Here is a 72,089-nt window from a genome sequence, read left to right as displayed (position 1 = left end):
AAGGAAAACTCAATGTTTATGAATGCTTGTGTAAAATCATACGCTACTAGGGTAAAATACCTGTAGTGCTCAAAAGAAAAGTATGTTTTACTTTATTTCTTCTGTTAATTGAAGAATACGGTACTATGGAAGAAAAATAATTTATCCCTAGTTGAGAAGATGCGGATGTAAATATCTGGCTCTTGGGTAACTGTTTCGCAGAAAATTTCCATCGGCAACTTCAACAACGGAAATATTCTTTTATACATTTATAGAATTTTTGTATGATCAGCATTTATACTTGTACCAAATTGATCTCTGCTTCATCTCTTTCTGTTAATTTCGAACGAAATATTAGAATCAACTTTGTTATTTCTGTCCTCGAAACAATTTGTCTTTGCACAACAATTAAGTATTACTCGATGGCTTAGAATTACGCTTTGAGAAACAAAAATCAAACAACACCAAATCATAGACATCTTTTCCGAACATTTTAAGTATAAATGGCATTCATTTTCAAAGGGAGACAATGTTTCCAAATATTTTAAGTATGCGTCGAGAAAAAGTGGTCTTCCTTCGAAAATGAATGTCATTTGTAAAGAAATAAAGATAAACAATTGCTGAAAAATGTCTTTCACCTTGTTATTTGAAATTTCACCACTCGCACGCTATTGCAAATGCATCAAAACGAACATGTGTAACAGTTCTTTGAAAAAGGTGAGTTTTTAAAGGCGTTTGACTGCCCGGAAGTGGGGGCCCCTTTTCTGGAATTCAAAGTTTTTATCAGTATACTGACACTTGTCTCATAAAGTAATATACATGTACATGTTTTACATGCTGTTCAATTTTCATGTTAAATAACTCTTTCTTTCTATGATTTGGTGTTGTTTAACTTTTGTTTCTCAAAGCACAATTCTAAGCCTCAATATTCAGTAAGATATTAGAAAAAAACAACCTAAATTCTATTTATGGAAAGACACTAGTCCTGGAGTTATTTTTGAGTTATTTATAATTGTTTTATTTTAATTTGGTAAACGCAGGAAGTAACTGTGTTTTGATATCGTTCGTCTTGTTGTAGTGTCCCATGTGTCCACCTGACCGTCACTCGTTTGCATTTGCTATATATTATACTATATATTTTTGTTTCGTGACCATATAACCAATACGTAACGACATAACTTAAAGACAGCGAAAACCGGCCTGTATTATAATGGTCTGCACTGCTGCACTGTGTGCTATTCAGATAGTAAATTTTTAATGAACATCCCTTCGAAGAATAAATTGTACTGCATAAATTGCATAATGAAGCAGTAACTTTTAGAAATTAAGCAGGTTAAAGGTTAAAAGTGTTTCCAGTATTTCAAGCAGCGAAATCTCATGAAAGCATGCACATGTATTTTTCCAGTCATTGGGATATTCAACGTACGTCTAACACAGATTTATCGCGTTTATTGCCATAAACATGCTTGTAAATCTATTATCTATTGCCATAAACATGCTTGTAAAATCTATTATCTATTGCCATAAACATGCTTGTAAATCTATTATCTATTGTCATAAACATGCTTGTAAAATCTATTATCTATTGCCATAAACATGCTTGTAAATCTATTATCTATTGCCATAAACATGCCTGTAAATCTATTATCTATCATTTTAGCTTAATGTGTTGTGTTTAAAGTCGCATATGACACAAAGAACATCTTTGTTAATCTCAGTCGGTGTGCCAACAGACTTGATTTCAAACAGAACCATCAACATTCTGTTTATTTGCTGGAAAAATTATTTTTAACCAAATCAAACATTTGTGTTTGGCATGTCAGTTTTAAATGTGCATCTTATAAATCCATTGCCCATGAGCTCACCATTTTCCCATGCTCGGTAAATCTATATAGGTATCATATGGACATATCGCCTTGCTCGGTATATCTTTATATGTCTCATATGGACCAAACGCCATGCTCGGTACATCTATATAGGTATCATATGGTCCAATCGCCAGGCTCGGTATATCTTTATAGGTATCATATTGAACAATCGCCGTGCGATTTATCTGATCAGTCAGAAATACGCAACAAAGAGGAATATGTAATAAAAATCAAAGTCAGTAATAACAACACAGTAAATTTGAATAACAGGGTGCATGTTAAGAAACAGTCTCAAACATTTCAATTCGTATCGTACAAAAATTGTATAACCTCTTTTCTTTCAATCTGTAACAATATTGATCTCTTCTGTTTGTGTTTTAAAAGTAACAAAAACATTATCATACCAAATTTCAGTTAAGCCAGATATTGACAAAACTCTGAGTCCTAGAAATGTTTACAAAATCGGACATTGATATGTATTGATAGATTTCCATGCTTCATGATGATTTCATTGGAATATTCCTCAAATGATAATCATAGTGTGTCGCTCTAAATTGGTTTGAACGATTGATCACATATTTTCCCCAAGTTCTCTTTTCTCATCAATATTTACTACAAGTTTGTGCTTGAATTCATACTTTGTTTTAAGTAGTCAGTTGGTGTAGTAAATATATCGTTTCTCTGCCGTTGAATACATCGGAAAACTCAGAGATGATGCACAGTAATGAAACGAGTTTGTTTGCACCTCGCTCTGACCGCCAACATTAAATCGCCCCTATTAGATGTACGAACGTATTGAGTGTACTATATACTGACTAAAGGTTAGGGTTATCTAAAGGTTTAGGAAGCAGGGTACACTTAGATGCGAAAATTTTGGGCATGGATGGTCTTACATGTAGCGAGTCGCAATATTGCACTTCCCTTATGAGCAGAATCCGGGTGGCCATTTTATAAATTGCGTGCATGTTTTGTGCTTTTAATTAATGGCAAGGTAAGGATTCTCATACAAGAAGAAATGAATGGGGGCCATCCAGCTCGTTTTTTCACAAAATAGCGAAAATGTTCCTGAGTATCAATCAACAAGCACAGAACCCGTCCGTGATTTGAATTTTTCCGCGAAAAGGTGTCTCATTGATCATACAAAGCTACCAGCAGTTAGTTTTCCAACTGGCATCAGAATTTTACATGTATCAGCTGTATAAATTTTCTAAAGAATTAATAATCATTATCTCTCACCTTAATTTACAGACATCCAAAATCATGAAGTTCTATTTATAACAAATATTGACGAGGGCCAAAATTCGAAGTGTACCCTGCTACCTTTAACAGAGGATTTATAGTGTATATTCAATGTGAGTACACTAAATGCGGGAGATTTAATGCTGACCTCTGACAGGCAAAATTTTACCAAACACATTTTTTTTCTAAATGAACTGTAGATAATTAATTTGTTCCTACCAATCTTGCTATCATATACATGGTTTATAAATAACATGAAGTTCTTATAGTTAAGAAATAATAAGTTCCCTAGTGTGATTTATCGTAGAATAACCCGTGTTTTGAGTTCTCATATGTAAGAATATAACACGAATGCCGTAGCCCTGAGTGATATATTGTGTCGCATAAGAACGAAAAACTAGAGTTATTGTACGATAAATCACACTTGGGGACTTGTTATTTCGATTCTAACCGGACATACTAGTATCAAAAGTGTTAGAAAAAATGATAAAATTTTACAATCGTGCTACGCACCTGGATCAGATAAATTCATTGCACGCGAGTGGTTTATTGCAGAATAACCAGAGATAGGTTTTGCTATATATTTATGTAGGTTATTTGCTAGTCCTGTTAGAATATAGAATATATTACTTCAATATTAATTGTCAACGTTTATTACAAAATACGAATATAAATGTTTGTCTCCCTTTTCACATTCAAAATTAATCAATAAAAGCATACATAGAAAAGAAGAAATGGGATCAAAATGTAAACAAAGTAGTATCAGCTAGAAAGCATTTTTAAGTGGCTTATAGCATTTTCTACAGACAACATGCGATAATTGTGTTGTAACGAGAAAATAATTACCGTCAACGTAAATTGATGAACCGTTATTATATATTCTAACATGGCTCGATTTGATTTCTAGTTAAACAAAGAAGAAAATCAAGCTCTGTATATTCTGCGATAAACAACGGCTGACGCGCGGACCGTTAAGAGAGCATTATGACGTAAATCATTATGTAAAATTGCCGCATGACGTCCGATACATTACACCTCGCGTAAATGTCCAGCAAACTATTTATTAGAATATATGAATGAGCATGTCAGAATGAAAACAATCAAGGCCTTGTGATTTAACGTCTAATTTACCACGGTTCATCGTTCAGATGCTTCAGTATTTAACCACTCGAGCTAACGCTCTCGTGGTTCAATCCTACGCCTCTGAACTCTAAACCGTGGTAAATAAGACGATAAACTACTCGAAGGCCTTGATTATTTGTTAAATACCGTATAAGTACTTATTTCTGCGGGCTTAATATTCTGCGATTTTTTTCAAAAATGAGGTGGTATTAAATTTCTGCGTACCTTATTTCTGCGGTGTCTTCCTTCTCACATTGATTGGATTTGTTTCTGCGGTTCTGTATTCACCGGTTGTTTCATTAATTTCAAATAGACAGGTACGTATTTTGTTGTTATTTTGACAGTTATGTTGGCTTCCGGATTGAAAATAAAAGTTTACGAATACTAATGTGACATCGTCATCACCACATAATGTTGAGTGTTAAATAAGAACGCAAGAAAAACAGTCATTTTATAAATACAGTCGTGCCAAACAGACACGATAAATGCTTGACTCTTTATTTCGCAAACATTCTCATCTGTGCATTGTAACGGTATGATAAATTTTGTCAATCGGGCCTTTTTCAAGTCCCATACAAATAACGGTAAATATGACCATCACCAGACGGATCAGATACAATGGATTGTATTTGTCACGTAATTTAAGAAAATTGAAACTGGCAGCTGACTGCTCAATATTGAACGAAAATCGAAACAAATTTGATGTTTTTATTATGTTTATTCAACAGCAAAACAATAATGAAACAGTTCTATTACATTACCGTTACTACTTAATTTTTTGAACTTGCTTCGTCGGCCTCCGGCAACATGTGGGACAAAAGCCGATAACGCTATCGGACATTGTCTTATACTTAACCAGATTATAATGGCGGCTTGTATCATCGTATCGCGGCATGTCAGGACAAAATTTTCTGCGGATTTTAAATCTGCGGTCTTGTTGTCTTCTGCAGAAAACGCAGAAATAAAGTTCCCGCAGAAAAAAGTACTTATACGGTAAATACATACTTGTAGTACTAACAATGTTTTTATTATGCATTTCATTAACAGACCAAACGATGACAAAAGACATATACCATAGGTCATGCTATAGTAGGAAATATACGACTTTTGTTTTTAACTTTCCTCACTTGTAAATTATTGTTTCTTTTGTATTGGACGATGCATAAGTTTTGTTTTTATTTCACTTTTATCACTTGATGACATTTACCCCTGAGTAAAATACTATATGTATAAATAAAAAAGATTTTTTTCCCAAGGAATTGATAGGAAAAATGTATATGTCTCTCTTCAAACTGAAAAAACAAGTACTAGTATTAGAACATACAACACATAGTAAATAGTAGATGAATAAACATGTAAATAGAGTAATGAGTAGTTAACAATTGTCAATGGGCATTTGTACAAAAAAAAAAATAAATAAAAAATAAATACATAAATAAATAAAACAAAAACAAAAAAATACGTGGAAGTATATGGCGTTGTTAGAAATAACACCATAGAGAAAATGAATCAGTTATAAAATATTGATGAAGTAAATATGTTGTACAAATATCATTGCAAATTTTAACAAGCACTGTAAATACATATACAATTTGCATGATTCTTGTTTATCTGGACTACATATGTAATGTTAACAATAACTTGTAAATGGCAAAATCAAAGAAAAAATTAAGATCGATAAAGTTTTTGCTGTTGCCCGAATGGCCTGAGTTTGGAATATTCATGATTCTCGTTAATTGTATCTGCTTATGTAACGTAAGGGGAGAAATAACAGATTTTTCAGACAAATATCAAGTTACTTGTTATGATAGGGCAACCAACAAAGTTTATTTTTGCTGTCATTTTCTTCCTTTGTTACGCTTTGTGCTAGAATTGAATTCTGTACATTTTAGTATCGATTGAAGTAGTTGTATATCTAGATTTATATGATGTTGTTTTCTTTACAGGTTTTTGCAACAAACTTTCCATCTAAGCTTACCCTACTTTTTAAGGAGATACTTTCAGATTTTGTAAGATATTGCTAAATAACAAATGGCAGGTTAGCAGTTTTGTTCGGCTTATTCTTTCTTTTACTTTCTGAAGGAATTAACAGTTCACAAATTTTCTATTCAGTGCATTGAAACTACAAGTGTTTCATCAGCGCCATTTTACCTTTGATTTCAGCAACAACTTTAAGTATGAGGTATGTAACGTGTTCCTGATTCTTCAGATTATATATTAACAAAAAAAATCAGGAGAGTAATGTCTTTAATAAAATTCGATTTTGAATTTACATTATAAAAATGTACAAATGAGTACAAAAAGGAAAGATAAATAGATAATAATCTAGGGATGGGTTACTAAAATATAAGAAAAACGACAGAGGCCTGTGTATTTTTTATGTTATGTGTCAATATTCATACCAGGATATATGGACATTCATGAAAATACTGGGGTACGTATATGGTAAAGCATATAAAGATATAAACAATACAAAGAAAGTACTTTTCTTATGGAAGGAGGATGTTGCGTTAGTTTGGGGAGAAGGAATGTTTAAATGTTGGTAAACGTTAATAAATGTAAATGAAGTTCGAAGAAATACTGTTTCTTTTATTGAATACTTTTTACAAATAGACGGATTGGATTGTATTTATTACGGGAAACGGGAGCGTTGCTACTAGGGTATATAGAGAATATTAGGTTACTGTCGGATAAATTTAAATCTATTAGGCGAGTTGAAGAAAATATATTAGGCGAGGCTGCTGCCGAGCCTTATATATTTTCGTAGACGAGCCTAATAAATTTAAATTTTTCAGACAGTAATCTAATATTCTATTTATCCTACGTGCTCAGAATATTGGGGAAAAAGTCGTTGGAAAGAGCAACAGCGTGCAGACTTGACGTCATATAACGTTTGCAAGTGCAATAAAATTTGCGGATAAAATTGAAAAATTGCAATAACTTCTGGATAAAAACTTTTGACATTACCACTTATTTTCTTAGTTAGAACATTTCCAATACAATGATAACGGTTTCAATGAAAAATTCGGAAAAAAATATGTTTTCAAAATTTCCGGCTGAAGTGCCGTAAAAGTGAAAAATAGCAATAAATTTTTTGTTTCTGGATAAAAACCCATTATTTGACCACTCATTATCTAAATTCAAACATTTCCAATACAATGGTATCAGTTTTAATTTAAAATTTTGATAAATATGTGATTTCAAAATTTCCCGCAAAAGTGATATTTTGACACTGACTGAATAAAGCAAAGTTTATTAGGCAGGCCGATTTTATGCTGTATCTTGTATCAGGGTAGGATAAATGATAATATATTTATAGCCGAGAAATATACTTGGGTGTAAGGTTGCTATGCCTATATTGACAATATGAAACAATAAGGTTGGGTACATGGTATTTCTCAACCTTGTATAAAAGAGGAATATAAATGGAGACAAGTCCCACTTAAACATTAATTGCATTTGATAAAATAATTGAAAATCAGTTAATATTTTTGATGTCAATTAAGATGCTGTCGTATTTAAACAGCCACAAAATCACTTATTCTTTGCGTATTTATTGTTGATATAATGACTTCTGTTTCTCTGTGCATGTATTTGTAAATCATATGTCATATAACTTGTAAATATTTGCTTCGTTGTTTACATTATTGATCAAATTAATCATTATTTTGGCGTTGCAAATAAATATTAGGTATTTCCTAAATGGTTACGTATGCTCTGTTTTCTAGATAAATTCATTACAATATCAAACTAAATATAACCTATAAAACTAAATCATTTGTTTCGAATACTTTTATTAAAAATGACGATAAATTATGGTTCTGCATGGCAGGCTCAGTCTCGATATGGATTATAGTGAGCAGTGAGTGAGATGGGTTTTACAGCGATTCGACAAAAATGGTAATATATCGCCGACAGATATTTCTTTATACATTAACTGAGAATGTTGTAAATAATATGATGTTTTATAAACCATTATTGTCAATACCTCAACAATAGAAAGATTGTAATGTTACCGTGAGGAATTCATTGATTTATTGAAAAATTCATAAACATAAGTTTAACAGATATTGTTTTTAAGGTAATTATTTGAAAAGGATAAATTATGTTGAATATAAACTATTCAATAATATCCCGACCTTTTATAAAGACCAATATGCTTTGAAAGTCCTACTGTAGCTCACAAATAAAACATAATTTGTATCCTCATCACTAAATGTAAAATGGCATTTCATCAATTCAACTGTATTCAAATTATAACATTTCAATCGATTTCTCAATGTTTAACCTGACCCACGTTATGTCTTATAGACACATTTTGGAAAATTTTATGAAACGTCTTTGAACAAGTCATATGTAAATCCATATTAATGTTTAATATTTTCACTGAGAGCTATTGTTTAGTTTGAAATGAGTAAATATGGTCTTTCAGTTACATAACAGTGGGCTGATGGTCTAGTGGTCTGGTGGTAACACGCTTGACTGTCAATCCAGAGGTCCGGGGTTCGAATCCCGGACCAGGCTACGGAAATTTCTGAGATGTTCTTGAGTGTCTCCCACCTAACTAGAGGCCTGTACTGATTCTTCCCAGGAAAGACGGCTTCACGTGTATCGGTGCTATAAAAAAAACAGACTGTCTATTCGTAAAGAGCTAGGCTAAGTTAACCGGACGCGTCTGTATCTGAAAAGTTCTCTCTGTCTGTTCTAGGGGCTTTATGTCACTCTGTCCCTCTGGTCCGATCGCTCAGTATCTGTACTAGTAGAGGACGATTTCGCGCCCTGTGTGGCTGCAGTTGCTATATGTAAAGCGCCTTTGAACGTGTTTATCGTGAAAAGGGCGTTATATAAATCTGGTATAATATAAATAATAACAGTGGTTTCTTAATGTTTGCACGTACAAGGAAACCGTGTACAATATACGTGGTTTTATTTAAAACCATATTCCATTGATCAAACTTACCTATAACACGAGTTTTCACTATTTTGGGTAAAAAAAAAATACTATGCCTCATCCTACAGGTTTTCAATGTATTACTCTTGTTTTTTTTGAGTTTTTAAAATATCTTGAAGACTTTCGATCTTATGACCAAATATTCATTTATCTCGTTTCAAAATCAGACGATACCAAAATTCAAAAAGTTTCTTTTATGCAAATTAAGACACTGTTTAGTACATGAAACGGCATTTCTTTGATCCGCTTATATACATTTACTACCGTATACAAAAATTAAACATTCCTTCTCCCCAACAAACGCAACACCCTCCTTCCAAAGGAAGAAACAGTGCTTTTTGCATTGGTAATATATTTATGTTTTACCATATACCTCAGAATTTGAATGTACACTTTTATTTCCATATACGCTAGACTAAGTATGAATACTGACACACTCCCTAACAAATACACAAACCCCTGTTGTTTGCCAAAATGTACTTTTTCTACTATTTCATTAACGCATCCCTAGATTTTTATCTATTTATCTTTCTTTTTTTCCCTTAACTGTACATTTTATAGAATTTTATTAAACATATGTAGCAAGAAAAATAACTCTCTACTTTATTGATATTGTGTAATCTGTAGAAACATCTGTTACTGACCTCCCAATTAAAGTTGTTGAAATCGAAGGGAAATTGGAGCTGGTTAGTTGCTTGTAGTATAATATAATTGTGAACCCTTAATTCTTTCAGAAAGTAAAAGAAGGAATAAGTTGAACAAAACTAACCTGTCATTTGTTATTTTGCAGAATCTTACCTAATCTGAATTACTTTTCCTTGATATTTAACATAGGCTTTAATCGCATTGTTGATGCTGAAATATGTTAAACAAAGCAATATCTAACATTAACATTATATAAATTTACTTATATTACTACTTCAACCCGCACTTAAATGTATAGAAATTACAAACTAGAACAGAGTAAAAAAAGGAAGAAAATGACAGCAAAATTAAACTTTGTATGTTGACCTAATCATAAAACGTAACTTGATATCTGGGGGTCTCTGTGGCCGAGTGGTTAAGGTCGCTAACTTCTAATCACTTGCCCCTCATCTATTTGGGTTCGATCCGCACTTGGGGCGTTGAATTCTTCATGTGAGGAAGCCATCCAGCTGGCTTACGGAAGGTCGGTGGTTCTACCCAGGTTCCCGCTCGTGATGAAATAATGCACAGAGGGGCACCTGGGGTCTTCCTCCACTATTAAAGCTGGAAAGTCGCCATATGACCTATCATGTGTCGGTGCAACGTTATATTCAACAAAAAATAAATAAAAAAATAACTTGATATCTGTATGATATTTATGACATTTAACCTTTTTTCTAGGAACACACACACAAAACAAAGATATCATAAGAATCTACATCTCTGTAAACCGTAATCTTCCGTTTTCCAAATCATCTTTTTATTTTTGTGACTTTTCAAAAATTAGATGTGGTATTGGTAGTAAAATGAATACAAAATGTAAAATGATATCTTATAATTCCATAGTTTTGAAATTCCTATATGTTTCTAGTATTAACATCATGTTTAGCTAAAGTATAAGAATAACATATTCAGTTTTGTTTCAGGTGTCATTGCAATGTTTTCCCGTAAATGGAAAAGAAATCTCCATTGTTGAAATTAAAAGAAAGAGTAAAGTTTGACAAAGGTGAAACGAAACAGCATACTATTCATAATTAAAACGCGTGTCCTAGATAAGAATCATTCACTTAAAATCATATTTTCGATGAATTTATCAATATTATATTAGAAAATATTCTTCAGTACTTTGATTTCAATAAAATATGCAGGTAATATGGACCATTAAATGATACCATTAAAATCTCCGGCGGTATTGTTTATCGCCAAAGCAGATGCAAGTAGTAACTTGTTGAAGGCTTGTTTTCAATCGAGTTCTGGTTTGCGGATAACTGGAATTTCTTTGTGAAATGATATGCTATTGATATCGCAATACAAAAATACAGCCCTGTGTCCAATTGTTTATTTATAGGGAATTCCTATAGTTTTTATGCGCATCTTTCTGCACAGGCGATACTTTCTAATGAAAACTGAAGTGAAGTCAACATTTGTTGACACATGTGACAGACAATCTTAAATATGAGGTATCTTGAATGAAATAACTTTTTGATAAGTTTAATCAGTAATCAAATGTTTATACTGGTTTATGTTGTATTGACAAGTGTCATGCCTGACAGGTATTTTGCCATTTTTGTGGTTGTGTTTTCACATCGCATTTTAGTACAAAGACAGTTTTGTTCATATAATGTAAGACAATTGACCTAGTACTGATAAGACAACATCACCTTTCAGATTATTTAGTATTCAATTATAGAAAGAATTAAGAATTTAATTTTTTTTAACTTCTAGCAGATATACATGTAATCAAATTAGCCAGGTTCGCGCCATTTTTCGTCCAAATAAGTGTTGTATTCAAGCGGTCTTAACACAAAATTTAGCCTGGTGACCCATATATTTTTAGCCATTTTATGCACACAATACAATGTTTTATACACAAGAAAAACAGGAAAATATTCTATGAAACAGTTTTTTCAAAATTTAAAAATATATTCTTCACTTTGGGTATTTTTATTGAAAAAAAAGTCACAAAAGTGAATATGAAACAAGATTTTGTTTTTATTTGTACCCATTTATTTGTACCCATATTTCTGAAGCTGTTAAGGCTTGATAAAGATGAAAAAGGTGATTTTTTTTTATAAATTAAATTAAAAATATTCTGTTGTAATCTTTAATGTGGCTGACATTGTATAATTTGCGCAGTACAATTTATAAAAAGGGGAATAAATCCACTCATCAAAGCATTATCATGATAAAAATCCGTTTTGCTCAAGGAAATGAGTTTTCTCTGAAGCTTTGAAGTATTCTTATCGCAATCAAGAAGAAAGATTAAGCATTTCCGGGAAACTACTTGTATAATAATCCATTTATTATGTTTCATTGAAGATTTAGAACAGCTTAATTGTTTCATATAGGTTCAACGTTTTCTTTCTAAGATATCAGAAAAAACAACAGACAAATACATCATTCTTCTATCAATTTCTTTCCTTGATGAATTAATAGCCTTTTAACTAAAGAACAGGTTCCTTCACATATAAGAGAAATGAGTTGTAGGGCCTTCGTGACCGATTAATTAAAGTTCTCTGGCTTCGCATCACTTGCCCTTTACCAATGTTGGTTCGAGCCTTCATTAGGGCGTAGAATTTTTCATTTGAGGAAGCCATCCAGCTGGCTTGTTGAAAGTCTGTGTTAACACCAAGTAGAAAATCGCCATATGATCAATTTTGTCGGTGTGATGTTACACTCAACAAAAACAAAACACAAAAATGACTAAATTGCATCTGATACTTTACAAAATTGCAAATCTTCAGTCTGAGAAAAAAAAATAATAGAAAAATGTATTCGGACCTGAACTTGATTCAGATCCCTTTCATTGCTTCGTTTTGTCTTCAGCAATATCATGTATTCGCAAGGTGTTTGAAAAGGAAAGAAGAAGTTCACCAATCCAACTTAACTGCCTTTAATTATATTAAAATGTAGAGCGAGACCCATTTAAGAAAAAGTTCTGTTTACCCACAAGTTCATATTTTTGAATCGCTTCACCTTTTTATCATGCCCAATTATAAAGTTGTTATGTACAACTACAACTCCTAAACGTTCTTCTTTTGAAAACTGATTGAAATATTGTTTTCCAGACGGGAACTTCTTGCTGTTTAACGCTTTTATATTTACAGATGATTTTCTCACCAACCTGTTAAATATTTCTTGATTCAGATTAGGCTCATCTCTTAAGGCATCCTCCCACTTTTGTATAAATTTCAAAGTATCTTCATTACTTCTAATGGCCAAAAATCCTGTGCAGAAACTTATATTTGAATCCAACTGACCACGTATATCGAAATTGCCCTCTAGGTAAGGCAAAGGATTTTGTAACCAAACAGTGTCTAGGTCAGAGTAGATAACGTTAGTTCCATTCTTTAAAAACATCAGAATATATGTTGGTCGTGCTGAGACTATCTTCTTATACAAAGTACTGCCATAGTTAACGGCTTTACTTATGGATATATGTTCACTTCTATGCACTTTAATTGAGCTGTCATTTAAATTGGTTAGTTTTTCAAACACGATATCATCCTCTGCAACAACTGATACTGGCAAGGACATATAAAGTTTCTTAAAATGCCACCACCAGTTTTCGAAAAAGTCAAAGAAACCGCTATTAACTGTAAGCAGTATAGTCCAGTTATTGGTCACATTCTCGGCTATGTTCAATACTGGTGTAATAGAAATATCTGGCTTCGTTTCTTTAACTTGACCTATTCTTGTCTGGTTATATGAACTGAGAATGAAATGTGCTTGTTCATTCGCAAGTGAAGCGTTCGTAGTTCGTCTTTGTATTACCTCTACTGGTTTTCCAAAGACTTTTATGGAAAATTCATGTTCTACTTTACGTTCAAAGTCATCAACAAATACATGCGTACCTTTGCTTCCGAGTACCCTCGAAGTGTACATTGACTGATATCGTCCTGGGCCCTTTTGACAGCAGCCAAGAGGAGCATCAATGATTATCACGTGCCAGTGTGTTCGTGTTACAGAAGCTGGTAATTGATTACTCAAGTCTAGCTGGGACCATATTTCTGGACTGTTTATATATTTCTTAAATGATTCGACTGTGTTTGTCGTATAATGTACACGGTAGACTTCCAGAAATGAGTATTGTTTTACAATGTTATCGTACCACATTATCCCGGCTTTTCGCAAAGGAATATCATCCTCTATAAAAACAACTTTTCCTTTTGTACTATTGTGCCAATACGGACTGTCGTTTCCAAGACCCCATACCAATAAATTACCCTTTTTTGGTAGAGTCTCGGTAATGATTTTGATTTGTTCGCCACTCATTTGTATTCCAGACGATATCCGACGTTGTTCTCTGTTGACTTGTTCGCCACTCATTTGTATTCCAGACAATAGTCGACGTTGTTCTGTGTTGACTTGTTCGCCACTCATTTGTATTCCAGACGATATTTGACGTTGTTCTGTGTTTATTTGTTTGCCACTCATTTGTATTCCAGACAAAAGTCGACGTTGTTCTGTGTTGATTTGTTCGCCACTCATTTGTATTCCGTACGCTAGTCGACGTTGCTCTGTGTTGATTTTTTCGCCACTCATTTGTATTCCAGACGCTAGTCGACGTTGCTCTGTGTTGGCTTGTCCGCCACTAATTTGTATTCCATACGCTATTCGACGTTGTTCTGTGTTATTGGAGTACGTTCTCTCTGATGAGATGATTCCATTATTTTTACGACTTTGCAAAAAAGCATTTAGATGAATTTGATTGTTAACGTTATAACCGTTCTGTGGTTTTTTAATAGTATCATAAAAGTTCCGAGCAATAAGAATAGAACATGTTACAAAAAATAGATAAAACACAACTTTTCTTTTTCCTAATTTCATTTTCACAGTTCTATATCCTTAATATTACGTCACATATTATCTCATGCAATTACAGTACAATGACTGTGAACTACATTGTAAAACAAAGGCACCAATGTTGCGCAGTAGTGTTCTGTCGATGGTTGAAACACGCCCACTGAGCAATATGGACAACATCCTTGCTTTTATTGTGAATACTTAATTGATCATACACAGCTATAGTAGTACCGGATAGGCAGATTCAGTAGAAATACTTTTCATCGTCTGTGAATTGTATTATCAATGGATACAGTCATGCAGTTCGCAAAGGCTGTTAAATTTATACCATAGAGTCTGTTTTGAATATGCTAAAGTCTATAAAGTAAAATATGCAATCATAACTGCTGGTATTCAGAATAATCAAAGTACTATCACTGAAATAGCTATTGTGTTAGATACGCAACATAGTCAGACAAGTATGGATCTATTTAAGATGCAGTTAGATTCATGAGTAGTAGGCACATAGAGTAAATACCATAATACACGTACTAGTAATTGTTAACATGCATACTTGTATAATATTTATTATTATTATTATTATTTTCATTATTGTATGCTAAAAATAAAATTTAACTAACACGAATGAAACAGTTTCTCTCTTTTTCGCAGTGTCTGCGCACTCGTAACTCCTTTATCTCCTTTAACACTGTGTGTTGGTTAATGCAATACTTTCGTGGTTAATGCAATACTTTTGCTTACGGTCTCTTATGCCTGAATTTTACATTTCTAGCGTCCAAATAAAGGGTTGGAGTGTTAAACAGTACTGAACTTGGTAAAACATTGTAGTATACAATTAGTGTACTACCAGCTAAACTTTAAATTTGTAATTCCAATTAAACAACTGTTAGTTCTTTCAACAAATGAAATGTCAGTTACTTCATAATGTCAAATTGTGAAAACTGCAAATACATATACTGAATTCTTAGCTCACTTGAGCACAAAGTGCTTGGGGCGAGCTATTGTGTTTATCACAGGTCTGTTTATCGCACAATTTTACCAGTACTCGCACAAATGTATGACGGACTTGTAAGATTTTCCAACACAGCTCACCTCAACTCTTAACGCTCGTAAGAATATGACAGTAGATTCCTGATGCTCTACACTGAATACGAGACTTATTTTTTTGCCAATATTTCAAGAAACATTGAAAGTACTTTTATGAATTTGAAATGAAGCATGCTAATTTTTTAAAATTATATATGATTCTAACAGGACATACTATTATCAACAGTGTTAGAAAAAAGTGTAACTACTTTTAACAACCGTACTACGCACCTTGATTGGATGACGTCATTGCACGCGAGTGGTTTATTGCAGAATAACTAGAGATAGATTTTGCTCTACATATATGTAGGTTATTCGCTGGTCGTGTTTGAATATAGAATATATCACTTCATTAAAAATGAATATTGTCTCCGTCTAGAAATTCAAAATTAATCAATAAAAGCATACATAGAAAATAAGAAATGGGATCAAAATGTAAACAAAGTAGTATCACCTAAATTGAATTTGTAAATGGCTTATGGCATTTTCTACATTCGATAATTGTGTTGTAACGAGAAAATAATAGATCACCGTCAAGGTAAAGTGATGAACAGTTATTATATAATAAATATATTAATTTACTAATAATGTTTTCATTATGCATTTCATTAACAGGCCAAACGATGACAAAAGTCATATACCGCTGCAAAGTAAGATCATGCGAAGGAAATATACGACTTTTGTTTTTAACTTTCCTCATTTGTGAATTATTGTTTTATTAGACGATGCATTAGTTTTGTTTTTATTTCACTTATGTAACTTGACATTTACCCCTGAGTAAAATACTACACGTATACTTAAAAAGAGTTTTTCCAAGGAATTTATAGGAAAAATGTATATGTCTCTCTTCAAACTGAAAATCAAGTACTAGTATTACAACATACAACACATAGTAAATAGTAGATGAATAAACATGTAAATAGAATAATGAATAGTTAACAATAGTCAATAGTCATTTGTACAAAAACAAACGTGCAACTATATGGCGCTGTTAGAAATAACACCATAAAGAAGATGAATCAGTTATAGAATATTGATGAACTAGATATGTTGTACAAATATCTTTGGAAATTTTAACAAGCACTGTAAATGAAATACATATACACTTTGCATGATTATTGCTTATCTGGATTTGATATTTGATGTTAACAATAAGTTGTAAACGGCAAACTCAAAGAAAAACGATGAAAGATAGAGGCGTCAATATTTCAATTATAAATCTTTCTTGTTTTTGGAAGGGCAATATTAAGACCGGTACATATTTTGATGTTACCTGAATGGCCTGACATTTGGACTGTTTATGATTTTTGTTAATTTTATCTACTTTTATCATGTAAGGGGAGAAATAACAGATTTATCATATAAATATCAAGTTGGTTGTTATAATAGGACAATCAACAAAATTTATTTTTGCTGTCTTTTATTTTCCACTCTTACGCTTTGTACTAGAATTAGATTCTGTACATTTTAGTGTCGATTGAAGTAGTAATATAAGTATATTGATATAATGTTGTTTCCTTTAATGGTTTTAGCATCAACACATCAATCTAAGCTTATGCTACTTCTAAAGAAAATACCTTCAGATTTTGTAAGATATTATTAGTTTCACTGCTTGTTGGTGACTGGATATGGGATATACGCTGTTGAAGAAATTAATATCCTGATATGGATTTTCGAGACAGCGTATATCGCATATCCTGTCACCAACAAGCAGTGTAAAGATTTCATCTTGCCGACTACCATTTGCATCATCGCTGTAATTTACATAATTTTTATATTTATAAAGCTATTTACAGTGCAAAGAGGAATCCTACAATCTTCTCTGGTCATCATGTTTTGATTATATTTAATTGACCGCAGCCATTAAATGCAAATGAACTGTATTTTGACTGATTCAGAATCACAAAAGAAAATAGGTAAGGGTAGATTTCTCGGAAGCACAGAGCACCAAAAACACAGCCACGCATTTACATAGTAGGCCGACAACAAAAAGAAGCTGTAATGGAAAAATATTTCAGACGGGTTGCTTCAAATATCCAACAAGTACATATTAAATTATGCTAAATATTGGGGAAGGAAACGGCAAGGGGCGAAATGGGGTCGGGGGTGGGTGGGGGAGGGGAATCCAAAGGGGAAAGTTGTATAAAGACGAATATACAAGGGAATGCCAGGTTCTTTAAAAACAGTCGCACTACAACGTAAACCACAATAGCGCAGACATGTACCAAAGATAAACACACAACTACGATCAACTAAATAACATAGAAAAACGAACAAGCAACACATGAGAAAAGAGTAGGACACCGTTATAGACTCACAAGCATACAAACGCACCCACACACGTAGAAAAAACAATCAAGTACCGTCTTGGAATCCGGCTGCCAAAACAAAGGGGAGCCACGAAAACTTACTAAAGGTAAAGGGGGAGGGGATGCAAAAAGTAGTGTAAATTCAAGGGAAAAGAGAGGGCAATAGGGGGAGTTGGGCGGAGGAGAAACGCTTACAACAAACAAGAAAACATACGCAACAGACAATACAAGACAGACAAAACAACCAGTTGAAAATAGGGGCACCGCCTTGGAACGGTCAATAACCTAAATAAAGGAAACTGGGGGTTTAAACGCGTTTAGGGCATGCCAACCTCGCACTTACCCTATTATCAACAGTTAAACAACGCAATGTAAATAAAATACCCGGCTGAGAAAGGCTCTAACATTAGTGCAAAAGTAACGGATAAATAAAGCAAAACATAAAATTAAGGTAAATTTAAGGTACAATTACACAAATGTACTCAACAACGTGTCTGAAGTCAGAGCAATAAGTGCCTAACTTTTAAGGGCACGACTAAGAAAACTGTTTGACAAAAATCAACTTCCTCTGTCTGTTGTATGTAGAATTTAGGAGAAAAGCATCACTGAGTCCTTTACTTTATTTGTCATCGCACCATCCAATAGGAAAGCGTAGCAATTAACTGTAGAGGGGTCAATCTCTAAACATGTACTGTGCTTCAAGATTTTCGCATCGTATCCTCTTTTGATAAACAAAACACAGAAGCTAATTTATACAGGTTATGAACTGCTTATGAAAAAAATGTTCCATCCCTTCAAAAAGTCATCAGATTAAACGATGTCAGAAATATCTTAAAACTTTGGACCTTGTCCCGTTTCCTGTTAATTCGTTTATCTTGCAGGCAGGCTTGGGGTAATCGAATACAGTAATATGTGGTGTCTGTAATATAGCAATAAACTTTAGAAACGTGCATTATAAATACCATTCATCTGGAGCTATGAAGATTGGAGGGAGAGGCGGTCTATAATGTGTCACCCTTTCAATACAAAAGTAGTGTATTCAATCCCTTCAATGATTACCTTATGATAAAAGGGGAATACTACATTTACTAAACACATACTAGACTCTCCATTTCTATTGTTATAATGAAGGCATTAGGATGATGTCACACTTTAACTTGAAGTCTTTAATTGTCATGAAAAACATACAATTTTGCTCAGTTTATATCACATTTGTCCAGCTGTCAGAGCCAGAGATAAGAGATATTGTTTTTCCTTTCTTCCAAAAGTGCTATTTGAGAAGATTTTATTAGCAGAGCATTATTTTATGGGACTGTAACAACTGATGTCAGTCTAGTAATGTGAGTACTGATAAGATATAAATAATAGTGCGCCATGCAGCTGTGTGCACATTATATTATGGTGATTAACAACATCCTTGTGAAGGACAACAGCAGCTGTTTTATCATTTACAATAGATTTCGCGCATTTGTAAGTTATTTCTCATATAACTTGTAAATGTTTATTTCGTTATTTATATTATGGATCAAATTAATCATTATTGCGGCGTTGCAAATAAATATTTAATATTTCCAAAACGGTTTTTTGTATGCAATATATTGCTCTGTTTTCCTCTAGACAATCCAATTAGATTAACCAGTGAATAATTTGTTTCACCTTTTTATTTTTTCGGCGAACGCCGTCTCAATTCGTTTTCGTTACCTATGCCACATGACTTCAGATTGCAAATCAAACTACTTGATAACGCATTATAGATAATTTATCAAAATGGAAGATTTATGCAACACTCTGTCTGATTGGACGAGAATGTCAATTTCTTTCACTCTGTTGATTGTGCTACGCTGAGTGAAGTAGACAAAGCGTTTATCCTAGACGACGCTGTTCACAGTTTTAAAGCTAACTTTGGCTCAGTATATTTAGCAAGAATATTGATATATCTCAAAATGATAAGTAAGTTTAATAAATATGTTAAAAACCTGTTCAAATATCAACATATATCAAATTAAAGAAAGAGCTGAATACGGTCTGCGTATCACATGAATAAGGGTCTTTTATGTAGAGAAGTGCTTTTTAAAAGATTTTCCTTGTTACGATTGTCGTCTGTATATGAAAAGGTTTCTTGCTTTTGTGACTTATTCAGATTGCATATTAAAATGAGTACTTGTTTGCTTTGATATATTTGTTATAAATCATTTAACTGATTTATTATATATGAATATTATTCTTTAGTATGGTATGCAAATATTGAACTCAGTTGAAATCTGTGATATTATATATATGCTATATAATGACTGAATCTCATTACACTGAAATGAAGGTACGCTGCATACAGTTTATCTATGTCATATGACTACGATCAAACTTTGCTTATGAAACAGAAATATTGAAATAATTACAATTGTATGTTTTGCTTGACCTTCACTTTTTTATAGGTGTGACGTCATTGTCCAAAGATTCATTAATAGCGAATATGCATTTGTTAAAGCGGGATCAGTTGGCCTATTTTAGAAATAAACAAAAATAATAAATAAAAAAATCCTTTAATTGCTTTTTTCTCATGTATTCTAATCAAACTTGATTTGTAGCATCTTTATTAGGCCCGCAGCCAACTTTGTTCAGCTGGGACATTTGCTAGAGCTAAAACTAGAAATGCCTTTATACAGCGTCTCATGAACAGCTTGGTGGATCTTTGTAATACTTGGTCTGGAGCATCATTATAAGGTCCTCTTCCAAATTTATTTATATAGGAACTTGTGCCCTATTAGGGACCACTATAGCTAAAAGTAGATATGCCTTTCTTCGCATTAACCACTAAAATGTAATGGATTTTTATCAAACTCGATGTGTGTAACAATATCGTTAGGTCTCCTGCTATTTTTTTACAAATGGGGATAGGGACCGATTTAGCTAAAAATATAAACACGTTTAATGACCTCTTCTCATGAACCGCTTCATGAATCTTCATCAAACAACTGCTGTAATTATTCGTCTAAGGATAAACGAAACAAAATTGCAACCTTACGAAACCTTTGCGAAAAATTAAAAGAGAACCATTTAAATTGTTAAAGTGCGGTGTTTAGTTTTGCAATTTGAAAAATGTTAGATGAAAGATGAATGTTAGATGAAAAATTCATAAACTTCTTTCCTTTTTACAATTCGCCGACCATCATTTTTAAAGATATTTCTTGTTTATTGGTATGACGATATATCAAGGTTCTGCTTGGCAGACTTAGTCTCGATATGGATTATAGTGAGCATACATCTCTTAACGTAAGTCAGAATGTTGGAAAATCTGATACTTTTTAATTAGACATTATTGTCCAATGCTTCAGCAAGACAAAAAATGTAATGACACCATCAGGTATTGATTAATCAATGCTTATCGTTTTGATCACAAGACCTTTCTATTACCTTAATAAAAAATTCATAACCACAAGTTCAACAGATATTGTTTTCAAAGCAATTTGTTTAAAAAGGATAAATCATGTAGAATATAATTTATACAATCTTGACCTCTTATAAAAGCCATGCTTTTAAATTCCTACGGTAGCTCACAAATAACACATAATTGGTATCCTCATCACTAGAAGTAAAATGGAATTTCATCAATTCGACTGTATTCAAATTATAACCTTTCAGTCGATTTCTCAATGTTTAACCTGACCCACGTTATGTCTTATAAATACATTTGTGAAAATCCATATCATTGTTTAATATTTTGACTTGAAGCTATTGTTTTGTTTGAAATGAGTAAATATGGTCTTTCAGTTACATAACAGTGATTTCTTAATGTTTGCACATACAATAAAACGTGTATAATAGACGTGGTTTTATTTAAACCATATTCCATTGATCAAACTTATCTTTAACAAGACTTTTCACTATTTTGGGTCAAAAGATACTATGCATCATCCTAAAGGTTTTCAATGTATTACTCCTGTTTAAAATATCTTGAAGACTTTCAATTTTATGACCAAACATTCATTTATCTCGTTTAAAAAGTCAGGCGATACCAAAATCCAAAAAGTTGCTTTTATGCAAATTAAGATACTGTATAGTACATAAAACAGTATTTCTCCGATCCGCTTATTTACATTTACTACCGTATAAAATAATTTAAACAGTCCTTGTCTCCCAACAAATGCAACACCGTTTTTGATGAAGACATTCCATACTCAGGGCAAACTTTAACCTAGTGTAATTTTTGGCAGTGTCACACTGCCTTCTTCAGCACTGACTGACCGGTGTTATGGTAGATTACGTGACGTAGGGAGCATGGAAACAACATCATCAAACGCAACACCCTCCTTCCAAAGAAAACAACAGTATTTTTTGCAAATGTTAATATAATTATTTATGCTTTACCATGTACCTCAGTATTTGCATATATTTCCATATACGCTAGTATGAATACACACACTCCCTAAGAAATACACGATCACCTGTTGTTGCCAAAATGTACTTTTTTTCTAATATTTCATTAACGCATCCCTAGACTTTTATCTTTCATTTTTGCTATATGTTTTATAGAATTTTATTAAACATATAATTATAGCAAGAAACATAACTCCCTGCTATTGATATTGTGTAATCTGTAGAATCAGACACATCAGTTACTGAACTCCAAATTAAAGTTTTTGTTGAAATCGAAGGAAAATTGGAGCCGGTGAATCGCGTATAGCTTAAAATTGTGAACCCTTAATTCCTTCAGAAACTAAAAGAAAAAATAAGCTGAACAAAGATAACCTGCCCTTCCTTATTTTGCAATAATTTACTAAATTTGAAACTTTTTCCTTGAAATTTAACAGCGGCTTAAATCGCAGTGTGTTGCTTAAATAAGTAAAACAAAGCAATATCTAACAGTGACATTATATAAATATACTTATATTACTACTTCTGCCCGCACTCAAATGTATAGAAATTACAGACTAGAACGAAGAGTAAGAAAGGAAGCAAATGACAGCAAATTTTACAATTACAAAAATAAACCTTGTTTGTTGCCCTAATCATAAAACGTATCTTGACATCTGTATGATATTTATGAGTTATAACCTTTTTTTCTAGGAACACACACACAAAATAAAGATAACATAAAAAATATCTACATCTCTGTATACCGTAATCTTCCGTTTTCTAAAATCATCTTTTTATTTTTGTGACTTTTCAAAAATTAGCCACGGCATTGGTAGTAAAATCAATACAAATTGTAAAATACTTTCTTTATGTAATTCAATAGTTTTGAAATTCTGATATGTTTCTTGTATTAACATCGTGTTTAAAAGTATAAGAATAACATATTCAGTATTGTTTCAAGTGTCATTGCAAATTTGTTCCCGTAATCCCCATTATCGAAATTAAAAAAACACAAAAAAAAGAGTTCGAGTGAAACAGAAGTTAAAAGTTTGACAAGTATGGGTCATTCAATGATACCATTAAAATCCCCTGCGGTAGTGTTTATCGCTAAATCAGTTCTGGTTCGTGGATAACTGGAATATCTTTATGGAATGATATGCTACTGATATCGCACGGTTAAAAAAATGAGAACACTACAGCCCCGTGTTCAATTGTTTATTTATATTGAATTAATTTTGTGATTTGTCATCTAAAAATCGGCTTGCCATAAAATAACGACTTCACACAAATCAAACCTATTCTACCGGAAAAAGTACTTAATTCACAGATACAAATATGAAAATCTACATAACACTGTGACAAAATACAAAACGTAACATCTACAAAAAAACGGGCGTATAAAAATCTAATCGATTTTTTTCAGATTATTTTAGTTCTTAGAAAGGAATAATGTCTTTAATTGAGCCGCGCCATGAGAAAACCAACATAGTGGCTTTGCGACCAGAATGGATCCAGACCAGCCTGCACAGTCTGGTCATGATCCATGCTGTTCGTCAACGTTTTCTCTAAAAACAATCGGCTTTGAAAGCGAACAGCATGGATCCTGACCAGACTGCGCAGGCTGATCTGGATTCATGCTGGTCAAAAAGCCACTATGTTGGTTTTCTCATGGCGCGGCTCAATTCATAATTGATAACTTATTTTAACATGGTCCCTCAAATGTTAATACGAACTATCATTTTAGACCATTTCCACTAATACGAATTTCTTTATTATAAAATTATAACTATAATCTTATTTCAAAATACTGTACGTTAAAAAGTTCAATGAAAATAAAATATTAAACCAGAGCAAGAGCCATGTGGCAAATGCCACATTCAAAGGACGCTGCTATATTTCTGAAGCTGTTCAGGTTTGATACTTTCTATAATTGTAAATTAAAACTATTTTGTTTTAATATATAATGTGGCACACACTGTGTAGTTTGCGATGTACAATTTATAATAAGAGCACGGCAATGCGAAGCAATATTCGCCAGAATTAGTGCCCTTTGACAACTAAGTGTGACCTTGATCTTGTAGCTAGCCATCCAGAACACGCGCTCTGGATATCGTGTCGATGCGCTTAACATTTGTTTCAAGTTTCTTCGAATTCCTTCAAGGGACTCCAGAGTTAAAGACCTTAACCTTGAAGCGAGACATAAAGAACATATGCTCTGCAAGTCGTCTCGTTGCTAAGCATTTGTGCCAAGTTTCATTACAATCCTTCAAGCAGTACAAGAGTTACAGAGCTGAAACGAAACAAACTCAAATGGAAATTGACCCCTAAGTGTGACATTGACCTTGAAGCGAGCCATCCAGAAAACGCACTCTGCACGTCGTCTTGATGTGGTGAATATTTGTGTCAAGTTCCTTTGAAATCCTTCAAGGGGTCAAGAGTAACGGAGCAGACACGAAACACATTCATACGACATTTGACCCCTAAGTTTGACCTTGACCTTAAAGTGAGCCATCCAAAAACGTGCTCTGCATGTCGGCCCGATGTGGTAAACATTTGTGTAAAGTGTCCTTGAAATCTTTCAAAGGGTTCAAGAGTTATAGAGCGGACACGAGATTGTTCTCTGAAGTTTTGAAGTATTCCTATTGAAATTAAGCCTTATACTTCAGCCAATTTGAACGCAATTCCTTCATATATAAAAGAAATGAATTTTACTGCCTTCGTGACCAACTGGTTAAATTCTCTGACCTCGCATTATTTGCCCATCACCAATGTTGGTTCGAGCCTTCCTTAGTGCGTAGAATTTTGCATTTTAGCTCACTTGTGGAAAGTTTCTACCCAGGTGCCCGCCCCTGTTGAAATCATGCCCGTAGGGGTACCTGGGATCTTCCTCGACGTATGACTAATAAATGTGTCAGTGTGACTTTAGACTCAACAACAAAATGAACTAAATTGCATCAGATACGTTAAAAAAGTTGCAAATATTCAGTCTGAAAAAAAATAATAGAAAAATGTATTCGACCTGCCCGAACTGAATCAAAATATACCTTTCATTGCTTATTTTTGTTTTCTTCAGCAAAATCAAGTGTACGCCAGTTTATTGAAAATGAAAGAGAAAGGGTACATAATGCATCTTTACTGCCCTTAATTATATACAAACTGTAAAGCCATTCTTTTGTAGCGAGATCTGTCTAAGAAAAAGTTCTGTTTACCCAAAGTTCATGTTTTGGAATCGCTTCATTTTTTATCATGCCCAATTATAAAGTTGTTATGTACAACTACAACTTCTAAACGTTCTTCTTTTGAAAACTGATTGAAATATTGTTTTCCTGACGGGAACATTTTGCTGTTTAAGGCTTTTATATTTAAAGATGATTTTCTCACCAACCTGTTAAATATTTCTTGATTCAGATTAGGCTTTTCTCTTAAGGCGTCCTCCCACTTTTGTATAAATTTCAAAGTATCCTTATTACTTCTGATGGCCAAAAACCCTGTGCAGAAACTTATATTTGAATCCAACTGACCACGTATATCGAAATTGCCCTCTAGGTAAGGCAAAGGATTTTGCAGCCAAACAGTGTCTAGGTCAGAGTAGATAACGTTAGTTCCATTTTTTAAATACATCAGAATATATGTTGGTCGTGCTGAAACCATCTTCTTATACAAAGTACTACCATAGCTAACGGCTTTACTGATGGATATATGTTCACTTCTATACACGTTAATTGAGCTGTCACTTAAATTGGTTAGTTTTTCAAACACGTTATCATCCTCTGAAACAACTGATACTGGCACAGAAATATTAAGTTTCTTAAAATACCACTGCCAGGTTTCGAAAAAGTCAAAGAAACTGCTATTAACTGTAAGCAGTATAGTCCAGTTATTGGTCACACTTTCGGCTATGTTCAATACCGGCATAATAAAAATATCTGGCTTTGTTTCTTTACCTTGACCTTTTCTTATCTGGTTGTATGAACTGAGAAGGAAATGTGCCTGTTCAGTCGCACGTGAAACGTTTGTAGTTCTTCTTTGTATTACCTCTGATGGTTTTCCAAAGACTTTTGTGGAAAATTCATGTTCTACTTTTCGTTCAAAGTCATCAACAAATACATGAGTACCTTTGCTTCCGAGTACCCTCGAAGTGTAAATTGACTGATATCGTCCTGGACCCTTTTGACAGCAACCAAGAGGAGCATCAATGATAATCACGTGCCAGTGTGTTTGTGTTACAGGAGCTGGTAATTGATTACTCAAGTTTATCTGGGACCAGATTTCAGGACTGTTTATATATTTCTTAAATGATTTGACTGTGTTTGTCGCATAATGTACACGGTAGACATCCAGAAATGAGTATTGTTTTGCATTTTTTTCGGGCCACATTTTCCCTGCTTCCCGCAAAGGAATATCATCTTCTATAAATACAACTTTTCCCTTTGTACTATTGTGCCAATACAGACTATCGTTTCCAAGACCCCATACCAATAAATTCCCCTTTTCTGGTAGAGTCTTGGTAATGATTTTGATATGTTCGCCACTCATTTGTAATCCAGTCGCTATTCAACTTTGTTCAGTGTTGATTCGTTCGCCATTCATTTGTTTTCCCAACGCTAGTCCACGTTGATCTGTGTTGATTTCTTCGCAACTCATTTGCATTTCCGACGCTAGTCGACATTGTTCTGTTTTGATTTGATCGCCATTCATTTGTATTTCAGACGCTAGTTGACGTTGTTCTGTGTTGATTTCTTCGCCACTCATTTGTATTCCATACGGTATTGGACGTTGCTCTGTGTTATTGGAGTACGTTCTCTCTGCTAGGAAGTTTCCATTTCGCGAAAAAGCACTTAGATGAATTTGATTGTTAATGTTATTACCGTTCTGTGATTGTTTAATAGTATCATAAAAGTTCCGAGCAATTAGAATAGTACATGTTACAAAAAGTAGATAAACACAACTTTTCTTTTTCCTAATTTCATTTTCACAATTCCATATCCTTAATATAACGTCACATATCATCTCATACTTTGACTGTGAACTGCATTGTAATTCAAAGGTACAACTTCTATTTAGCAATAGTGTTCTGTCTATTGTTTAAACACGCCCACTGAGCAATATGGACAACATCTTGCTTTTATTGTGAATATTTAATTCGTCATACACAGTTATGGTTATGCCGGACAGACAGATGGTTTTCAAGATGATTCAACAGATATACATTTCGTCGTCTGTGAAATGAATTATCAATGGATACAGTTCGCAAATGATGTTAAGTGTATAACACAGTGTTTTGAATATGCTAAAGTCTATAAAGTAAAAAAGATACAATCATAACTGCTGGTATTCAAATTAATCAAAGTACTGTCACTGAAATAGCTATTGTGTTGTATACGCGACATAGTCAATTAAGTATGGATCTATTTAAGATGCAATTAGACTCATCAGTAGTAGGCACATAAAAATGATACCATAATACACCTACTAGTAATTGCTTACATTTTTACTAGTATAACAATTATCATTGGTTATTATTCTTGTTATTAGTATTATCATTATTATTATTTATACTAAAAATGAAATATAACTGAACATGATCGAAACAGTTGAACTTAGATTTGCAGTATTTGCGTACTCGCAACACCTTTATCTATCTTTATAAATGTATTGCTCAAATTAGTTTATAGCTACTAATCGTTCCTTATTTCGTAAGACATTATTTTTTAAACTGCGTGTAATTTAATGGCTTATGATCTCTTATGCCTGAATTTCAAATTTATAGCGTCCAAATAAACGTGTTGGAATGTATTAACAGTACTGAACTTGGTAAAAATTATAGTATACAATAAGTGTACTACTAGCTAAACATTGAATGTCTACTTCCAATTAAAAACTGATAGTTCTTTTAACAAATGTCAGTTACTTCATAATCATAATCGTACCCCTCCAATACTTAGAAATGTAGACCTAAAATACATCAGAGACATCATTTTCTGCCTGTATTTGAAAAAATTCCAGGAGTTCCCCTGACCCCGGAACCCCTGCCTAACGTCTAACATGGGCAAAGGCACCCCCTCCAATACCTTGCCCTCCCCCCCCCCACCCACGCCCCGTCCCCCAGTCAAAAATTTCTGCCTGTGCATGATGTATTCTTGCAGTAAAATGTGTGATTAAAGCACTTGTTCCATACGAATTTTCGAAAAACAAAACATGGAGATATAAGGATCTGTTTACTACTGGCTTCTTTCGACTACTCTTGACGGAGCACATTTTCGACCGAATTACTGGCTTAATTCCTCAAAACGAAAATATTTGACAAAAATCATAGAATTTCTGAACAAATTTAATTTTGTTTTTGCTATGAACATTTTATACCCTGTAACAACTTAAATAACAAGACAAAATGTACGGAAGCAATATTTAATTGAAAATACACATAGGAATGTGTCTATGTAGATAGTTCTTGATACTAAGTTGATAGCGAATTTGAAGCGATGTGAGTTTTTCTCCGGATAAGCTGCTTCCAGTAGCTGGAGGGCATAAAAGACCAAAGTTTTATCTTTATCTTGGCTGGTCATTGCATGTTATCGCTAAATTAGAAAATGGGTCTGCCTCAATGTAATGCTCATTTCAATAACGAGGACGGTATCCGCTCGATTGACAGAAACAACGAGGATGGTACCATGGTACATCGTCAGAGGTATCTGTTTTTCTACACACTATCTTCGAAAAAATTGATTTAATTTTACTGTGATTCCAGTTTTTGTGAAATGAAGTTAACGTTTAACACATGGAATGACTGCTTTTCATTTTCCTAACAAAAATTTTCTCATGTAATCCGAAATAATACTATCAATAGTGAAAATATATACCATCGCCTTAAAATATCTTCATTTTCGCAGCAAAAAACGTCTTTTTTCACAGTTATTCAGATTATATTAGATGGATATTTGACATGGATATAGTCAATGTATGGTGTTACACATTCAATACTAAAACTTTTCAAATCTTCAGTTAAATACGGAATAATAAGCTGTTAAAGGTGTGAATTTCCTGTTCACCAACATGTACATCAATCACACGAGGGCGGTATCGCCCACACGAGTAGGTACCCGAATAACCAGTGTGATAATGTCAAGTCGTGAAAAGCACTCTGAATATATAACCTGAGATTTTAGCTTACTTGAGCACGAAGTAATAGGGGAGAGCTTTTGTGTATCATTTTCTGTTATAGAAATACATTAAATAAAGTCTAGAAATTGATTTCCAAGTCCTTGTTAAACAAAAATGATTTCAGAAATTTGCAATGTATGATAGTTTTGTTTTGTGGAAAAGGAAAACGGTTTTAGACACAATATAATACTTTTTGGCACAACAAAAACATTTAGGATGTATTCATTATGTGTTTGATTTATCCATCAAAACCTGCTTTATATGATTTTGTCAACTTACATAATAGTATGGTAAAAAATTAACTTTTAACCAGCCAATAATAAAATGAAATACCAGTAAGTATTTATAGTGCAGATTCAGTTTTGCTTGTATCAAAATGTCACAATAGAAGCACTTTTGTAATACAGAATACCTGGTTGGATTAGTAAAGGTGCAATTATATTGATCTCTATTTCCTATGCCTATATTGTGTTTATCACAGATCTGTTTATCGCACAATTTTATGAGTACACGCACAAATTGATAATGGACTCGTATAAGATTTTTCATCCCAGCTCACCTCAACTCGTAACGCCTTAAGAATATGCGAGTAGATTGCTGATACACACACACACACACACACAAGGCTCATAATTATTGTCGACACCTCTGTTATTTTTATATATGGTATTTTGTGAATATTTTGTAATTTAAAAAATCAAACGTGACTAGGGTATTTAATAATTAACATGAATTCACTGAATTAAGGTATTAGATCACTAATAGTAATGTTTACAAAATGGCCTTTGCTTGGTATATTCTGAAAGGTAACCGTGTTTTGCACTATTTTGCAATTTTTAAACAACTTTTACCGTGCCGTTTTTTATAGTTTTTGTATAACTGATGGTATCTCCTCAAGCTCAAGTAGAGACAAATTTCAAAGTGATAGCCACTATCCAAAACGTTTGCAGAGAAGTCATTTTACCATTAATTTTAATAAAAGTATCATCAAACTATTGGTAAACAATTATAAAACACAAAATAAAAATGTCAATATCATTTTTTCTATGGTGCCTCAAGTAAACGGATTTAATGAGACAGAATTCATATTTCATGTTGTGTTTCTGTTTTGAATTTTGCTTACTCCATTTAAAAATAACCTTAGGGCAGACGTAAAAACTACCTAAATTTCTTCCATTATAAATAATCTAAGAGTGAAAGCAAAATAGAGAACTTTCACCGCGTGTAACTGAATATTTTTAAAGATGTGTAACTCTAGCCCTCCTGTTTAAGTAGTAAATTCACTTTGAACACCAAGAAATCGCTTATAAGATTAATCTTTTTCCATTTTGTACAAGAAATCAATAATAAGTCTTGAAAGAAGTAAAACCTTACTAGAAAAAATGGAAAACAAGGAAACAAAATTTGGTCCCAGTAGGGTTTGAACCTACGTCCCCTCCCTCCCAAGAATTGCAGAAAAAGTAGGTTTATGGTAGGAATTGAATACTGTTCAAAAAGGAGCTTCTCTATTAGTGATCTAATACCTTAAGCGACTTTTTTAATTTAATAATGATCTGTTATTAAGTTATACCGTTCTAAGAATGTAAGAAGGGGCAAAACTTCTTTTATTAACTTGATATACATATATTCTAATTATATAATTGCGTTAGAAGTTTTTTAGCAATGTATACAGAATCAAAGATTTTTGATATCTAGTTTCAAAATGAATTTTTGCCCGCATAATTAAGCCTCTTAACTATACAAACTTGAAATTAAGATAATTGAGTTTATTCTAAAGTCCGTTAATCTATCAAGGTGTTTGTTCTATTTTCTTTCTTTTTTCAGATTATATACAAAATTATTTTAATTGATACTATACTATACTCAGCAAAAGTTCTAACTCCACACCTACATTTTTTGATATATCTCACTAACCGTTGGACATATTTCAACAAAATTTGGACATTGTATAGATCAAATATTAAATAAAAGTACTCATGAAACAATTGCGTAAAATGGCAAGTTCATTGATGCTTGAACAATTCAAACAGTATTACCCACAAAATGTAAAATCACACAATCCGAGTCATTAGTATCTCGTGTGCCCTCCGACAGCATTTATAACGGCTGTACACCTTGAACGCATGGATTCAATGAACGGTCGGATACGCCATTGTGGAATATCATTGCATGTTCTAACAACAACATTTTGTAGCTCCTGGAGAACAAGTCACAGACTCCTGACACTTCTCCCGGTGTTCAACGGGGTTCAAGTCAGGAGACTTTGCACACCACAGTACTGTAGCACACGAATGTTGTGTCTCTGTAGGATATTACGTGTAGCAGCAGCCGTATGACAGGTATCGCTTTCTTGCATCTCATTTTCATGCCCCTGTTTTGCTAAACATGGGGAATTGAGACTGGTGTCAGAATTTGTTTTGATACCGGGCTGCGGCGTTTAACATATCATTCACCACAGCAGCTCTGGTCCAGTCTTTGTGTTCAGTTACACACCCACCAAAATCATTATCGACACTCTCCGAAACTGATCTTCCTCAATGACGTTAGCGTCATGGAAACGTTCTCCGCGCCGCCGATAACACGAGATACTAAGAACTCGGATTGTGTGATTTTTCATTTTGGGGATTGTACTGTTCAAATTGTTCACGCTTCAATGAACTTGCCATTTTATGCATTTGTTTCATGAATTACTTTTGTTACATATTTGATCTATATTGTGTCCAAATTTTGTTGAAATATGTCCAACGGTTGGCAAGATATATCCAAAATGTAGGTGTGGAGTTAGAACTTTTGTTGAGTATAATTGTAATTGCTCATTCTTGTTGAGTAATGTCCTGACCAATTAGATTATAATTCTTACATCAAGACAATTTTCACCATTTTAGAAAACTCTCACCTTTATTTAATGAAAAAGTAAATAACTGTTTAAAACTCAATAAGAGAAATGACAAGCATTTTTTCAATTATTAATTAATTATGATCTTTTTATCTAAGTAACAAAATAAAAACGGATAAAATTGAATATTGCGGGATTCTATTAGAAATTAAAGAAGCGCTCAGTTGCATTTTCAATAAATGAAAAAAAAATATGGACCTTCATGATAAAATCCAGCAATAAACAGATATCATTGTTCAAAATATACATGATTTATTTATAGATGAATTATTCATTATTTTTAAAAAGGTGCCTGAATGCATTTTCTTTCTTTCTTTTTTTTTTTATAAAAATCAAGCAATAATGAGATATAATTGTTTATTATAAAGCTTGATTAATTGAAAAATAAATATGCTGTTGTATTTTATCACTTCGTTTGTTCAGTTCAAATTTAATCAGGCTTTCTAAACTTGTTATAAAAGTGAGAAAGGTGAAAAATATCGCATGGAATCTTAGCACTGCACAGTAGCTATACAGTACCTTAACATGATAAACAGAAACAAGTCTATCAATCGTCCGGTCTTGTATATTGGCTCTTACTGCCAATACGCAGACCATAGACCACACCTTGCATACCAGAATCTGTGTCTTTAAGCCGATAAAACTATTGTAAATGTAAAAATGTTTTTGTTTTTTCCTCTCTAGGACGTTGTTTATCATTTCATAGTCTACTTGCAAGTGCAAGGCATATAGAGCAATGTTGTAGCAGCACTCACATCGTGAAGGTGTTCACATTAAAAAAGTATGTGATATAACACTTACAAGGATTGAGTAGAAACAGCCACGTTCAAAGAATTTATTCCATTTATACTATTCAGCAGTGTACTAATCCCCATTCTAACACTTTTAAGCCTTTCTTTTATATAAACAAAAAGGATTTTATCCTGCATTGTCTTGTCTATTAAAACATGTTTCGTAAAATGTCATACGTTTGACCAAGGGAAGTAATGCGTCCATTTACGCCTAAACAGGATTCCAGATTAGTATCCCTTCCTGGTATATTCGAACGTGTTTTTCGTTCAGATGCGTCGTAATTGATCACCCAGGCCTTCGGCTTTCGTGATTAGATTACTATGCATCTGAACGCAAACCGTGTTTTTATCTGCCAACAAAGCATGCAGAACTAAAATCTATTTCCCAAATGATTTCATATTTCAAACGCGTTCATTTCATTATATCATATAAATGCTTGAGCAATACAAGTAAATATTAGTATTTATGTCATCTTACTTAGTCAAGTAAAATGCAGATACCAGTAGCAAATCGTCAAATCGTTCGAGTCCTCATGACAACATTTTAAAAGATATTTTTCTTTCTTTTTATACATTTTATTTTTTGTTTTTTTTTTCCTTCCCGTTTTCATTTCTTTTCACGTGTTCTTCTTGTTGGTTTATATTTGCATATATAACTTAATAAGATACTAGTATTCTTTATTCACTTTCTATATATATGCTTATTACATGCATTGATATGATACTAAACGTTTCTCATCTGACATAGCGGCTTCAGATATTTCTACGTTGTTGTGTCATAGAAAAAATGAAGAAATCTATTTCTAAACAATAAAATAAAAAAAAATCACTGCCCTTGTTGTATTTCGAACCCACATTGCAAACGAACTGACGCACAAAAACATTACGCTCTACCTCTAAGCTAATTGGCAATTGGTACCAACACTGAAAATATTTAGATTTTGACAAGTTACGAAAATGCTGAATTCTCTTTGCCTCATTTAAAGCGACTAACCCACACATTGTTGTGTGAGATTTTAAAAATTCAAACGTTTCCTATATTCACATTTATGTCGCATATTTGATGCTCTAATAATTAATTTTTTCAATGAATTCTGTTGAAAATCGTTGTTTTCCAATTAAGTTAAAAATGAAACCATTCGTTTTCTATTTCTGATAAGGGTTTCTCGGTTTATAAAAAATCACGTAACACTGAGGGAAAATAACATCGCAAATGATAATCAATAGAGCGCACACGTACGTAGGTTTCGCGCAGTATTATGGCGTTTTGAAGTGTAAACAAAAAAAAAAAACAATCGTATAAGATAAAGTCAATATTGTCCGAAAGTATTGGTCTAGCACTCATTAAGGTTTAGGAGTATATCACCAAAACACAGAAATTTTTAATAAAACGAACAACATGATCGTTACCAATACTTTACCTGACCATTACATGTCCTGCCGTACTGTCCCGTACTTAAAATATTCTGAAAATGTTGTCCCCCTTTGAAAATGAATGCCATTTGTAAAGAAATAAAAATAAACAATTGCTGAAAACTGTGTTCCACCTAGTTACGTGAAATCTCAACACTCGCACGCTATTGCAAATGCATCAAAACGAACATGTGTAACAGTTCTTTGAAAATGGTGAGTTTTTAAAGGCGTTTGCCTGTCCGAAAGTGGAGCCCCTGGCAGTCCTTTTCCGGATTTCAATGTTTATATCAGTATACTGACACTTGTTTTGTAGAGTAATATACACGCTATCATTAAAAAAACTACAAAACAAGTGTCAGTATACTGATATAAACATTGAATTCCGGAAAAGGACTGCCTAAAGGGGCCCACTTCCGGACAGGCAAACGCCTTTAAAATCTCACCATTTTCAAGGAACTGTTACACATGTTCGTTTTGATGCATTTGCAATATCGTGCGAGTGTTGACATTTCACATGAATTAGGCGGAACACAGTTTTCAGCAGTTGTTTATTTTTATTTCTTTGCAAATGGCATTCATTTTCAAAGGGGGACAACTTTTACAGAATATTTTAAGTACGGGACAGTACGGCAGAACATGTAATGGTCAGGTAAAATATTGGTAACGATGTTGTTCGTTTATAAAATATTTCTGTGTTTTGGTAATATACCCCTAAACCTTAATCTTCGCCAATATTTTACGTTAATTTACGCAATATTTGTATCCTGAAAATATCGTAACCTACAAAGTAAACCGATGACATCGTGGCGTAGAGGTAATGTGTCCGACTTCCACGTATGTTACCACGGGTTCGAAATCATATTGGACCATTTTTTATTGTAATGATATCGATACTGCTTTTATTCTTATATTATTTCATGTAATTCTATTTCATGATATTGCACTGCCATTTGTAATCCCGCTCGAAAATAATTGAGAAATATAGCCACATATACCAAATTATTACTTAGTCTAAGACAAAATGAATATACGTGTACATGTATCTCTTCTGGCGACCGCGACTGGATCCGTAAATGAAGTCATCAATATGACGTTCGATTATGAAAATAATAATGCTGAATAATGTCTGATTAGATCAGTAGAAAGGCTTATGATATCAGATATCATGCAACGAAACAAGCTAATCTGGAATCTAAATATTCATATGAGCCGTGCCATGGGAAAACCAACATAGTGGGTGTGCGACCAGCATGGATCAAGACCAGCCTGCGCTTCCGCGCAGTCTGGTCAGGCTCCATGCTGTTCGCTTTTAAAGCCTATTGGAGTTGGAGAAACTGTTAGCGAACAGCATGGATCCTGACCAGACTGCGCGGATGCGCAGGCTGGTCTGGATCCATGCTGGTCGCACACCCACTATGTTGGTTTTCCCATGGCGCGGCTCATATTTCCACTTATAAGGAAAAACGTACTAAAACCCTTTTACCGGTTTTCTTTGTACCCCACACACCTTATTTACAATACATTTTTACATGTCGCTATTACCTCTTGATAATAGTATTCATTATGTTCAAAAATTCTTGCCGAGTTCATTAGAAATACGATTATATAACATGAAATAAGAGCATGTATATTACTGAAATCTGCTTTAAGGATGTACGAGCGTTTTTGTGTGTGTGTGTGTGTTTTTTTTTTTTTTTTTTTTTTTTGGGGGGGGGGGGGGGGGGGGGGGGGGGTAAGGATACCTACATTTTTGAAAAATGTTTCTTTGAATATTTCTTTCTAACAAATGTTTTTCCAAAAATTGATGCTAAATCATTAAATATGGTTACTAAAGTATCATTTTACCAAACAGATTCAACTTGTTGCGATTTTTTCACCCTTTGTTATGGCTGGCATTTGCCTAAAATTGATGTAAGAGGTACAACGGTGTAGGGGTCGGTAGCTTCAAGTGTTTATGAAAGTAGATCAGGTTCGGCTCTGATATTTTTCTGACTGATATATACATATAATGATAAGCTACAACTAAAATAAAAGTTTTCAGCAAAGCACACTTTATACTTTCCAGCGAAAATATCCTTACAAAAGAACTAAAAATGTACAAATTAGCCAGTTTTTAAACATATTTTTTTCTAAATAAATCTCTTAGATGCACGGTGACCACAACTTTTTTCTTTCCATTTTGAAACATTATTGTGTGTCATTTAAGCCGCAAAGTATATTTTAAATCTCAACGTCAGGTTTCTTTCTAGATCTTAGATATAAATACGTTTATTCCATTGAAAATAATGTGGGTGGGGCAATTATGTCAGCATATTAAAAAGAAATAAATTTGAAAGTGACAGTTATGCTTATATAATTCTGATATCACCTTGTATTCAGAGAAACTGGTAAAACCTGAAATCCCTATAACATTTAGTGGGATATCATTTGTTTTATAAAGTACCACCATTTTTTCATTTTTTAACAAAATTTCAGAAATGCTTAAACAATAGGTAAAGTAGATCTAAATGTCCAATAAAATTAAAACGAGTTCGGTGACCTGTGCTTTTTTTTGGATCGATTGTCTATCCAATGTTAACAGTGTAGAAATTCCTTATGGCGGATCGAACAAAAGTAGTCATATATAAACAAATATCGTTCCATGCCATACATTTAGTCACTGATCAAAATATAATTATTTTGGCACGACGTTATTTTAAGCTGTCGATCGTAAAAATACAAAATTTTAACTTATTTTTTCAATCAGTATGTGTACATTTCTGTTGTTGATTTTTTTGACAATGCGCGAAAATTAGGTCACCGGACAAACCTAACTAAGGTAAGGGAAGTAACACTGTTACAGTAGATATATATAACTGACATTGTTATTCCCCCGCTTAGCAAATAAGAAGGGAATGAACATATATAATGATAGATAGGAGTAAAAAAAAAAATAGTAGTTGACAGTCGAGTATTGTGACAAGTGTATGGCAATACCTAGTCCCCTGAGTAAAAGTTCTTGTGTCCAAAACTACCGAAAGAAAGGCGTAGAATGGGGAGGGGGGGGGGGGGGGGGGGGGGGGGCCTGAAAGTGGCATGTACCACACCCGCATCTGTCATCTAGCTACCATATTATTACAGTCGCAATCGTTTGATTTAAAATGTAATGTAATCTATTTAATAACTGCTGTTAAAATTGTAAGATATATTTTAATAATATTATATATATACTAGCATGCATGACAAGGTTTAAAATAAACATGAGACAGCTAAAAATCATTAAGCATAAAAAATAGTACATATTAATACATATAAGAAATAGTTGCAATAGATTATTTTGAATATTACAGCTAGTCTAGAGGAAGTTGTAAGTTTTTGTAGCGGCTTTTATTAAAACAATGAAAAACCCGTTCGAGAAAGCCAGGGAAATCGTTGAATCAGATTAAGAGAAAATTTAATCGGGTGCCGAGTCTTTGTCTGATTATGATGGAGTGTAACATTTTTATATGTTCAGAGGCAATCGATCATCCAGTACATTCAGTCCTTTGATTATTCTCTTATTTGTCTTAGGAACTAATTTCCTCAAGCTCATAGAGTATGAAAATATTCTTAACATGAGGATAAAAAAAGATAAAAAAGATCCTACATCCTTAAATCAGATTTGGAATGAAAGAAAATTCATGAAAAATCAGAACAAATCAATGTAGGCACAAGAAACATTTTATGTATTATAATTAGATTATGTGTAATCTGCAGGTATTGCTTAGCCATAATTATAACTTAATCAGATGTAAATATAATCAACAATTATGTATGGAGACGTTTTATAGAAACATTCAATTAAACGCAATTGTTCATAATAGTCTTTTAAACTTCTCGAAATTACAGATAAATTATTTTCATCCAAACTTGAGTTCCAACACTTAGCCTACCTCAGCCCCATAATAACACTGTTATTTACACAATAGCAGTCATTCAAAGTCGCAACTTGACCGCGATGGTTGACCGATGATATCGATTATTTCATTGTAAAAATCAAGGGTGCTTAAGGTAGCCGTGTATATTTATATGGAATCAGTTTATATACAGTTCAGTATCAAAGAATACTATTAGGTTATTTAACATTGTTCTGTACAATACGGTGATATATTTGGACGAGTACCCAGCTGAGAAAACCATATTGGACGAGCCGCTTGGCGAGTTCAATATGGTTTTCTCAGCTGGGTACGAGTCCAAATATATCTCGTATTGTACAGTACAATGTTAAATAACCTTTTTATTCTATATCTATTTTATCTTACTATAATAATAGTTTAAATTAAAAATGTTTCACTGAATTGTATCCCTGCCTTTTCTAGTTTTTCCCAGCTTGGTATGAGTGCAAATATATATTATACAGAACAATGTTAGACCTTAAATAACCTTTTTATTCTATATTTATTTCACTCCATACGTAATATACGTAATTCATTGAATGTTGTTTTTTCTGGGTATTATTATTATTATTATTATACCAGATTTATATAGCGCCCTTTTCATGATCAATTTCACGTTCAAAGGCGCTTTACATACTTCAAATGCAGCCACACAGGGCGCATAATTCATCCTCTAATAGTACAGACACAGAGCGATCTGACCAGAGGGACAGAGTGAGACAAAGTCCCCACGACAGAGAGATCAGAAATCAAATACAGGCTTGTCCGGCTAACTTAGCCTAACTCGTTGCGAATAGACAGCCTAATTCTTTAACGTGCCCAGTGTATAGCAATGATACACGCAAGGATTGCCTGGGTTCTTGACCAGTACACCTCTAGTTGGGTGGGAAACACTGAAAAGCATTTCTGAGTTCCCGAGTAGCTGCCGGGGATAGAACCCCCGACCTCAGGATTGGAAGGCCAGTGTGCAAACCACTGAGCTATCCGTCCACGTATCATCATTAAAAAAAGTATACGGTGCAACCTCCCTACAACAGCTACTTGGCGATTTGGGTGGTAATAATACTTTGCTGAGATATTATGCCACAAACACTGTCAGCAAGTTTGGTGAAGATCGGATGAAAACTGTTCGACTTAAAAGAGCGGACAAGGCCAAATTCTCCGTTTTTCGAGTAATTCAAGGACTATAATCAAAGAGTGCCTGGTACAATTTGGCTTGTTATCGGAATTGGCCGAGATGTAATGCCCACAAACATTGTCAGCAAGTTTGGTGAAGATCCGACGAAAACTGAATTATAGAGCAGACATGTTTTGGATGCTGACAGCCCGTCCGTTGCCATTCATAATCTTCTCCATTTTGTTTCTTAACCGTTAAATAAAAACTGCTGAGGTAGCTATTCAGAGAGTCAAGGCTGATACCAATTTCTAGGTTTCGTCCGGAACGGCTTCTTTAAGCGTCTTTTCAAATATTCCAACATCTGATGATCCTTTTTTTCTGTATTTTTAAGTTTTTTTTATTATTAACGAACGTTTTAATATCTAAATCAGAAAGCACTGTTATCCCTTGAATCGTTTTTGTGTGTTGTAAACAAAAAAAAAAACTCAAATTAAATCCAGATTTCAAGACGCAAAATCAAACTCTGTACATAGAGCGCCTACTTCATCCGATTTACATTCGGAACATTTTCATGCGTTTCGGGCTTTATCGTATGTTTAACATGGGACTGTTGAACCGTCCAAATACAGAAAATACAGGATTTTTTTTTGTACGCGCGTGCGTCCAAATACAGAAAATACAGGATTTTTGTACGCACGTGCATCCAAATACCGTAATATATTATACGGTCACGTGTTGCAAATGAACGTTCGCGATTGGATAGATAAAATAGGTATAGAATAAATACTTATATTTGATCGGTTAAAACTTTCCAATACACTAACTTATAATGACACAAATTTATATTTCCTTTTTTTTCGTGCTGCTCGCGTTTTACGTACACTCCATTTCAATAATAGGTTGTGCCTCATTATGTATTATAATACAAAGTTAAACCATCGGGGTCAAGTTGCGTCCACTATACACACGAGAGTGTTTATAAATATATTAATTCATATTTGATCCTAACACTAAGGGTGTTTTCCTTAATTCGTCCCCAACATAGCCAAACAGCTATTTACACAAAAAATCATTTATTACCCCGCATGTACAATATACTGAGTTTAACATGGAGTTTCCTGATTACATTTAGCTCATTGCAGAAGGGCATCATGGGCCCCTACAGCTGCTTTAATGCCTCATACAGACATTGGTAACTTAATGCATGGTATGTCAAACAAAACTGTTGGTGTAAATACTTCCTATTATTTTCCTAAGTTAAGTTCTTCTCACCCAAAATATCCTCTAAAAGCCTTTATTAACAAATCATTTACGACTGTTTTATTATTTTTATTATTTTACCAAATACATTAACAGGGAAAATTGCCATGGAAGCTGTTAAGTAACTACTCATAATGGCCATGTTTTGCTATACCTTGTCACAGATGTGGCTTTAAATTGCTAAATATGAATAACGATAGAAACATTTGGTTGAATATTCCCGCTATTGATTATAACGGTAGTCCTGCTAAAGCATGATTATGTATTTCATTAGATTGCATTCTAAATACTGAAAGTTTACAACACTGAATGAAATCTGTTTACTCTAATCAATCCTAAATATGGAGATATGTGATTCAAAAGCGATGTAGAAGCGTCCGAATTTTAAGTTTTATTTCAAAGCACATCCCAGCATAAAAATAACCAAATACTCGAGCAACAATTGATTACTGAGAAAGCATGAATCAATCTAGATTCAGTAACCCCATCTGACTGTATAAAACCTAGCCTTTTCTAACCATAAAAAAATCTCTGCAACAAGTTTGGTACAAATAGTTCCAACCGAAATACAAACTACCTGTTAGGAAATGCACGCCATATTTTGACATAAATGATGTCCAAACGAAAAGAAATGGCTCTAAAAACTGTGTCAAAGGTTGACATGTTAAAATGTGCAACAATGTTGCAAGCAGAAAATCTGTATTAAAGTGGCGGTCTCCATAAGTTTGTTTTCCTAGTACAAACAGATTTTGATATATTTTTGCTAACAGTTAGCCTTATAAATGGGTCTTACATCCCCGAAATAGTTAGCCAATTACAGAACAAATAGGCGGATTTCAATGTTTTTATATCAACTGAACTAAAAGTAAAGGGTATAATGTGTACACTATAAACATATACTGACATGATGTAAGACATTTGATTCTGTAGCATACTTTTACAAAAATATACCTCTTCATATGCACTTTGAAGAATCTTATACATTTTGCATCTACCATCTTTGCGGAAAACCACAACATTTCTTGATACAAGAAGAGAGACAAATCCCATTTTTTGAGAATATTGCCAAATGACAAGACATCGCTGAGTTATAAGGATTTTTCTGTGCTTTGCCTGCGAAGTGACTTATTTGCCTTTGATTGCAGAAAAAGACATGAGGAAAATGCAGAAAATGCTAAATTTTCGTATTTCAAAATTTCAATTCATTTATGTGTAAATGTAACCCATGCTTAATGAATTGTACTGTACCTAACTCTAAAAATCATGTTTTATTGCTCAGTTGCTATCAATTTGATATTTCCAAACAGCTTTTACACTCTCTAAGCGTTGCTGTATTGGTGAAAGCAATGGGCAAATGACATAGACTTTTCAATCAAGAATAAAAGCTTGGTGTATATTTACTCCTTATGTTATGTTTTCTTTTTGACCTTTCTGATATTTCATTGTTTATATGTTATTCTGCATTACCATTCCGTAAGGAGCCATGCACTTTCGGTGCCTTATACCTCAGTTGCAGCATCTGCCAAAGCTTTCATGAATTTTTCGTGTATACTATAAAGTTTCAACACAGAAATTTGATAATATTTGTAAGTCTCAAAAGGCCTTGCTGTTGCAGTCCAAATCAGCTATACATGTGAGTTGATAACTTATGATTTCTAAACTCATTTAGTTTACCTCAAAATTTAATTATTCTTTCATTAATATCAGGTTTTAGCGGTTTTATGCTCAGTTTTCCATATATTATGTGAGTTGGTGTAGATCTTTTTAGTTGAAATGTTGGTTTAGATATTTAAACTGCACTCTTTCTAAAATGTAATTGGTATACATATGGCATTTATAATTTTATTAGATAACGTAATCTGTATATTGTTGGAAGATTTAAAACCCTATTTTTAAGTAGTAAACACATTGTTTTGTTCGCTTGTTTAGCTATATGTTTTTTCGCTTTTAAGTAAATTTTGGGTTTGGAAAGGTAGATACCAAGATACTTGTACTCATTCATAATATCTAGGTTAGCTCCTTCAAAAGTTGAAGATTTTACATTAAGACCCAAATATAAGTATTTTAGTTTTATAACAATTAACCGTTGACTTCCATTTGTCACAATATTCCTTAAAAACGTAGCGTTTTCTTTCAAGACAGTACTATTACTGCTTACCCAAAACAGTGTCATCCGCATTACGAAATAATGAAAAGTTGGAATACATTCTCTTTATAGGTAATATTACCTTTTATTCCAACAGCGTCTGAAACATTCATTTCAAAAATGTCTTGAAATCATTTAGAAAGACAGAAAATTGCAAGGAAAGGTAGATACCAAGATAGGTTTTCTAATTTATATCTTTCTAAAAATTAGTGATAATGTATTTTTACATTTTTTGCGGACAGTTTTTTGAACATTTTTATTCAGCTCAGGTTTGTTTGAGTTATACACTTTGCGTGCAATATGATATCTATTTCGAGCTCTGTTACATTCCTTTCTAAACCAAGTTTTGAATATTTTAGGCTGTTTGGTTTTATCATATTTATTTAACTTTTTGGCCAAATGCTAGCTCACAAGAATTTGAAAAATGCCATTTATTTTTTAAGACCTTACTTTGAATATTTTTGGGAAAGATTTTTCCTTCACTGCGTTCACCTTCATCTAAAATATTTTTATTGCCACCAAGTTAATATTTTCATAAAAGTTCTTTGGCTTATCGTCATCACCCGACAATAGCCTTATAAAAATCTTCCGTAAGTATAGTCTTCTGCAGAGATTTTCTGCACAACTTAAGACAAAGTTTAACTGTGCTATGTAAGTCCAATAATAGACTAGGTAAGTCCAAAACTGTCTTTCGCTACTTCAAAAGTATCTGATACACTTATAAAATTATCAACATTGCCTTTGAGACTACATGCTATTTTCGGGTTATTAAAATCAATTAAAATTTTCAGTATTCGTTAACATTTGGACAATTGTTTTCATTATTAATAGTAAATGATCCTCTTGTAATTTGTTAAAAGTGTAATTGTTTTCAGAAATCAGTACGTCATTTTCCTGCTTTTCAAAAATGAAAATGAAAAATCCAGCTACAGATACCAAATTATCTATTGGTCTAAGACAAAATCATTATACATTGTACATGTTTCTTCTGGAGACCGCAACTGGATCAATGGCGTCATCAATATAGCGACCGATTATGAAAATAATACTGCTAAACAATGTCTGAATAAATCAATAAAACGGCTTATAATATAATGTTATTAATCAAGCAATTTCATATTGGCCTTGTTATTAGTCCAAGGGTTGTCGTATACGACTGCCCGAGGACAAATAACTAGGCCAATATGAAATCGCTTGATTAATGATAATATTATTATTCAACTTTCAACTGTTGGCGGTAACAGTATAAGAACTCTGTGAGTTACCTTATGACAGCTATGCACGTTCAGGTAAAAAATCTTGACAAGTTGTTTACAGTTTAGACGTATTTTAGAAATCATGATCATTTTCGCTAGTAAAACAGAATGAGTTGTATGTAGGTACTTGAAAATTATTTTGAGAGATACTTTTAATGCGTCAAAATCAAGAGTAACTAGAACTTACCTTATTTTTTGGAATTCCTATTTATTTTCTTTACTAACTTTAGCGAGTATCATATCATTTGAACTGTGATAAAAACTGCTTTAAAAGTCATTTCCTTTTAGGCTGCAAGCAACGAGACACAAAATTATACACATATGTGTTGATCAAGATAATACAACCAACCAAGCACATATTATATAGTCCCATGCCTCGTTTAATTCTTATCCGAAATTGTTTGCAGTTCACAACTGACAGTGACACTCTTGTTCGCCAATTTATTCATCCACTATCCAGCACTTGAATCGCTATTTATCATTGCACAAATAGTCCACACTATCAAAATATCTGTTAAAGATAAGTCTCATCCTTTTAATTAATCTGAGTTTCCATATTTTCTTATTATTTTCCTTGACAACTGCCAGAATTTCTGACAGGAAACACTTGCATTCTACACAAAACCGAATAAGCGAAAGTACCGTTGTAATCTCTGAAAAAAAAAACAAAGACAAATATCAAACAGGGAATGCCACGCACCAAAAACGCAGCCTCCCCAAAACGAAACCCACAGCACGCAGACGCGTGCACCACACACACACACACACACACACACACACACAGCCAACACACTAGGACAAAACGAACAAACAAAGGAACACACACACACACACACACACACACACACACACACACACACACACAAAGCCAACACACCAGGACAAAACGAACAAACAAAGGAACACAGTGGGGCACCGCCTTGGAACGGTCAGTGTCAAAAACACCACTGGGGAGCTTAAACCGGTTTATGGTGCGCACCCAACCTCACTCTTACTGAAGACGTACATCCCGCTCAGTCATACTTGGTTATTAAATGAACATGTTGGATGATTTTTTTTGTCAAAATGTGAAAAAAATGTAATCTATAACTCTGATGTAAAACAAAATGGCGTCATTTAAAAATCTAACGGAAGTGGCTTCTCCGTATTGGCCCTCTCTTTTGAACCAATCAAAATGCTTGAATTCCGTATTGGCCCTGTTTTTCTCGTATTGGCCCTGTTTTTCTCATATTGGCTCAGTTATGTTTTGTATTAGCTCTGTCTGTTTCATATGATGTTTGCAATTGATATAATACAGTGTGTAATATTGTAAAGTTGAATAATAATATCAGGTATAATGCCACGAAACAAGCTGATTTGGCATTTTAAATATTCATATGTTTACACTTATAGAAAAACATGTATTGAGTCCTTTTTACCAGTTTTATTTGTAACCCTAACAATCTAATTGACAATGCAATTTACATTTCGCTAATACATTTTGATATGCATCTATAGGATCTTCATAAAGCCTTTACTAACGAATCATAAGTGCGTGTACTCCATGTCGGTGCAGAAAGCAGAGCAACAGTAGAACATGATTAAGGACCCGACGAATCAGGACAACAGACAATTATCATAGCAGCTAATTTCCAGTGGGCTTGAAGAACTGCCTATCATGACATCCTCCACCTCTTTCGTTAGACCCAATCAAAGAGTAAAGTGTAGATTCCAGTTAAGAAAGGACTGAACACCAAACATACACAGTAACCCCAAATAACCGTGTCATATCCTCTTGTAATAAAACATTTTATTATTTTACCAAATGCAACAACGGCGATAATTGCCGCGGAAGCTGTTAAATAATTACTCATAATGGCCGTGTTTTGATATTTCTTGTCACAAATGTGACTATAAATTGTTTAATATGAATAACGTTAGGAACATTTAAGCAGGATATTCCTGGAGTTGATTATAACACTAAAGTAAATCTGTTTACTTTAATCAATCTTAAATATGGAGATGTGTTATTTCAATGCATTTTGAATTAATTTATATATAGTTACCACGTCTGACTGTAAAATGTAAAAGCCTTTCTTAACCATAAAGATAAAAACAAAACTACAAGTTAGGCACAAGTAGTTCCCGCCAAAATATAAATTACCTGTCGGGAAACTGTATGCCCTATTCGGACATTTATAAATGACGTCAAAGGTTCACATGGTACGTTTAACAATGTTGCAAGTAAAAAAAACTGTATTGAATTAAACTGTATGAAATGTTATATTCTCCCATTTGAAAGTGCCATTAATCAAAGCCGCTAGTTTGACATTTATAGCATAATGTGGAAAAAGAGGTATATAGACTAGAAAGGAATCTTATGTACTGACAGAAGAAAGCATGCAGTTTTTTTTTTTTATAGGATTTCACCAGATTGTTTAATGACTTCAAAGGTCTTTCCAGAGTTTGAATATACATTATAAAAATATCTTTTCACGTAGGGTTAAATAGTAGTTAGACATGAATTTTTGTGGTTAAAGCAATTCTAGATTCTCTTTTGCAAGACCTTCTTTATTCACTGTCACATTTTGCCAATGCATCGAACCTATTTTGATTTGCTTTATTTGTTTACTGGAAATCTGTATTTTGTATGTTTCTACTATATCAAATAGTCTATCTTGTGATGCTGTTTTTGTACACTTCCTTCTGGTTATGTCATGATTTTCTACTTTTTTCCTGTGTTAAAAAGGCAGTGTTTTATCAATTTTATCTCTCTGGGAGGTAATCATTAAACAATTTGTCCCTGACGAGTATTGCATTTTTTCCACTTTCTTTTGCTGATTTCAGTTGTGGATACAGACTGATCATATTTTATCAAAATCCTATTATATTGCATTAGAGGGGCGTGGCTTGTATTTGGGTATTCATATAATTGTATTATGTATTATTTCCATTGGCACTGAAATCCCCACTACAACTGTTCTTACTTATAGTGTTTATCTTATTCATGTTCATTTCATTGTTATTACTGGAACAAGCTAATGATCTTGTTGACCTTGTGGATATATTGTACTGTGACAATCGTATTGTTACTTGTATTTGTTATCCAGTTTGGTTGCCAAGCTCCTTTTCCGGATTAATTTGTTTGACTATGTACATAAGGATCATTTTGAACGTGAGAGTTCGTATTCGCTTCTAATCTCCGACCGTCTTTTTATCAGTCTAATAAACTCGCAAAAACCTATTGTCAATTTAAAAAGGTTGCTATATTTCCTCTACTAGGACGTTGACAATCATTTTAATTTGTACTGACAAGGTACATGGCACATTGAACAATATGATATCACATCACGTGTTCACATTAAAAGAGTAGCTGCTATAACAGTTACAAGGACAAAGATTGAGCAGGAACAGACACGTTAAAAGAAGACAGCTAACTTACACTTTTCAACGGTGTATGTTTGGATGTGTTCATTATGAAAATATATACAACAGTTCACAAAGTATAACATGCAGACAATTAAGACTTAATAGCAATCAAAGGACTGAAAGTACTGGAGGATAGATTGTCTTTGAACAACACAGATTGTACAAGATTTTGACGATTAGCATTTATCATTTATCAATTAACATTAGCGATTTGATATTGACGGAACCGGCTACCTAGCCACTGCCTTCTCCGCATGTAAAATATGAATGTTTACATACTCCTCGTCAATTATTTCTCGAAACATATAACTTATTAGCCTCTGATCTGTTATCTGTAAGCTATACTCTGTCTACATACGAGTTAAAATACTGCAAGTAAGTTCAGACAGAGCCCTTTGCAATATTTTGCGTGACCGATAAAATCATAACCCGCCATCAGTATTAGCCCGTAATTGCATTAATGAATACTTGTGACCGTTTAACTGAACCTGTTGCTTTTAAGCATTTATAAACAAATTGTTAGATTTACTAGTACGTAATATATTTTTTTCAAAAAATAAAACAACATTTCTCTTCAAATTTCAAAAATGAACGTCTGTAAAGACAGCTGAAGATGTAGTCCTTGAAATAATTTCTGTTCCGTTTTGAAAACGATTCAGCACGTCCATATCTTATTACCATCATTGAACCAATGGCTCTTTTATATGGAACAAATATCGTAAAATGATGTCAGACCATTTTTTTTTGCTCACTGGTTTTAAATCGGAACAATATCATGTCAAGGTCCAGTATCGATCAGGTATTAAACTTTCTATCCGTCAATGGGTATACTTTGTCTTCCACGCAGTTCCCTGTTATTGACAAAACAAATCATCAACATTGAAATCGGCATGCCAAACAGCTTATATTTATTACATTTAAGTTGCATTTTACGACATCTGGCCAATACTTGACCTTTGTTATTTTTTTATGTGTTTAACATATATGAACGGTTAGGTACTGACTGAGGGGATGTTTAATCATATCTTACACACATAACACTATGCCTTATCGTTAGGAAAATAAATAGTTTGGGTCATATTTTATATCGGTCCGACTGGTGTCAATCCGATATAGACATGCAAACTGAGTAACACATCTATGAATTAGGCGAGGAGAATAATCAATAGTAAAGTGTAACATGCTGTTCAAAGTAGACCTTTGATTTAAAAATAATGTGTTATGTTCCTAGCCTAGCGCCGTCATTACATTACTGTATCAACATTTTGATTGAATACATGTACATTTGTATTTAAACGCTACTGACGGAATGAATAATTAAAAAATTAAAATCATCTACGAAATCGAACAAATATTTTTCATTCAAAATATTTACAACTCACAACTTTCCCCTGTCCGCTAATATTCGTAAATATATAAGCCAGTAAATCTCTTTATACCTTCGGCGTTGATCCAGTGACCTAGATTTGCAAATTAATATGATACTGCTTTGTTTGTTTGTTTGTTTTGGGTTTAACGCCGTTTTTCGACAGTATTTTAGTCATGTAACGGCGGACAGTTAACCTTACCAGTGTTCCTGGATTCTGTACCAGTACAAACCTGTTCTCCGCAAGTAACTGCCAACTTTCCCACATGAATCAGAGGTGGAAGACTAATGATTTCAGAGACAATGTCGTTTATCAAATAGTCACGGAGAACATACGCCCCGCCCGAGGAATCTAACTCGCGACCCCGCGATCCGTAGACCAACGCTCTTACCTACTGAGCTAAGCGGGCGGGCAATATGATACTGCAGTCAGAATAAAAATCAACATATACGTATATTATACTGGCTTTAAAAAATGCGTTAAAATTGAAGTTCGACAGCTGAAAATATCGTCGTGGCAAAATAATTATATTTTTATGGTTAAATGAATGTATAGCACGGAACTATTGTTTGTACCTACGGCGCTACTTTTGTTCGTTCTGCAGTAAGGATATTTCATATTTCTACATTGGATACATTTAACATTGGATCGATTGTGAAACAATAGATCCCCCCCCCCCCCCAAAAAAAAAAGAACATGGTGAAAACCATCATGGAATGGTCAGTGGCAAAACTGTATTAACCGGTTATTGGTCCAACAAAACGCATTATGTCCGAGTCACAGTGTTATTGTATTCAGTGTATCTTTCACTGTTTGAAGGTGCGGATAGAAAAAAAGCCTAGAGAATAAATGTAAGCCGGTAACGAGGCTCCGCAAAGTTACCGTTAACAGTTTCTCGAGAGCCGCATATTTCCGTGAGCACTTAAAACTAGTGATAGATTCGTTTTCTTGCCTGTCAAATTCTTCAATTAATAGATGAAATTAAGTGAAACGAAAGCTTATTTTTTTAGCACTTTTTGATTATAGTAGCATATGAATTCACGCATTCATTCATGAATTACTGTAAGCGAATCATCTTACAACCCGGAGTGTCAGACAAAATGTTCCAGCATCCAGTTCCAGCAGAGAGGGCCCCTTTTAATGTTTTTTTCTTTGCCCCATAGTATTGCTATTTATATATGTATGATTTAAATCCCTTAAATTCATTTTATAAATAGAACTGTATATTTTTTTTTCGGGACAATTAATGACTTCCTTATGACAACTTCATAACAATAGAAATTGGGTTAGTACAAATGTTAGTATCGTTATTCTTGTTTTATGAGAATCTAATCCTTGTAGGGCCTGTACAAACGACCTTTATATGATGACGAATTGTCGAAAAACAGATAAATATATGAAAATATGTTGAGGTAATTTTAAAAGTTGATTCATTTGAATAACTGAATGCAATGTTTGAATGGGAAAAAAGCTGATAATATTTTTTTTCCTGGCCATGTAAAGAAAGTTGTTGAAAACATAGCTTCTGCGGGGTAAAACCCTTGTCTAAGGAGTAGTTATATTAGTATGATTTTTTACATAATTATGGCTCTAGGACTCAAAAATAAGCCATTAAACTTAATCCACTCATGTGCCGGACCCCTTTGGTGGAAACGATACAGCATGATATTCATAATAAATATCTCCTTGACCTGGATATAACTTTAATAAGAATCCTTCATTTAAGGACGTAGGTTACCTTAATATTTGTATGTGCGCATGCCCAGCCGGAAGCTTACGTGACGATTGACGATGACGTTTTCGACAAACTAAATGTATTTGTATATCCATTCTTCTGTAAAATATCCATAAACCTGTCTTCGCTCTGATGCTTAATGGTTAAATAATGCAGAAATAATAAATAAATAATTACCGCAGAAACGCTTCATAACATTGTTGTCTATAAATGACATCATTGACGTCCTGACGTCACGTGTCAGTTACCGCGCAAAATCTATATCTTTTATTTTGAAAGTACGTAATTCCGTGTATTTTCTTTATCTGAACTATATAAAAAACATTTGCTGTAATATTTTTAGTCTTTCGCCCTAAATAGTTATCAATGTTTTGCTTCTTTTTTGTAGTTATATTGAAATGTTATGCGGAATGTAGAACCATTGATGGTGGTAACTGATGTTATTGGAAATATAGTTGGGTGAAAGGTTACTTATTGCGGCCATTTTCAAATGAAAAATGAGCAGTTTGATTTGTAATACCTGTTTTTTAGTTTTTGTTAATGATTTGGTACTTATATATACTAACACTAAGCTCTAAAACTGTTCAAATTTCAGTATAAAATTGTGGTTTCTTGAATTAAATTAATATTACAATGAAAATGAAGCCAATGACCTATATGTCTAAATGTAAAATTAAAAAGATTGACACTGGTCTATTTAAGGAACACATCTTCGGCTTTTTATTTGCTTTTCAACAATATCCTTGAGAATAATAGTAGCACCCTCAATGATTTTTCCATAAAAATGTCAGACGAAGGTACTGCTGTAAACATTTTAAGCTTTGAAATGTGTTTAAATCAATGCAAGTAATACGGAAATACTGACGTTAGAAATTAAAGGATTTAAAGCTACATTAGCAAGAAAGATAATTTCATTTAATATTGTTATAAGAAATTACAATAAAAAGCAATATATAAGTTATTTTAAATATCTCTGTTGCCATGGTTACTTTAAACGTTAAGAAATATAGGGTACCATGTAAAGTGCTTGGTATTTTGATAAGATAATATTACTCTAAAATTCCCCATTGGTTATTAACAGATTGGCACTGAATCCGTCGAAAATCCCGTTTTCATACATAGATGTTAAGCGAGAAATGCGTTACCATGGTAACACAAGCCCCGTGACAAAGACATTTTAAGCTTATATTGTAAAAGTAAACGCACGGACAAGTAAAAGTATCAGTTATGCAGTCCTCTATGTATAACCATGAAACCAAAATACACTGAAAAGTGTTCAATAGCCTTATTTCTTTCAATATAAAATACGTTTGGAGGGTCATGTACTTCAAACTTGGATAAAGAATGTTCCTAAAGGAACAGAGATAAACAAAATTGAGATTGTAACAGTTGAAATATTGAATTACACGAAATTAAAAAAATATTGCTGTCATTCAACTTATTTGAATTTACTTTGGTAACAAGGTAACCTACCTCCAGGGCTAGCATTTATTGAGTCTATGAATTTATCGATATTATGTTCAAAGATAATAAAACTGTATTAGGTCAATACAATATGCAGATAATATGGGTCGCCTATTATTATATGATACCATTAAAATCACCTGCAAGTTCTGTTTATCGAGAAAGCAGATGAAAGTATATCTAAGGTGGTAACTTGTCGTAGTCTTGTTTTCAATCAAGTTCTCGTTTGCGGTTAACTGGAATGTCTTTGTGAAATGATATGCTATTGATATTGTAATAAATAAATGAACATATAATTATACCTTGTTCAACTATTTTTTTATATTAAAATTGTAATAATTTAAAAATCGGCTCGCCCTAAAATTACTTAATTCGCAGTTACAAATATGCGAATCTACATAACGGATCATAAACATGACATCGACAAAAATGTGAAGTGTCAAGATCTAATTGATTTTCTTCAGATTATATAAAGTTTTAGAAAGAAAAGTCTTTAATTTATTAATGATAATTTATTTTATCACAATCCATTAACTGTTAGATACGAAATATCATTTAAGATCCTTTGCACTAATACAAATTTCTTTATTATAAAATCATAACTATAATCTTTTCGTTTTAGAGTGTTGCACGTTTTAAAATTCAATGAAAATAAGAGACACAAGAACAAGAGGCATGTAGTGAATGTCACATTCAAACGACGCTGGTATATTTCTGAAGCTGTTATGGCTGGATAAAGTTTTTATAAATAAGATTATGAATTACAAATATTCTGTTGTTATCTTTATTTGTGGTTAATATTGTTTAATTTGCGCGGTACAATTTATTAAAAGGGAAAGAAATCAATTCATAAAAACATCAATAATTAAAAATATTCCTTTTGCACAATGAAGAGAGTTTTATTTTAAGTTTTAACGTATATTCATCGAAATTAAGAAGAAAGAATAAGAGTTAGCTGGAAACTACTTTTATGACAATCCACTTATTGAGTTTCATTGGAGATAGTTGTATATGTAAAACTTAATTTCTGTTTTCAAATAGGTTCAACTCTTTTACTTATACTTCAACTTAACCAAACTTATGTGTCGATTTCGGGAGTTCTATAAACTTCCGAACTGTATCACGTTTCTTCTAAGATATCAATAGAGGAAATACAGACAAATACAAAGAGTTCGCTAGCTTCGCATCACATGTCCTTCACCAATATTGGTCCGAGCCTTCCTTATGGCGTAGATTTGTCTTTTCATTTGTGGAAGCAATCCAGCTGGGTTGTGAAAGGTCAGTATTTCTACCCAGGTGTCAACCCCTGTTGAAATAATGCCCTTAGGGTTACCTGGGGTGTCACTCGCAATAAAAGGCTTCAAAATCGCCTTATGACCAATAATTAACTAAATTGCATTAGATACTTTAAAAAGTTGCAAATCTCCAGTCTAACAAAAAATAGAAAAATTATTCGACTTGCCAGAACTGAACCAAAAAAATCCCTTTCATAGCTTATTTTCACCGTCTTTAAAATTAAGTATTCGCAAAGGTGTTTGAAAAGGAAAGAAAAAAAACCATAACTGTAACTTAATTGCTTTTAATTTTATCAAAAATGTAAAAGTCAATTCTTTCTTCCGAGACCTCTCTAAGACAAAGTTTCGTTAACCCACAAGTTCATATTTTTGAATCGCTTCACCTTTTTATCATGCCCAATTATAAAGTTGTTATGTACAACTACAACTCCTAAACGTTCTTCTTTTGAAAACTGATTGAAATATTGTTTTCCTGACGGAAACATTTTGCTGTTTAACGCTTTTATATTTATAGATGATTTTCTCACCAAACTGTTAAATATTATTTGATTCATAAAAGGCTTAAGTCTTAAGGCATTCTCCCACATTTGTATAAATTTCAAAGTTTCTTTATTACTTCTGATGGCCAAAAACCCTGTGCAGAAACTTATTTTTGAATCCAACTGACCATCCATCTGACTCTTTATATCAAAATTTCCCTCTAGATAAGGCAAGGGATTTTGTAACCAAACAGTGTCTACGTCAGAGTAGATAACATTAGTTCGATTCGTTAAAAACATCAGAATATACGTTGGTCGTACTGCGACCATCTTCTTGTAGAAACTACTACCATAACTGACGGCTTTACTGATGGATATATGTTCACTTCTATGCACCTTAATTGAGCTGTCACTTAAATTGGTTAGTTTTTCAAACACGATATCATCCTCTGCAATAACTGATACTGGCACAGTAATATCAAGTTTCTTGAAATGCCACCACCAGTTTTCGAAAAAGTCAAAGTAACCGTTATTTACTGTAAGCAGTATATTCTAATTATTGTTCACATTCTCGGCTATGTTCAATACTGGTGTAATCAAAATATCTGGCTTTGTTTTTTTACGTTGTCCCATTCCTGTCTGGTTATATGAACTGAAAATAAAATGTGCTTGTTCATTCGCACGAGAAGCATTTGTAGAACGTCTTTGTATTACCTCTACTGGTTTTCCAAAGACTTTGATGGAAAATTCATGTTCTACTTTACGTTCAAAGTCATCAACAAATACATGTGTACCTTTGCTTCCGAGTACCCTCGAAGTGTAGATTGACTGATATCGTCCTGGACCCTTTTGACAGCAACCAAGAGGAGCATCAATGATAATCACGTGCCAGTGTGTTTGTGTAACAGAAGCTGGTAATTGATTACTCAAGTCTAGCTCGAACCATATTTCTGGACTGTTTATATATTTCTTGAATGATTTGACTGTGTTTGTCGTATAATGTACACGGTAGACTTCCAGGAATGAGTATTGTTTTACAATTTTATCGTACCACATTATACCTGCTTTCCGCTTAGGAATATCATCTTCTATAAAAACGACTTTTCCTTTTGTACTGTTGTGCCAGTATGGACTGTCGTTTCCAAGTCCCCAAACCAATAAATTCCCCTTTTCCTGTAGAGTCTCGGTAATGATTCTGATTTGTTCGCCACCCATTTGTATTCCATACTCTATTCGACGTTGTTCTGTGCTATTGGAGTAATTTCTCTCTGATGAGACGTTACCATTATATTCATGATTTTGCAAAGAAGCCTTTAAATGCATTTGATTGTTAATGTTATAACCGTTCTGTGGTCGTTTAATAGTAACATAGAAGTTCCAAGCAATAACAACAGTACATAGTACAAAAAATAGATAAAACACAACCTTCCTTTTTCCTAATTTCATCTTCAATATTCTATATCCCCAACATCACGTGTTTTCTTATGCAGTTACACTACCATTACTGTGAACTGATTTGTGAAACCAAGGCAACACTTTTAAATGTACAAGCTTTAGCTTGTTGATATATTTCTTCTATTGCGCAGTAGGTGTGTTCTATTGATGATAAAATCACGCCCACTGAGCAGTATGGACAACCTTCTTGCTTTTATTGTGAATATTCAATGATTAAAACATTGTCATGATGTCACTCCTTTGTTCTCGCTGGGACTTAGTACAGTATTTTCCACGTGGAGTCCAATATTATTTTAATATTGGACTGTGTATTTAATATTGGACAGCACGAGGAAAACGATTTATATACAGAATCAATGTATTCGTGTTGTCCAATATTTATCTATACATGTAGTGTAATTCCATATAGAAATATTGTAATCAAATGAAAGCAGTCCAATATAATAACACAGTACTGATAATAAAAAGGAAAATTAATATCAAAACTAAGTTTTATGTATAGATCTAGATGCATAATATATATGGACAAAATCGCAAAAATTTAAAAAAATAGCATTATACATATTTTGCATGCGTCAACGTAGTCTTACTTCCGAAACGACGACTTCCTGGAGCAACAGTTTCCTCAATATTGTTTACGTTTCCAGTTTTAAAAAATGTGCAAGAATTTATTGCTCTCTGTTTAAAAAGCAGTTTTATAAGACCAATCATGATAATTCTTTGAGGCCGCACTGTTAATGGCCTTTATGATTTTGTGAAGTTTAAATGAAATGTCATAAATACTTTACAAGTAATGCTCCGGACAAGCCTTATTTTGTATAATAAAGGGAGCTAGGTAAGGTAGAGTTATGGTTCTTTGACACTGCTTTTTGTCGCAATGGCCTCTATGATTATGTGAAATTTTAATAAACTGTCGTTAATACTTTTCAAGTTATACTACGGACGGACGGACGGAAGGACGGACAAAGAGTCAACTATATGCTTGCCCTTCGGGAAGCATAAAAATAATAGTAATAATAATTTACGATTTACGAAAGTTAAGTGAAGCATTGCATCCTCGTATACATAGCTCATTTTTTGTTATGTCACAAACCACATTTTCCGAATTTATCCGTACATCTGTACATAGAAAAAACTAAACAAATGCTTACACGTTTCTGAATGTTCATGTAAACCCCTGAAAATGATATTAGCCGCACCGTGAGAAAACCAACATAGTGCGTTTGCGACCAGCATGGATCAGGATCAAGACCAGCCTGCACATCCGCGTAGTGTGGTCAGGATTCATACTGTTCGAAAACAGTTTGTCTAATTGGAAACATTAGTCAGTTACTTCCCTTGATTATGTCCAAGAAGTAGATTGGTCCTACCTCTGTTTTAATCGTTGACTTCTTTGTAATTTTCAAAAGCAATATCTATGATAAAATTAATTGGATTGGAAAATGATTAAGGACAGGTTTTCTTTTAGTGGCCCTCTGTTAAATTTAGGTTTGGTTAATAAGTTTTATTTAGAAACTTACGCATAAAAAGCAAATTTATTTTGACCAACCACAACATCTTTGACATAGGTTATAACGAAAAAATAAGAGGAATCCAACTAAAAGGGACCAATGTAGTATTTGGTTATCTTTGCGCTTTATCCTACAACTTTTCAAGGGAAGTAACAAGCTAATGGTCCTCATTGCAGAACAGCATGGATCCTGACCAGACTGCGCAGGCTGGTCTGGATCTATGCTGGTCGCAAAACCGATATATTGGTTTTCTCATGGTGCAGCTCATATTTGTGTTGTGGGTATTGACAGTTACAGTTTATGTTTATTTGAGTATTACATCCGTATTGAAAAACAAGAGGGTCATGATGACCCTGGATCGCTCACCTGAGTAATATAAGCTACGTGTTTCAAATGTCAAACTGATGTTAAAATATTAAGAAAGTCAGTAGGTCACATTCATGGTCAATGAAATTCAGTTTTACAATCGGTGTGCACAATTGTACATGTCATCCAAATTTCAAGGCTGTATCTTAAAAAACAAGAAAGTAGGTCAGCAGGTCAAGGTCACAGTCAAGTGACATCATATTACTTAGGGTCATCAGGTAATTATTATTAAACAGTCTTGGAAGTAGGATCAGATAATTCTTTAAATATTTTTTCCTATATAACTCATATAATAATTAAGTGACCCTAAGGCGGGGCCTCTTTTAACCCCAGGGCCATAATTTGAATAATTTTGGTAGAGGACTACTAGGCAATGCATCATACCAAATATCAAAGCCTAGGTTTTGTGGTTTCAGACAAGAAGACTTTTAAAGTTTCTTCCTATATAAGTCTATATAAAATATGGGACCCCCAGGGCAGGGCCTCTTTTTACCCCAGGGGTACAATTTGAACAATTTTGGTTGAGAACCATAAGACAATGCTACAAACAAAATATCAAAGGCCTAAGTCTTGTGGTTTCTGACAAGAAGATTTTTAAACTTTTTTTCCTATGTAAGTCTATGTAAAACTTTGGACCCCAGGGCGGAGCCATATTTGACCCTGGGTGGATAATTTGAAAAATCTTGGTAGAGGTCCACTAGATGATGCTACATACCAAATATCAAAGCCCTAGGCCGTGTGGTTTTGTACAAGAAGATTTTTAAAGTTTTCCCTATATAAGTCTATATAAACTATGTGACCCCCGGGGCGGGGCCATATTAGACCATAGGGACATAATTTGAAAAATCTTGGTAGAGGACCACTATATAATGCTACATACCAAATATCAAAGCCCTAGGCCGTGTGGTTTTGTACAAGAAGATTTTTAAAGTTTTCCCTATATAAGTCTATATAAACTATGTGACCCCGGGGCGGGGCCATATTTGACCCTAGGGGATAATTTGAATATTCTTGGTAGAGGACCATTAGATGATGCTACATATCAGATATCAAAGCCCTAGGCCCTGTGGTTTTGGACAAGAAGATTTTTAAAGTTTTTCCTTTCGGTTGCCATGGCAACCAGAGTTCTGCATGGAATTCAATTCTTTGAATAATTTTGAAAGGGGGCCACCAAAGGATCATTCCTGTGAAGTTTGGTGTAATTCTGCCCAGTGGTTTTCAAGAAGAAGATTTTTTTAGAAAATGTTGACGGACACACGACACACGACGCACAACGGACGACGGACATTGACCGGTCACAAAAGCTCACCATGAGCCTTTGGCTCAGGTGAGCTAAAAATGTAAAAAACAGGATGTTCCTTTCAAAATATAAACGATTATAGCACCCTACGTAGAACAAATTGCCTTCATTTCTTGTGTTTGAAGCCATAGTTCAATAACATTAAACTTGCACAGGGCGCCTTTTAATATTTGGACGTTCAACATGTCCCTGTGTCAAGTTTAATCGAATGTCAGCCATTTGCATAGCACAGATTACGACTTTATTTTATTGAAGTGTAATGTAGGAAAACTCTCAAACACGTGAAACATTGGTTTACCGTAACTAAAACTGCACCACCAATCACTTCCCCGGCGCATTTCACAGAAACTTCTAGCGTAATTTATTGAAATATCACGAACAATACAACACCGAATAAATATATAGAATCAAGTATACATGCTTAGACGAAAACAAATACGTTTAGCCTACGACACTTGTAAAAATCTGCGGCCATTATTTAACACATGGGTACCGCCGAACTCATGTGGACTAGCCTTTTAAACTGCTTTGATAGGACTTTACAACTAATTTAAGTAACTTTTAATAAAATTACAACCAATAAATGCTGATTACACCCATCGACTATAAACATATGCATACTACATAGACAATACGTTAGTAACGGGCCGCATTTTTTTTCAAATCCGACCGTGAGAATATTTTTTCGTCTAAAATTAATCTTTATAATAAAGAAGATTTGACAGTTCGTGTTGTGTTGTGGAAGTGAATGGATGTAAATTTCATTTTCAAAGTGCGTACTGATCTTCAATAACTTCAGTAAGACAGTATGTTCAATGGATGTGTAAATTAGGTTTCTTTGTCCGTTGTTGGTATTTAGCTATCGCTTTTAAGTCACTTCTACCGTGAACTTGTAAAACCTTCTGCAAGAACTTTTGCGGAAAGCTCTACCGGGAAATTCATACTTTCGATAAAACGTCGGACTATATGAAATGTCAAAATCGTAAAATATTGAAGTCCGACGTTTATTTATAGAACTATTTGAAGCCAGTGTGAAGCATTTGCTCACATTTATTCAGTCTGTGAGACTGCCTTTTGGAAAAGAAAAACAACTGCAATTAAGGGACACGTGTACTTACATGAACCTTAGTTTTGTCGAAATATCTTTTAATTTTGTACTCGTATATTCTATTTCATTTTATACTATTTTTTATGAAATACCGAGATTTTAGTGAAAATAAATCTAATAAATTCAAAGTGAATGATATCAAATATATTTTTCAGTATTCCAGTTGGGACTACATTAAACATCCATTGTGATAATAACTTAAATAAGAGTAGCTTCGAGTGCATAGATAAAATTCATATTGAAAGCAAGTTTTCCTTAGTTCAGTTTCAGCTTCCGCCCCGCCACTATGCGTCGTGTATTAACCAGTTAAAAAGGAACGAAAATAATATCACAAGTTTAGCATAATTTGGACTTACCAGTAGCTGTATCCGATAATATATTAAAAATGTCTGTTCTGTAAGTCTTCTTGCACTAAATTTGAAGATTTTCGGGCAAATTCATGTACAACCCAACAAAAACTGTCATTGAACTAATAAATCACAACAGTATATTGCCAGGCGTGTAAACAAACAACCCATTTTCTCACTAAGTGCACATGCAGCAGTCATTTTCTCCAGCTGTCCGATTCCAACTACGCTTTCAGTGAAACATTATCCTAATCCGCCATACCCTTGTAAATTTTAACACAAAAAATGTTTCCTTGTACACATTTAAATAAAAATAACTTGCCCTTGCCATGAATTAAAATAAATCCAGTTTTTTGTTTCTAAAATGTCACAAAATTTATGTCCTCCCGCCGCCACTCATGAGAATACTACAGCTTATTCCGTACATATGTAAACACAATTAATAGCATCACGAGAATCCCGGGCTAACGAAAGTCCAATATTACGAAGGCGAGAAACCCGAGAAAAACGCAGTCGTGCATTATGAGAAAAACGTGCGTAAAATAGTCATGAGGATCTACAGAGTATTTCATTATCATATAGCAACTGTTATTAAATGCTGTAAAGTGAATAAAAACTGAATGAATTTAACAATATTTCACGTCAATGGTTTATACGTAATTTTCTTTATTGGTTATGACATAAAAACAATGTTTTAAGTAAGATATAAGCCTCAAACGATCCAATATGTAAAAAACTGGACTGTCCGGAGCGCGTTAGCGCTAACGCGCTTCGGACAGTCCAGTATTTTACATATTGGATCGTTTGAGGCTTATATCCTATACATAAACGAAGACGCAATGAATCCTCACCAAGCTTTATATGAAATCTTCAAGAACAGAAACCTGAAATTACAAGTGAGAGTGAGGCTTCTGAGTATTTCGAGCCCTATCATTCTACAGAGACTTAAAGAGTTGATAATATCTTAGTCGAGCATTTGACCACCCAACCCCTTCCAGATACAGTCGAGACTGTTTTAAGAGACCGTCTTTGGGAAGCAGTGAAAAAGGTCACATATGACAGGGAGTCTCTTAAAACAGTCTTACTTAACAGGATGACGCTGGTTTCATAATATGTTTCCAATTAAAGTACATGAATATCGGATACTTATATATTGGCCTCTTTTAAGGTAGGAGTGGAAAATGATAAAATACTATTTCTTTAATTGCATATTGATAAAATATAAATTTCAAATAATTTGCATCATTCATATGATGTTGATAAAACAAATTTAAGCTCATGATCTGGCAAGAAAATAAAGGGGAGCAGTAAAATATATATGTTCCATTTGAACTACACTGAGGTTGATGATATTTATATTTTATGTTCTAATTGTTCATTTTAATTTATTCGATTATTGACTGCATCTTTAATCTGTGTTTACTTCGTCGTTTCCTGTTAAATACCGCCATAGTTTTGTTTCACCAGGAATAAAGTTAATTTATGCACCAACTCCGAATTCTTCAGCGACCTTATACGCTGGTTTTCCCTAATCGAGCAATTCAAGTGCCTTAATGACAGTTCTTTTTTATGTTTTTCTTCAGCCATATTTTGTAAACAAATAAGTTCTCGTCTCAAACAACTTCACGCGAGATAAAGAACGGTAACTCTATCGTGTAAAATCTTGCGAGGGAGCGTCTCAAAGTCGCTGAAAACGGTCTAAATATCGATTCGGGAGCCTGATTTCACAGTCGCTTGTCGCGTAAGGCAGGGGGTTGCTTAATTCAGACTCATTTAATAGTAAATTGCGTCCGGAGCATAAAATAGGGTCGCATATGACAGGGAGTCGCTAAATTCAGGGGGTCGTTAAGGCAGTCTCGACTGTAGTATGGGTTCCTTTCAAAATTGGATATAGAAGCTTTAACATTGTGCAAAAGCCCAAAAGTGAATTTATGAAAGAGGTGCATACATTTCAAAGAAAAGATATCCTAAATATGTACAAAAACAGTCGTGTCACTCTTCTAACACTATTCTCAAAACAAGCTCAATGCAGCAGGACGGGAGCTTAATGAGTCTGAACAGTACGGTAGAAAGGTCAATCTTGATGTGGATGGTATCCCCGGTGATACCTGAAGACCTCCAAAGATGTGGTGGCAAAATGAATCAACCATAACCCTGAATGTAACATTACTTTATCCAGTCAGGATATTAAAAATATCAAGAAAAAAGTAAGCCTAGAATCCGTTATTATCGCAAAGTAATCATCAAATCTACCAAAGTCCAGAAAGACATCGGTTCAACCGTGCAAGAATCTTTCAGAGATGAAATGTCTGCGCAGGAGATGCTAAGAAGGTAGCTAAAACACAGATAACTAGCTCCATATCCAGGAGACACTGTCGACAGTGCGTAAAAGACTAGAGCTTGAGCACGCCAACTTGTTAGGTCTTAGACTTTCGCCAAAACACGAAAAGCTAGCTGCAAAATAAAAGCTCGGCTTCCTGGTAATATGACAGCAATAGTCATCAAAAATGGGAAGCCGCTTCTTTGCCGATTATACGAAACGGACATTTATTGTCGTTAAATGCCTCAATAACATTTCAGTCCACATTTAACTAAACCAGTTATTCTATCGTTATCAAAATGAAAACCATCATTCATATTACAATAGAAGATTGAGATTACCCTATTTTCACTTATTTTCGACGAGAATTTACAAATGATTATTGTTGATGCCACGGAAAATGAAGAATTTTATTTAAGAAATAATAAGTGTCCAAACGTGGTTTATCGTAAAATAACCCGAGTTTTGAGTTCGTATGTGTAAGAATATATCACGAAGGCCGTAGGCCTGAGTAATATATTGTTTCGCATAGGAAAGAAAAACACGGGTTATTCTAAGTATGATAAATCACACTTGAGAACTTATTTCGTTCCTAACACGATATACTAGTATCAACAGTGTTAGAAAAAAATGGTAACTACATTTTACGAACGTGCTACGCACCTGGATTGGATGATGTCATTGCCACGGTGGCGATACCCTGGGTATGCAGGGGTGCAAAATGGCGGCGGAATCTCTCGATTCAGGTAACATTTTTCATTACAACTGTCTTAATACTTAACCAATTTTAACGAAATAAGGACGAGTGCCCGCTCATAAGAATACTACATCGTCGGCTATAAAGCTTGGGCTCCTGAATTTCGTAGTTTTTGTGAAAACTGCAACGGCGCATTCTGATAGAAAAAATGCAACTGCTATGTAGGGGGGCATTTTTATGAAAATGACTAAACCAACTATCCCCGTGTGTTTCGAAAAACGGCTTGTAGGGCGGAATTGGGCTTGACATGTTCCAAAGCTGTTGTAGAACTTTAGCAAGTGAAATCGCCAGTTTTCGGCAATTCCGGGTGATTGAAAGGAAATGCTATGTGGGGGAGGTGTTTTCATTATGTTATGTGGGGGTGCTTTTGACATGTGGGGGTGACTCAAGCAAAGAAGTATTTATTTTATAGCTCTTTGACTCAAGTGGCTGCTAGAGACACGCAATAATACGGACAAATAAAGCCAGCAAAAAATATTTTTTACTGTTAAAGGCATATTATATATTATATTGTGATGATGTCCGTCCGTTCGTCTTTGCATGTTTGTTCTCATACGTCGTTAGCACTAGAAACTTCAAACTTGATGACGATACTGCTATGGCCTTTGGAGAGTGCATTTTCATACGACACCTAGATATAAAGCTATAGGTGTCATAAGGGGCCTGGATCGATTATATTAAATTTGGCCATAACTTGTTCTAAATTAGTACTTGACCAATTTGGCTAATAATCAAATAACAACTTTGTTGACAAGATGTTCAATTATATTCTTTAATATTTGACCTTTACTTTTATTTGACTTTTCACCTTTACTTTTAAAAGTCGGAACATAGTCATTTTGCAACAAAAAGCGGCGTATAGATGCGTGATAGTATCATTTGACAAATTCTAGTGATTTATTGTAGTATTCCTTTAAACACATAGTGGCAGCGGACGAAAACACATATTACTTTTAGGCAGGTCAATACAACTACAAAATTACCAATAGTAAGTCATTTATTGTAATGTTACATACTCAATACTTTAATATTAAAAAGTTGTAATCACTTCACATTTTCAAATGAATGCAATTCTGTTTCAGTATAGCTATTATACGACAAAGATTGTCTTTATTTAATGAAGAAAAAGTTTCACGGGCTCGTTTACCACCGGTGCAAATGTCATGTGAGAATAGTACAATTTAATTTGAAATACAAATGCTGTTTCAGTAAGACTAACCCCGACGTATATTACTAAAACACATTATATCTCCGTTGCCGCTGTTGGATTTTTTTTTGCGAATTTTGCGACTGGGGTTTTTATCAGTTGATCAGCTGCATCTCCACAACCAGGAACAGCGATGGTAACATTCATAAAAACTCTTTTAAAGAAATTGGAAAAAAAATATTAAAGGTGGCATTAGAAGTTGTACTGTACTGAAATATAGTCATGACAGTTGAAACTTAAAATATTCTATGGTTCAAAGTGGTAAAGCAGTTGTCTAAATAACGATTTTAAACATTTTCGATATCACTATCCTTATTTTAAAAAGAAACTGCGCGTAAAGCATAAAATTATTGTATAGAACCTTTCAGTTCTTTTTTTTAAATTGCAAGAACCGCGTTGGCCCGAATACATTTACTGCTAGTACATAGGGAAATAATTGGCCGTTCGAACAATATGTTGAAGGGTCAAACTCTTTCACATACATAGGCTAAATTTCAAATATACAACAATTCAGTTTGAAATATCATGCTACGATTTTGACTTTCACTATATATTTCTACTAACACATTCTTCTTCATTTTTTTTTCAAAGTTAAAACAGTTAATCAGAAAGTTAGATAAGGAACATTACTGCCACGGCACTCGTGAGCACCGAAAACAAAATAAAATATTTGGTGGGGCATGGAGTACGCTAACTGGCTATAAGTATACGAGAAAACTAAGAAAAACAAGATGTGTTTTTGAAGCACCGTTGAAATATGAAGCTGGAAAAAGAGCTATGTGCTTGACGTGTAAATATGTCAGAACGAAGACCAAGGTCAAATGTTTATTTACCAATGTAATGGGCATGTACAATGAATGGGATGTGTGAATATGGAGGGATTTCATAAAGAAATGAAAAAGTAATGGTAAAACTTAAGAAATTTGCTAAGTGTTTGGCCTCGAAAAAGTTACCTTGAATGCCGAGTTCGTAGAAGCATGTATGAGTTTCAAATATATATATATATAAAGAAATGAATCATTCATTAGCATTAATTTGATAAATAGGAAAAATGCCAAGTGTCTTGCCGTGAAAAGGTTATCTTGAAGGTCATGGTAGCATGTCTATATATTAATGTAAAGGTAATATGACAAAGAGTAAAGTATGTGAGTTTCAAAGACATCAATTAAGAAACAAATTATTTATTTGATACGTTTGGAGAGAGAGAGAGAGAGAGAGAGAGAGAGAGAGAGAGAGAGAGCAACAAAGATACTGCCCCCGATTTAACGGATATGGCGATAAAAACACAGGGAATATTATCAAAAAACAAGTACGAATCTGAATGGACGGAGTTGACAGTCTGTTCCAGAGATATGTACCCAAATGTGTCCGTAGAAGGCATTTATATGTGTACGTCACATCCACCTTCAAAATGAAACATTCTTGAAAAGATTTTTTCCACTGAGATAATTTCTAGCCATATTATATATACTTCATATATCAAATGATCATATCACTGCGTGCCTCTAGCAGCCTAGCAACCAGTTAAGTCACCCCCACATGTCAAAAGCACCCCCACATAACATAATGAAAACACCTCCCCCACATAGCATTTCCTTTCAATCGCCCGGAATTGTTGAAAACTGGCGATTTCACTTGCTAAAGTTCTACAACAGCTTTGGAACATGTCAAGCCCGGTTCCGCCCTACAAGCCGTTTTTCGAAACACACAGGGATAGTTGGTTTAATCATTTTCATAAAAATGCTCTCCTACATAGCAGTTGCATTTTTTCCGTCAGAATACGCCGTTGCACTTTTCACAAAAACTACGAAACTCAGGAGCCCAAGCTTTATAGCCGAGGGTGTAGTATTCTTATGAGCGGGCACTCGTCCTTATTTCGTTAAAATTGGTTAAGTATTAAGACAGTAATAATGAAAAATGTTACCTGAATCGAGAGATTCCGCCGCCATTTTGCACCCCTGCATACCCAGGGTATCGCCACCGTGATTGCACGCGAGTGGTTTATTGCAGAATATCCAGAGATAGATTTTGCTCTACGTCTATGTTGGTTTTTTTTGGCTGGTCGTGTTAGAATGTCATGTTTACTTTATATTTTTAACGTAATCTAGTATCATTCAGAGATTTTGTGTTTAAATATAAATTCATATTGACGACTGAATGATATGCATGTACACTATAAAAGGTATTGTATCAAGTTGTTTTATTTTGAATTATTTTTATCAATACAGGGGACATAACTCTATCACTAGTTTATCTCGTTTGATTAAGATTAATCTTTCTTACATGCCAGACAGGATTCTAGTCCTGCAGTTATTTTTAAGTTATTCATAATTATTTATATTCATTTGGTAAACTCAGGAAATTATTAAAATGTGTTTTGATATTATACTTGCATATACATGATATATGACATTCTTTATTCACTTTCTATCTATATAATTATTGCTGCCATTGATAAGATGTCATCTGACATGTCAGCTTCAGATATGTCTCTATTGTTGTGTCATAGAGAAAATGAAGGAATATTTTTATGTAACAATAAAAAAGGAAATTTACTGCCGTCGTTGAGTTTAAATAAACACGACAAATGATCTCACACAGGGTATTCAGCTACCTACTCGTGTGACCGTAACCGTCCTCGTGTGATTTATATACATGTAGATGTACTGGATATTCACACCTAAAACGTATATTTATTCCGTATTTACATGAAGATTTGAAAAGTTTTAGTATTGAATGCATTAGGCCATACCATGTCAAATTTCTATCTCATAATTTATGATTTGAAAAATTTTGTAAAAAATACGTTTTTTGTCGCGAAAATGAAGATATAAGGCGATGCTATCTATTTTCATAAATAATGGTATTATTTAGGATTAAATTGGGACATTTTGTTAAGAAAATGAAAATCAGGTATTCTGTGTGTTAGCCATTGCTTTTGTTCCACAAAAATTGAAAGTAAAGTAAAATGAACATTACATTAACGCAGCCCCTTTTTCTAAACTTTAGCGATAATATGCAATGACAAACCAAGATAAAGATAAAACGTGGGTCTTCTATACCCTCCAGCTACTGGAAGCATAATTTTCTTCAAATTTGCTACCAAATTCCATCAATATAGACTTATTCATGTGTGTATATACCAAGTAAATTTCGACTTCAGAAGCAGTAAACGTGTTGCCTTGTCTTGTTTAAAGCATTCACACATCAAGAAGATATGAATTCGGCTGTTGAACTAATATTTTATTGCAGCGTAATATACAGATAGATATTGCCTATAGACATTGTGATACTACCTATTTTCTTTCCCTTTTCTTAATGTCTGCTTCTCGACTTCCGGGAAGGATTGGGGGGTACATGCACCCTTGCCTCCGCCCCCGTTCTTACGCCCCTATAAACCGAATAGACACAGGACCATAGGCCCTGCAAAAATTGAAATTGAGACTGACAGTAACAACAATGTTTCATTGTTACCCCGTCAAGTAGGTTTGCAGGTTTGTCGGTATATTCAAGCGTCAAGAAGTTTGCTAATTCTCAAAATGTTGAAAATCGGAACTAAAATGGCGGGAAACGAAAAAAGTGAAAAGGAAGGAAAACTTTGTGAAACTATACACTTTTTGCAGTTTTGCGGGTTCCATTGATAAAAATCATGGATCCACCCTACGCTTATTCTATGTAACTATTTGTATATAGTTTCAAAGTTATTTCAGCCTGTCTGATACTTAAACTTGATCTAAATAGCACCTTATCTGTTTTAGCGTCTGTCGTCATTTTGTGAATTCATGTATTGCAAATGGCGATCAAGAATCTGAAGTCGTGGAGTAAGCTGAAGTATGAACAAACCAATCTGTGTATATTGTATGCACTTGTAAATAAGTCGCGTAATGAGCACTACCTTATCGGAGGTTGGAAGAATATTACCCGATATGATATAAGTCAAATTGATGAAGCCGGAGCCTCTCCCTATACGCATACATACGCAGATCAGGAGAAAGGGGTCCAAATTACCTTTCGGGAAGAAAAGAAAGTTCATACCATATGCACAGGTGCGCGGTCCGTACATGTATAAGTTTTGTCGATTTTAGAAAAAAAACTTAAGTAGAAAAAGAATAATCTTAAGAAGACGAGAGAATACAATGTGGGTGCTAGGGAAGAAAAACTGTCAATACGGCCTGCGCTCACTTCTTTACATATTAAAAGTTAAGATTCTATTCATATAGATCTACTAAAGGTCAGGCTTTACATGATGTACTCCATCATCTAGTTCGTATAATTTACTACGCTCCTCACACGTGTGGTTCACCTAAATATGGCATAATAAATAGTCCCAAGCCACTGGGGGCAAAGACATGCATATTATAGGGTCAGTAGATATATAACCTCCAGTGGCTTAGGACTGTTAATTTTGTCCTATTAAGGTGACCCACGCTTGTCTGACCCTTTCTGCTCCGCACAGTGGTACCTTCCAATGCGTTCATTTAGTGTATGAGGAAGATATCGCTGCGGGGAAGTTTTATAAATGTTCATTGACATAAAGAGACGGTATCTATGTGCAAACGGGTAGGTATCTTTGTTTATTTTCATCCATCGACAGAGGTATCATCAAGTACAAAGACAGGGTGCATACAATTGAAATTTAATCAACAAAACAAATTGAAGTTTTATGATCCATACGTTTTGTAGTTGAGTATTTATGGTTCTATCGCGGAGTTTGGCAAATTCAGTTATCTGAACTTTTAACAAAGAAAAATACGTCTCAAACGTCAAAATACACAAGTTTGATACATTTCTTCAAATTTTGAAGTCATATCAATATCATTAATGACTGATATTTTCACAAGTACAAATTAATGCATTGCCTTAAACGAATCTGTCTTTAAAATTTCAAATACGTGTAATACGTTTGCATTGTTTTAATTCATCCTTTAAAGCCTACATGTATATAAATCTAACGAGGACGGTATCGCTCACACGAGTAGGTAGCCGAATACCCATTGTGTGATCTGACGAACATAAACATTATGCTTTACTTCTAGACTAATTTGCAGCTGGTACGAAAATCCGAAATATTTAGATTTTAAGAAATTACAAAAATGTTGTATTCCTGTTTTCAGGGTATCGTTAGAGCATAGTACATAAATCCAACACCAGCAAAAACACGAGAAAATTCTGTCCTGCGTGCAAGTTAAAAGCTCGAATTTTGTGCCAGGAGATTTATAGACAAAAGAAAGGTCCCAAAATGGGATTACGTTAATATGTATTTTTTCCTAGTGTTGAAATGTATGATTTAAATCCTTTGTAGCATTTTTATAAACAAAATTACATGTTTCATTTTATGATGACAATTAATGACTTCAAGTGAAAGCATTACATCATCCTAGTGTCTTCTTTATAACTGTTAGGACTTCAAGTGAAAGCATAACATCATCCAAGTGTCTTCTTTATAACTGTTAGGACTTCAAGTGAAAGCATAACATCATCCTAGTGTCTTCTTTATAACTGTTAGGACTTCAAGTGAAAGCATAACATCATCCTAGTGTCTTCTTTATAATCTTCTTTATAACTGTTAGGACTTCAAGTGAAAGCATAATATCATCCTAGTGTCTTCTTTATAACTGTTAGGACTTCAAGTGAAAAGCATAACATCATCCTAGTGTCTTCTTGATAACTGTTAGGACTTCAAGTGAAAGCATAACATCATCCTAGTGTCTTCTTTATAACTGTTAGGACTTCAAGTGAAAGCATAACATCATCCTAGTGTCTTCTTTATAACTGTTAGGACTTCAAGTGAAAGCATAACATCATCCTAGTGTCTTCTTTATAACTGTTAGGACTTCGAGTGAAAGCATAACATCATCCTAGTGTCTTCTTTATAACTGTTAGGACTTCAAGTGAAAGCATAACATCATCCTAGTGTCTTCTTTATAACAATAAAAATGGAGTGAGTCCTAAATGTAGAATTCTTATTTTATGAGAAGGTAATCCTTGTAGGGCTTGAACACACTACCTTTGCATTGAAAAGGTGGCACATTTATACACTAGACCGCCTCTCCCAAATGAAGAATTCTTATTTTATGAGAAGGTAATCCTTGTAGGGCTTGAACACACTACCTTTGTATTGAAAAGGTGGCACATTTATACACTAGACCGCCTCTCCCAAATGTAGAATTCTTATTTTATGAGAAGGTAATCCTTGTAGGGCTTGAACACACTACCTTTATATTGAAAAGGTGGCACATTTATACACTAGACCGCCTTTCCCAAATGTAGAATTCTTATTTTATGACAAGGTAACCCTTCAAGGGCTTGAACATACTACCTTTGTATTGAAAAGGTGGCACATTTATACACTAGACCGTCTCTCCCAAATGTAGAATTCTTATTTTATGAGAAGGTAATCCTTGTAGGGCTTGCACACACTACCTTTGTATTGAAAAGGTGGCACATTTATACACTAGACCGCCTCTCCCAAATGTAGAATTCTTATTTTATGAGAAGGTAATCCTTGTAGGGCTTGCACACACTACCTTTGTATTGAAAAGGTGGCACATTTATACACTAGACCGCCTCTCCCAAATGTAGAATTCTTATTTTATGAGAAGGTAATCCTTCTAGGGCTTGAACACACTACCTTTGTATTGAAAAGGTGGCACATTTATACACTAGACCGCCTCTCCCAAATGTAGAATTCTTATTTTATGAGAAGGTAATCCTTCTAGGGCTTGAACACACTACCTTTGTATTGAAAAGGTGGCACATTTATACACTAGACCGCCTCTCCCAAATGTAGAATTCTTATTTTATGAGAAGGTAATCCTTGTAGGGCTTGAACACACTACCTTTATATTGAAAAGGTGGCTCACTAATACACTAGACCGCCTCTCCCAAATGTAGAATTCTTATTTTATGAGAAGGTAATCCTTGTAGGGCTTGAACACACTACCTTTATATTGAAAAGGTGGCACATTTATACACTAGACCGCCTCTCCCAAATGTAGAATTCTTATTTTATGAGAAGGTAATCCTTGTAGGGCTTGAACACACTACATTTATATTGAAAAGGCGGCACATTTATACACTAGACCGCCTCTCTCAAATGTAGAATTCTTATTTTATGAGAAGGTAATCCTTGTAGGGCTTGTACACACTACCTTTGTATTGAAAAGGTGGCACATTTATACACTAGACCGCCTCTCCCATTGAACCCATCCAAATCTACATAGCGCCAGGTGTATCGTTATAATTATACACGTTTCTGAAGTGCTGTGCTTTAATACAGACACCTCAATAGCAAAACATATCTAAAACCCGTTGAATGAATTACTGTTAATGCATATCTTTAGCGAATTTGAAATATTGAGTACGTTCTCGAGGTTTTATATTAGTGGGATTGCAAAAATGTCAAAGTGCTCGTTTCCGTTTTTTAATTAGTCGAGTGTCCTTAAAACGAACACATCATAAAGCGTTACCTATATCTTTACAAAATTATGCCCCTTTTACAACTTTGCAGTTTTTGGTTAACTACTGTATGTAAGCTGGTATCTCAGTAACCACTTATGGGAATGGATTGAAACTTCACATGCTTGTTTATTGTGATGATCTGACATGCATTGCACATG

At 33.9% G+C, this 72,089-nt stretch overlaps 1 protein-coding gene across 1 annotated transcript; it reads right to left on the bottom strand.

Moving 5' to 3' along the window:
• Positions 1-54,651: 54,651 nt before the first annotated feature.
• On the bottom strand, positions 54,652-55,545 carry LOC128548817 (uncharacterized). The gene has a single exon (XM_053524306.1). The coding sequence runs from the start codon at positions 55,543-55,545 to the stop codon at positions 54,652-54,654; it is 894 nt and encodes a 297-aa protein (XP_053380281.1).
• Positions 55,546-72,089: the final 16,544 nt, after the last annotated feature.

The sequence above is a fragment of the Mercenaria mercenaria genome, chromosome 15 (genome assembly GCF_021730395.1).
Source record: "Mercenaria mercenaria strain notata chromosome 15, MADL_Memer_1, whole genome shotgun sequence".
Classification (NCBI taxonomy): domain Eukaryota; kingdom Metazoa; phylum Mollusca; class Bivalvia; order Venerida; family Veneridae; genus Mercenaria; species Mercenaria mercenaria.
This window is presented reverse-complemented; position numbering and strand designations above follow the sequence as displayed.

Excerpts from the sequence above, each read along its gene's own strand:
- LOC128548817 (XM_053524306.1), bottom strand. The coding sequence starts at position 55,545 with ATGAAATTAGGAAAAAGGAAGGTTGTGTTTTATCTATTTTTTGTACTA.